This window comes from Python bivittatus, unplaced genomic scaffold, assembly GCF_059951505.1.
Source record: "Python bivittatus isolate LINGU-HERP-01145 unplaced genomic scaffold, Pbiv_v1 ctg000020_np1212, whole genome shotgun sequence".
In the NCBI taxonomy this organism is placed as follows: domain Eukaryota; kingdom Metazoa; phylum Chordata; class Lepidosauria; order Squamata; family Pythonidae; genus Python; species Python bivittatus.
Window position 1 is genome coordinate 19,606,004 of NW_028277030.1, and position 72,089 is coordinate 19,678,092.

Sequence of the window (72,089 nt, forward strand, 5' to 3'; positions counted from 1 at the left end):
TTATTTTTTAGCTAAATGAAACCATCTTAAAAAAATATAAAAATAAGACAAAGCAAAACTAACGAAACAAAGAAAGAGGAAAAAATAAAAACAGGAAGAAAATGATAGACCCTTTCCCTGACATGAATAAAAATTTAAAACTTATACTACCCATTTCTGCCATTTCTAATTCAGTTTTGAAACAGTGAATTGATCCTAGACCATACAGAATCATATTGTCTTTTTAGCAGCTATACAGATTTTTAACATATATTCAAATATCTGATATCTTTGTAGATGGCTTACCTAACAACCTCTGAAACACAGGTTGTTTCAACACAGACATTCTAAGGCTGTATCTTTACCAGTCAATAGGCACAAATATTACTGCAGAAGGCAGCCATTGCAGAACTATCACACACTGTAAATCATTGTCAGTTGGAAGTCTAACTAGAGCAGCCTCAATGGGAACATGGCCAGCCCTGCATTTCACAGAAGGAGGGCCGTAGAACCACCAAGAATAGCAGAAGAAAACCTCGAGAGGAAATACAACATTTAAAATGGTGCATTTGTCACGATACTTAGATAGCCTTGTTAGAATTGGAAAGGTGACAGACAGAGTATTGTGTGGGGCTGGACTTACACTGCGATGTTTCATTTACCATCTTGCTGATTTTGACACTTGCCACTCCCCCTCCCCCCACTCCCTCCCTGGAACACCACTGCTGGCAAAGGTTTTAAGAGGTCTAATGATAACCAGTCTTTTTTTTTTTTTTTTTCAGGTATGACAAGAGACTCAGGAAGGACAAATCAGCAGCCTTGCCTCTGAAGTGTAAGGTTTAGAAAAGCCTAATATCCTTGAGAATACTGGAGGTGCAAAGTTTATTAAATATTTAGATTTGTGTTTCATATTTAATAGCCCTAAATAATGTACAAAAGGGTTTGCAGTTCAAGTGCTGCTAAAATAAATAATGAAGCATTAAAGATGGATACATAAATATATATTGCAAAAGGATATAAATGCATTTATTGGTATTTATTTGAGTAACATGCTAAAGAGAGAGCAATCCATACTATTGACCCAAGTTTAATTTTTTGTTTTGAATTAGTAGGTAAAACCACAAACCTCAAAAACTGTTCACAGTGAGCTGCCTAACTTTTGACTAAGCAACTTGATCAATATACTCTTATATTCTAAGCAAACAGAGACACCACATGCAGGATTTTGTACTTGTAAGTTAACAAGCATTTTTTCCAGTGTCTAATAAATGAAAAAGACATTATTGATTAGCCTGATCATTAAAAAGTGCAGAAAAACAAAGCAGCTACCTAGCTTGAAGCTATATCTTATTCTAGTGTCAAAACTCTGAATCTCTCAGACATAGGAAATCAGCAAAGGGGATGTTAGTTAGTGTGGGGCTGCCCCTAAGTCTAAGATAAAATCCCCCCATGATATTGAGGGACAGTGAAACATAGGGGAGGCCACTCCACTTACTATTCCAAGGAATGGTGTGTGAGTGACATTTTCCAACAGTCTGGAGGGAGATAAAAATGATTTTTTAAACAGTGCCCCTTAAATTATCTTCTGATAAGTACCAGATCAGTTATTTTTAATGATTGTTTGATTATGTGCCATCAAATCGGAGTTGACTCTTAGTGGCAGGTAGATTTTCTTCATGATAATCTGTCCTTAACCCGGTCTTTTAGGTCTTCCTATGGTGCACTTATCACCACTGTAACTAAGTCCATTCACTTTGGTGCTGGTTGTCCTCTTCTTCTCTTTCCTTCTACCTTTCCCAGCATCAGATCCTTCTCCAGAGAGCTAGGTCTTTGCATAATGTGTTCAAAGTAGGATAATATGAGCCTAGTCATTTGTGCCTCAAGTGAGAACTCTGGGTTTGTTTGATGATCCATTTGTTGGCTGCACATGGTATTCTCGGGAGTTTTCTCCAAGCCAAAGTTCAAAAGCATCAATACTCTTCCTATCCTGCTTCTTCAAAGCCTAACTTTCACTTCCATAGAGTGTCTCCTTCCTTCCTTCCTTCCTTCCTGTTTCAATACTCCTGGCTCAATAACCATATCTGGAGTAGCTATGACTCTTTGTATGCATGGTTTCTCACCTTAGAAAAAACAAATGGAATCTACTTCCATGACTTACCAGATCAAGGTGAATATCCATAAAAAAAACTGAGCTAGCACAATCCATTCTACTATAGCGTACTACACACTTAGTCCCAGTTTTGGTAAGTCCAGTGTTTGTCTGGGGAGCCAAATCATAAGGCTGCTGCTGGTATTGCCAGGTCTGCATGAATTAAGACAGTATCTGTCCATATTGTAGGAGGTCAGTGAGTATGAAGAACTGGTATGTATTACTGAGATCTGGTTGGGCTGTTATGGGAAGGTGGGCCTATTGTAAATATTCGCTCCAAGGTTTCAAGGCCTGTAGCAGCTACACTGTCATGGTCAAGGAGTTGCTGCTATGATTATTCATGAGACCTTGGCAGGGCACAGAAACATTGTTCCAGTGTAGTGGGGTGTAAATGGAGACATACAGATAACCTAGGGCTGCCTTTCTGCCCAGGACCTCCTAGGGCTTGACTCGAGGTCCACTTAAAGCAAGCCATACAGATAGGTTAGTTTGTGTCAGAAGAGTTCAGCCTCCCTACAATGTGGAGAATAATGACTCTGAAGAAAGCATAACAAGATACCTTTCTGCCAACAAAATGCAGCTCCTGTGTGAAGTGGATAAGATAATAGCACTCTGAGGTAGGACTGGTCAAGCCTTGATGGAAGGAATAAAAGTGTATGGGAATTGTAGTACTTTGGGCCAGAATTGTAGGACATGGAACAAGGTACTGTACACGATAGGCATCCCGCCTTTACTCCTCTGGACTTAAACCTAGCTGCTCAGCATGGTTGTTAGTTTAGGAAACATCTGTAAAGCTGTGTTTATCTCTTTGTGTCCCAAATCTCAAAACATGTTAAGAAAGAACATAAAGTAACACTAGAGGTGTCATAAAGATCCTCTTTATGACTATCAGTATGACATGAGCCTGTTGCTTACAAGCTTTCTAGAAAGACTATACAGTGACCAACTTTACAGCAGGAATTTTTTAAAGCAAAATGTTGAAGTCCACATTTAGACATGGTTGTAATGCACAAATATAATGCACTGAAGTACAATATGCTGGTCCATTTCTCTCTCTCTCTCTCTCTGATATATGAGGACCCGAATGTAGCAGCAAACAATCTCCAGGATAAAGAATTTGACCGGATTAATGCAGAAGAGTTGAGTTTTAGACAAAATGTATTTTGAACTCCAACTAAAGTCAGTTTGGATAGGTCTTTAAAAAAAATTAAGACCTAGGCAAAGAAAAAGATTCATGGCCTGAAGCAATACCTGCTAAAGATGTAGGATAGTTTCTCTCCTTGTAATAATGGCATGGTTGGATGACTTGCCCAGAATAAGGTCGCAGGTCTCTGTATTCTAAAATGGGTTTCTTCTTCTTGGGAAACACTAGTAAATATTCTGTGGAGAACACCAATAGAGTTAGTAGGCACTATCTTTAACCGATGTGTATGTGTGTGTGTGGAGAATGGGGTTAGAGTTGCCAGGGCTAGCGTATCGGACTATTCAGTTGACTTTCCAGTTTGTCACCAACAGCATCAAGTAATTTAATACAACTTTAACATGATTTTAACTCCTTATTTGTATGAACATGCAGTTAAATACGAGCAAATACAAATGATACCAAGGCCTAGAGATTACAGCTAAAGCAACCTATAGCTTTACTAGAAGCTCAAAATAGCTAGTCACCTCAACAGGAAATAGTAGAAGCCTTAAAAAAGGGAGTCGAGTCCCAAATCGCAAGTAAATATATTTGTTTGTCTGATTATTATGGATGCCCGCCTTGCTCTAATGACTCTGAGCAGCTAACAGCATAGAAAAGCATTAAAAGGTAAACCTATGTGCAACAATATATGCAGCCCAAATCTATAACACATGTCACACATGATGTTCTATGATGAAGGCTTGTGGCTACAGAAATTTTTGTGCCACTAATTCAGAAACTGAAACATGACAGCAATGCCTGACATACAATAGCACCTGTGGGCTTCTCTTCTTCTCATGCATGCGCTCCTCATTCCCTTCCTCCTCTTTGAATGTCTAATGCTAGGAAGAAATAGGGCAATGCGTGACCAGCAGCCATTCTGAAGATGCTCCCAGAAGACTAGATGGGGACAAGGGTGTTCTCCAGAACCTTTGAGCAAATGCACATGAAAGGTTGAATCTGAGCCCCCAAACATAAAAGCACTCGGTGGATTCCATACCTTTTTGTTCTAAACGGAAACCTTGCAAGCAACATGATTAATTCCCCTAAACTGTCTCTAGATAAATTATTGTTCAGTTTATTTCCCCAAATACATTTTTAAATTAATTTTCTCCAAATTCATTCCCCAAACCAATCCCTACTCAATTAACTCTATAACCACCACAGTTGGCTGTCATTCCCTACTGCTAGTTGAGCCATGGGCCATCACATCTCTTTTTCTCCCCCAGAAAGAATCAAACACATACACATTCTCTCCCAAAGACAAGACTCTCCTTGTTCAGGTCCATTGCGCACACTTTCTCCCATCTCAGAGCTCCCTAACACCTAAGCAAAATGCTGTGAGCAAAGCAACAACTTCACTGCTGGACTCGTCTAATACTGTAAAATCAGCATCTGTAGCCTGTTGGTCATGGTGATGGCAATGGCATAACCTGTATGGAATAGAAGTGCAATTAGGTGTGATTGAGGGAAATAAATACCTGGTTTTCCAAAGAGCAAAGAGCAATAAATGTGTCCCAAATGCCAATGCAATCACATAAGCTTCCATATCAAGAAAGCAGGCAACCTAATGCAAGCTGTCTTAAAAGAGGCAAGATTAACAGAGTGATCATGTATAAACCCTGAGAGGATTCTTATACTTGCATGGAGGTGAAAGTTCTACCAAACATCTATTCTCCATTGACCACCAGGCTGTGAGCTTTCTATCCCAGAGGACAGCTGAAGCCCAATGATAGCAGGAACAAAGGCTCATTTGATAAATTAATTTAAACTTTTTAGCCAGTCAGCAGTTCACTAAATGAATCCTCTGCAGCCTAGTAAAAGAGATACAGAGAAGCTTTTGGGTTTAGCTATTGTTGAAAAGCTAATAAGGATAAGATGTGGTAAGTAGTGGGATTGGAGAACACCAGGATATCCCAGGGTGGCAGACTAGAATGACAACTTAAAAAAAAAAAAATCCTAGAAAGCAATGGGAAACATGTCCCCATATTGCCAAAATATGCTCACAGAGTCACCAAAACACAAGGATGACTTGCAGGAGACTTCATTTTTTTCATCATGGGGAAGGTGTTTCACATAAGTGGAAGAGAATGGAAGTGGTTGGAAAAGCTTGCGGAAGGATCAAAATTGGCTGCTTTTCTGCCAAGGTAGCGAGAAAGGAGATCATAACACGTGTTTGATTTTCAAAGTAGAATTTCATAGCAGACATATATCCATGTGTGAAATCCTCAGTTGGTTTTGATGGGAATCAAAAGCAGGTATCAGGAACAAGATCTGCTGATGAGAAATTGAACAGTTGACTGTTGGTAAGCTCTTGGCTAGGGCTCTCCTCCTCAGTTGGTGGATGGGTTCAAAGGTTTCTAGAAGGGACAAGACCTGGGTGTAAAGAGGTTTAGAGAGGACCTTGAGGAACGTATGAAAGAACTGTTAAGTGTCTTCCAGAAGATTACACAGTCCAGAGATTAAAGCAAATGTGAGGAAGAAACTCAAAATAACCCCACCATGAGTTTGTTTTTGGGACAGAGAGAAACTTGGGCAGTCTTTCAAGATACTGTTATTATACCCTGCAACAATAAAATAGCATTCCTGGAATCTCTGAGGTATTTTTTAAAATTACTTTTGTTAGATTTTTTTATTCTACCTATTATCCCCACAACAACAACCCTGTGAGGTGGGCTGGGCTGATTGAGAGGGTCTGGCCCAAAATCAGCCAGCTTTCATGCCTAAGGGAGGCCTAGAACTCACAGACTCCTGGTTTCTAGGCCAGCATCTTCACCACTACCCTGAACTTTTGCTTCCCAAGAAAACAATGTGGATATATCCATGTAATCACCAGGAGTCCAGTATGATTTGAAGGAGGATTTACCTTTTTCTAGCTGCTTCACCTAGCATGACTTAAGGTTTCTACAATCCTCACAAGTAGTGGCGAGCCTCATATGAGATGTATTATTTGGAATGTACTCTAGGAAGCTGAACAGGAGTGTTTAAATATACATAAACAGGTACAGTGACATTACTGCAGTGTTGTGCAAACTTGGCCACTTTAAGATGAGTGGACTTCAATTCCCCATGGCTGGCTGGGGAATTCTGGGAGTTGAAGTCCACTCATCTTAAAGTGGCCAAGTTTGGACAACACTGCATTACTGTAACTAGAAGCATGCACAGTGGTGAAGCAATGTTGGTCAAGGCTTAAGTTCCCTGTTATCTTACTTACCAGGAAGCCTCATTGCATTTAACATATCCCATTTGAAATACATATGTATCCAGCAGTGTCCACAGGGGTGAGGAGGTCAAATATCTGAAGATGACCATCTCAGCAGTGTGATGAAAGCCATGCCCACGTGGGCATGCATGTGATGTTGATGGACAGGCAAAAAGAGTGGGCTTCAGTCATGCTCCTGTGACCATCATCCTGTGACCATCATTTGTGGAGCTTCTCACGGTGTGCATCAGCTTGGATTGTCTATCAGTGACCAACAGGCAGCATTCTTGATTCTTTAGACGTGGCTCCTCTGCAGGTTCATTATTCAGTTCTGCAATTCAGTTTTGCACCTGAAAATTTAAAAGCCCTTTGGCATGCATATACTGTAATGTTTACTCTTTACATCTCAGGTGAATCAGATCTCCTGACTGTTTCCGTTTTTTAAAAACTATCATGGGAATTGGAGTCCTTCCGCAGTTGCACACTGATGCACGCTCAGCTGCTCCTCCTTTATGCAACAGCCTGCGCATCGCATGTTTAGACGCTGATTTTGTGTTGATTTGCTTCTTTCATTGCCCCACGTGAAATGGCTGAATCTATATCACAAGGTGTGCCCATATTTATGCATATACATATTATACCTCAGGCAAGTTGTCTCACACCATATCTTGCTCAGAGATTTCCATTCTGAAGACCGTTGGGATGGAGCATAGAAAACGGCAACTCTAAGATTTCATGTTAGGCATCTTGTTCAGCTAGGAAGGAGAATTTCCCGGGTAATATGGGCTGTCCCTGGCGAATAAGGAAGGTGAAGGTATCTAATGTTGACACCACACTGAAAACAGCTGTATTTTTTCTTTATTGCAAGATCACCAAACAACACCACAGATTGACTCATTTCTGACCTTCCTTTATGGAAGGTAGTTAAATGCAGGCAATGTATTTTATATACTGCAGCCCTTGAGCAAATATTTTGATGCTTTAATAAATCATGTTTCTTTTAAGAGGAAATAATAGAACTGTACTGGGCACATTTTATATTCAGTGACAATGTACAATTCATCATTGCTGACCTTTCCATGAGGACAACGATCCAAAGAAAAAGGACTAATAGGAAATTATATTTATACATTTACATTAAGCATACCTGCTCATTTATTTATGGACATAAACTTCTGAAATGGTCTCCTTATTCTTCAAACTGTCATAACTGAAAGGTTAGTGGTAATGTAAAGTTATAGTTAAATATTACATCATCACTAACCTTTCAAAGATGACAATTTAAAGAATAAATGAAAACTAATTTAAACCTTTAACCCATAAATACCAAAAAACCCCACCCCAAAAAACAAAACAAAAACAAAAAAAACCCACCCTTTGTGTAAATCTATTCCCAGCACACATTTTAGGTACTTGTCCTTACAAGAAGAGCATTTTTTAAAAGTTCTTTGGAAGCTTTGCTTGTTTTTTCTTTATTCAGGAAAGGAAGCTCAAATTTGCTCAATATTGCATTTTAATTGGTTTTGCTGAAGTTGCCATCTTTCCCCATGTATTTTAAAACTGATGCTATCAGTTCTATTAATTTAAGGGGTTAAAAAGCCTGCATCATGTTGACTACTTCAAGCTCAAATTGACCTTCATGTTTGAGTAATCAGTAAATGTTGTCCAATTGATAGTTTCACAGGGCAAACTTAGGTAGAGTTAGAGAGAAATAAAGTAGCAGCATATTTACCGTCCTTAGGCAAGTTCAGTTGGCTGATGATGCTCTGGTTAGAAGGTATATGTTTTGCCCATTCTTTTAAAAATAACTTCCAGCTAATATAAACACTTTCGTATGGTCGTACATGGAAGCACTATGTATAGTATGAGTGAGGGAAATGAAAGTTGCTGAGGAGTGCCCTTTAACTGAGTTGCAAATAAGTAATTACGAAGTAATCATTATCGCTCTCAAACTTCTGTAACTCATAAAAATGAACCTCATTTAGTTGAATAACTTGAAATTTGGGGTTCCGTGATGTATTTGCTGACATGAACAGTTTTGCCAAATTTCAGCCTGATCTGATTAAAGTGTCCATAGATACATTGTGTTTTTAAAAAGTGCTAAAAACCAATGCACTCATTATTATTACCATATTTGGACAGCTGCAGCATTTAATTTGGTCAATCTTTTTAGTCAGGCTTGCTGCAGAAAGCAATTTTCATTGGCTTTGTGAAGATCTGAGAAGTGATTCAAAAGTAATTAAGGTTTCTTGTTCTGTGAAAGCCTGTGGCAGCAAATTTAAGTTGTGCCTTTTGAAACAAAAATATTGCCAGGGCTCCATTATTCCCCCCAGAGGAATTAGGGATGGGATTATTATTTCCTGTGTTCCAGAATGTCACCTGACACGTTACCAACAGACTAGGTCCTTTGTATGGGAAGATTTAACCCTCTGACCAATGCAGGCTGCCTGGAGCATATACCCTTTGGGCTCTTTGGAGCTGCCAAAGAATTCAGAGAAGTATTATTGTCTAGATAATTTGAGAAAGGAAAGAGGCCAAGCAGACGAGAGGGAGGAGAATTAAAAGTATTGCACTGAGAAACATGTGTAGGAGCAAATGGCAGCCAATCCCCTCAAGAGAGGATATTGGTGGCTGAACCTTGCTGCAGCTTTCCAACTCAAGATTGCATAAGAACACTCAGACCTTTAATTAGAAACCCTAAATGCCTGCTGGATATTGTATTTATTATTACTGGATAATGTAGGTTGTATTTCATTTAATGGGACACTAGAAAGTATTCCATTAAATGAAATACAACACGCTGAATAAATCAGAACAGAACTGCAGCCTCTGTTTGCGGTCTGTTCCCTTCATTATGTACAGCTTCATTGTTCGTTAGCGATTCCCATTCATATACTTCAAAGAAAGCAGATTTGAATGCATGGGGAGGGGGGAGCGGGATTGCCAAACCCTGTGCTAATACATTTCTTTAAAAAGGAACCTTGAGTAATTCAGTGATCAAAATCATCCTTTCCAATTTAGCCCAGCCAATTCAATAGGACTCTGCAAATCCTTTGAAAGAGATGCTTCAGAAGCCATAGCAAAGCGGCTGTACACAAACACCACTCAGAAAACAAACTCGCTGGGCATACACTCACGTGGGGAAACCGCGGACAGAAACTTCCAAAGCAGCTGTACTAGCTCCTTCAACAGTCTGAGCAGCTGCTTTAACCATTCAAAAAGAGGTGTTTCCTATACCCGCTCATCCATCCTGAAGCACCTCTTTCGAAGGATCTGCACAGATCCAGTTGTGAGGACTATCTCATACGTTTAGGAAATTCAGAGCTGTGATTGATGCCTTCATCAATGTGCCTCATGATAATATTTAAGACAACCATAGACCAAGATTTCCCTTCCTTGGTTCTCCAGGCCAAAATCTAGAAGTGTGGAGTCTAGCCAAGACTCCCCGTGTTTTGCCTTACCAAGCAACTGAGTGTTATTTTACCAATAATGCACTTTTTTTGAATTGACCCTGTTCTACAGTGTTTTTCTAAATATAAAATGCAACATGCAACCTGATGCTCAGCATAAAGTGCCAGGATGTTTAATGGGACTTAATCCCAGGCAAATAAGTGGAGGTTTCCAATCTAACTATAGAAAAAATTACATTTTTAAGCTTTAGAATATTCTTATTGCGCAAAAGTTCATAATATATTTCCACATCAAGTTCCTAACATATTGGGTGTTCTGAAAATGTTGGCAATATTTCATGGTTTACATAATGATCAAGGGAAAAATAGTTGAAATTTGAGTGCAGTGGTGTATAATGTTGAATAATTTTAACAGCAGCCCACCACATCATGTTGTGCATAAACCTGTCTAAAGTGACGGATATGTCTTAAAATCCTTTCTTCAAAAAAAAATGTAAGAAAAGGATTTAGCTTTAGTTTGAGCTATGGTTGGGCAAGCACATTGTGCCTGATTTCAAAGCTACTCAACCATCATTAGATTTAAAGTTTGACATAAACTTGTATGTGTGTGGTGTGTGTGTGTGTGTGTGGGGGGCTTTTAAATTCTCCCCACTAAAGGCTATAGAATGGAAAGCAAAGCAAAGATGTCTGAAAAAGAAATAACAGTAGTTAGGTTGCCTACATAAAAAAGAAAGAAAAAAAACCAGAAAAAAAACATTGTTTTCTGAACCAGACAACCGAGAAGAGAGAAAAGTTAAAACATTACTGAAGTCAGCTAAAATAAATGTCATCAAATAAATTCATTGAGTCTGTCTTATGGGATCAAGTATTTAGCTGAGTTGAGCCCTTGCCCTTTATAATAATTAATTTAGCTGATTTTCCTTAGGTATTTTACTTTCTCTTGAAGTGGGATATCATGTGCATTCTTTCAGATGTGTTGGGTGGGGGATAACTAGACAGGGAAAAAAAAGACAACCCACAATTGTAAGCTTGAAGATATTACTTCCCCCCCCCCCCCGCACCCAATATCCTTTCTTACAGCTTCTCGCTGCCCTTCTGATTATGACTTCCCTGGAGAGTTATCTTTCTTACTCTTGATGGAGTTATTCAGCCTCCTTCTGAAAACATACCAAAAATATTACCTTAAAGATAGCTTTAACATTTTTAATAGTCTCATAGGACTTTTTCACACAACCCACTAACTGTAATGCAGAGACACCCCTCTAACTGTTTTTAGAGGATGCAGGCTTTGGCTTATTCCCACCATGCTGTGGAGACAGGCTCTATTTGTCCTTAGCCATTCTGGTTTAAAAGTTGGAATTTTCCATCTTCTCCTAGTGCAAGACTTGGTGAAGAAACATTCTGTGATGCCCAATTAAAAATCTTGGTGATGACACAGTCAGTGATTGGCATCTACCAAGTTCCTAGTTGAGCCTGTTGTGGGGATTCCACATCCCCTCAGTTCACTGGGCACTGCCCTTCATTTGGATTTGGGGTGCAGGAAAAACCTGATACCTGGTTTATGCAGAGGCATCTGGCCATGTAACACCTGTCTTGTGCTTCCAAGTGCCATTCAGATACTTCTATATCAGTGGCCTGTCATTTGGACAATGTGACCTTCCCTGTCCCAAGTCCCTGCTCCAATTGCCAAAGTCTGTCTCAGCATACTTTAAGGAGTGATTGACGATCGTTCCCATTGCTTGGTGATGCTGGGTGGGAGACGAAACAAAGCTAGAAGAATCTAGCTGTCACTTCCTTTAAATTGTCCCATAGTTAAGTTGCAAGGTCAGAACCATCTGCAAGTGTTAGGACAATGCAAATTATGCCAGCATGTGGGTTGGGAGAATGCCCAGCATGGTGCCGTGAGGAACAACCCATAGTCTTAAATGGTTATTAGTTTGATTTTGAAGCAGTTTTTTTTTTAAGATAATGTTAATTTTAGCTTCCAGGTTATATGGATGATGATATTTGTAGACTGGATTGAATAGGGCTTGGTTTTGTCTCTTGACTTAAACATTGGATCGTTGCCTATCTGATTGTGTGTTATGCTTTTTGCATGATTTTTAAAGCTGCACAAAACATTTAAAAGCAACATTACATTTACGTGTTGAAAACATTAGCATGAGTGACACACCTCTTCTTGAAGTGTTGAAGCAACCACATCCCTTGGAAGGCTTGCACAATTGCTTTAAAGGCTATCCCTGGTTGAGGGCCCAAGGATACACAAACACTTCCACTGGGACTACCAAGCAAGTGGAGCAACTGTGCAGCAAAACACATGTCCAGACACCTTCAAAGTAGCTGGGTCAGCCTTCCAAAGGATCTTGCTGCTTTAATGTTCAAGGAGAGGTACTCTGCTGGTCCTGATACACTTTGTGAAACATCTCTTTCGAATGCTTTGCATAGTCCTAATTATTTTATGTTAGGAGAGAGAGAGAGAGAGAGTACAAGAGAGAAAGAGAATTGAACAATGGCATTTTCATTCATCAGCTATCTCTTCCTACTCCTTTCTTTGGAGTCTTTTAGAAGATACCAAGTTGACTACCGAAGTTTTGGATTCCCCCCACTCCCCCCGGAGGCTTCTGAGCAAAGACTGGTTTAGGTCTAGTGAATCCTGTCATGCTACAGATGGCTAGAGTTGATGAGCCTTAAGTGTCTTCACTTTCTGAGATTGAATTATTGTTTGTCAGTACAGTGGAAGGCCTCATCCAGAACAGGAAAATCTAAGATAGCTTCTGGACTGTGAAATGAAATGGCACTTGATATTTGAACTATTTGATTTATAAAGTACTGTACAATATTATTTGTGTTGATTCAGAAGTCATTCCCAATGCATTTAAAAGGGATTATACAACAGTGCAGGCTAAATCACTTAGTCTGTTGCAACTATGATGTTATCTAATGTCTAGTTCTCAACAAATATAGGACCTGAGGTTAGTGGCATGTGGTTTCAGTGAAGTGAAGGGTTGGGACTAGCATATAAAACAATTCTGCCATGAATTCCAGTGAAAGCAAATTGAGACCTTCACTTTTAACTGGACTTTACAAACATTAGCAGTAAACCAAATCTGCTAAAGTTGCCTTTTTCTGATAAAGAGCCCCCAATAAATTGTGTCTGAAAAGGATACTCTGTTGAAAGTTGCTGACAAACGGGTTATTATGAAACAAATATATTTTTAAATATTGATAATATTTTTAATTATTGATAATTAATATTGATAAACAAATATATTTAAAAATAGTGCTTACATCAGATATCTGCATTGTAAAAGCTTGCATCAGGGAAATGTATATGGCAAAGAATGAAGATCAGATAATTTGCATTTTTTTAAAAAAGGGAAATTGAGGAAGTTACATAGAAAGCATCTATAGTTATGAAATGTGAATAGAAATGAATACAACTTTTTTAGACACCTCTGTCTGGTTCTTTTGAATGATTAACTGGCTAAGGCTTTGGTACCGTCCTTTACTTGACTAGGTTTGGTGATTTACAAAACAAGACAAGATACTTTGAGTCATAATTCTTCCACTACAGTCTGGGGTTAGAGCAGCCCATTCTTACCTCAATCTAGGTTAATACATTCACACATTACACTGGGTTCTTAACTGCCCTGGTTAAACATATCATGTGAACCAAGCCTAAGTGTTTTACCATTTAACCATCTGTAGCATTATATCTTCTTCTTTTTTTTCTGGCTGCAATAGAAATGGAACTTCTACTCTTGTATCTATATATTGCTCATGTTTTAATTGCTTCACTATTTTATGCATTTATATAGTTATAAATTATATCACGGACCTTTGTGGTCAAAAAGGCAGGGTAAAATATAATTTAATAAAGAAAGCTTTTATCATGTGCCTAATTAGTGTTTCTTGATACGGGAACAGAATGTAAAAACAATAATATAAATAGATATTCCTCTTTGGTGTTGCTACAAAACCAAGCATGCTTATACAGCCTCCTTGCTTCCGAAAATGATATTTTTGAAGCAAAGCATTTTCTTATTCTTAAAAAGAAAAGAATTGCATTTATTTCAACTGGGGTCATATCTGTATGAATGAAACATCAAACTCATCCAATTGTTTAGATTTCTCTACTGTGGTAATCTCTATTAAAGTTCTTGTTTCTATTTCCAGATCTGATGTGTATTTCTGAAAAGTATAATAAAAAGAAATACATTAATGTTCTTTTAAATAAGCTATTTCTTTCATAGGCACATGGAGTATTTGGTTTTAAGGGGATAAGAATGTTTTGTGAACTCACAAATATAGTTTTACCTAGGCTCTAAAAGAAGACCCAGACTGAATGGATTTTCCCCCCTTGTTTCGGGAAAGAAGTGCCCTGAAATTCATAATATTTTGATGCACATTGATCAATACCCACTTCAAATTTGCTTATGAAGATTAAAGAGAAAAGGTGTTGGAAATAAGGTTATCTGTCAACCAAATCTGTGATGGAATAAATTGGTCTAAAAAAAGTAACTGGAGAAATGCAAATATGTTCATATTAAAAGAAACAAATAAATAAGGAAAGCTGAAAAATATGTGGAAAGATGACAAACTGAATATAGAAAAAAGCTAGTGGAACGTCAATGTGAATGATAAACTGAGCTTAGAACTCACAGGAGTATGTGCATGCAAATATTGTAGGATCAAAAAGATATAGGTCTCTTAGGCACAGTTGTTTTCATCTTGTCCCCCAGCAAGACTGATTAGCATGACCTTCTTGGATATGATCTTCTATGGAGAATCTTCAGAAACGACCTGAAGAGGAAGTAACGGATATGGAACTTAGCAGAGAGAGCAACTGATTGTATATGCCCAGCCAGCCTCCGAGAGAGATGGTGAGGAAGGGATTTATTTTCTTGACCTTTAAGATAGCAAAGGCTGCATTGCCAGGCAGTATTTTTTGCCTCTAATAGAAAGTTCAGAGCACATAGCTTGCTCCCCAGCAAACATCCATGGATATTTTTGTATCCTTTTCTCTACAGAATATATGCTGTGATTTATTTTATGGGCTTTAGCTCTAGCGTGGCTATGACAAAAGAAGGGATTCCCTCCCAGCTAGCATACTGGAACACGTGTGGTCCCACTCTCCAAAGCTGCAGAGATTTTACTAGTCTCCAAAGAGAAACACTAGAAGGAGTAAGAAAATGACTGATATGTCACAGACATATTGCCAAGACAATGAAAGGCACCAAGAAGGAAAACACACGAGGGATGCGATTAAAAAAACCAAACATTCCATTTGTGAAGGTCAAGATTTGTCCAATCTTCACCTTCACAAAAAGAAATGCTTTTGCTGGGAAACCTGAAACTGTATTGCACCTTATCCTGAAGGCAATGAATGAATATATTAATAGCCATTCTCACTAGGTTGATTTTTTAAAGGTAAATCTCAGTTTAATCTTTAAAAATTACAATGAAAAATGATCACCTATATCCAGATATGCTTCTCGTGGTTTAATCACACATTGCTTCTTTTCTACTTCACTCTTTCAAAGTAGTATCATAAAGCAAATGGAAAAAAGGAAATTTTAATCTAAGAAAGAATCTCTCTTTCTTACTGTCTCTCTTAATGGTTAGAGTTATTTAGCTGTGGCTGTTTAATCTTTCCCATCAATGTCAGACTATATTGGCTGTTTTATACCTTTATATATCATTATACATATAGTTACAGATTAGATTTTGTGATGCATTTTCTTGTTCTTCATTAAATATGCAACCTTTGTATCTATACTTAAGGCATTCCTATGAGGAACATTTTACCCTCGTTCTGTTCTTTGGATTTCTAAATGCCTGATAAATTTCTTTTCCTAAAGTTTATCTTGGATGCCCATCATGGTAGGGTTAGATTAATATTATTTGTGTGCTACTGGATCTCCAGAATTTTGGATGAGGAAGGAATACTACTTATTTAGGGCCAAAATAAAATCAAAAGGATCATAAGGATTTTATCTCATTACACTAATTATACTGGCTTCTGTTAGGATCTATGTATGCTTGTTAAAGGTTGAAAAGGCTGAAAACATAATCCAGCATTGTCTTGAAACTAGTACTCTAACAAGTATTAAGAGTGCATCTAAGACTATGTTAGTATTGATTCAAAGTCAGATCATATTAGCATTTCTTCCATTACCTGGTGGGTATCTGCCAGTGAGTTAGCAATGCATATAAATACAGAATCAGGCAGTCAGATCAATGAATTAATGACATCTGTCTCTTTCCACAGCTTAACTTCCCACACATCTTCCTTGATGCCACCTGCTCCCTTTCTTCACCCAGACATGAACTCAAAATATTGCAAAGTCTCTTTGAAGCAGCATATCTCAATCAGATAAAATGAAGACATTTAGACAAGCCATTGTAACAAGCATGGAAAGGTTCTTTGTTCATTGTACAGAGATAAGGAAATTGTATGCATGCAATCATGGAGTTGTCCCTTGGGATAACTTAACCATAAGGAATTTTGAGTTTCACTATTAAAGAAAATATTTAATATTATATGTGCATGTGGGTGGGTTTTGGCTGTAGAGGTTAAACGTTCACTTCCACCTTTTGTTTACTTTACCAGATTTGAAATGAATTAAGGTGTGTCAACATGCTGTGTTTTCATGTCATAATGAGGTTGCTCTTATCGTAAAGCAGTTGTTTCAAATATCAGATTAATTAGAGCTTTCATTTCTCTCACCAAGCTCTACTTCTGAATTTTTTTTTAAAAGTTTCAAATGCAAATCAAGAATGCCTCATTTTGATTTTTAACTTCAGTTATAGGTTTTTATCTTATAAATGGATTATCAATTCAGGAACTCTAAAATGATCCTAATTAGGTAAGAGCTTTAGTCTAGGCTAAAGTATTAAGCCAAAGAAATATGTAATGATAAGCATATATTGTGAAGTGAGTGTATCATTATGAGCTGAGCTGTTTTCACCTTCCATCTCCAGCAGAAAAGCTAACATCTTTCTGTGATCTGTCTCACATAGTACAGTATAGTCCTGCTCAGAATTCCAACAGTATCATACATTTGATGAAAGGGAAGCAGCTGCAAGGTCCCACTACAATAGAGATATATATCTGTTTTGTGAGGTGGCAAGCCTTGAAATAAAAGTAGGAGATCACACCATTTAGGACAACAAGTGGTGGCTCAGAGTATCCCAGCAGGAATGATATAAAAAAAATAGGGATGCATGCAATGCAGTAAATGTGAAAACAGACAGATTTTGTGAGATTCAGATATTACTGGAAAGAAACAAAGAGGTAACAGTGAAGGCCTATGTAGCAGGTGGCATGGTAAAAGCAGTTAGGACAGAAATTGGGTATGAAGTGGATAACTAAAATTGTCACCTACAAAGGAAGAATGGTCTCTGAAGCTTTAATGACTATGTAAAGAAAGATGATCTAAGATTCTGTAGCTTTCAAGATTGTCCAAAGACAGAAGTATTATTTCCAACCATTCTTGTTAATCTGCCCCAATGACATTATCTGCTTTAATTGAAATTTAATGGCTTCCTTTTGAGATCTGAGCCTTGCCTTGATCAGGAAGACCTTAAGTTCAGGATTCAGCTTCAATTTATTGGCCCATGTTCAGCTTATTAGTGCTTCCAGGCACCTGTCCAACTCCTGGATAATTTCTTCTCAGATGAAACAGAAAACTATAGCTGAGTGTCATCAGCATACTGCCGACAATGAGTTCCAGTTTCCTGGATGATAACTCCTACTGTTAATCAGTAAGGGGAAAAGAAGGGGTTTTTTGGGATATAGATGCCAAACAGTGCAAGTGTGGTGGCACTGACTAGGAAGGGAACTAATGCAGTATAGTTCCCAGCCAAATGCATCATTCCAGTAAGACACCAAAGCCATGATGCTAAATGAACAAAGGGATCCAGAAAAGTGAACAAGAAATACTATCTTGTTCACTTTTCTGGATCCCTTCGTTCATTTAGCATCATTTCTTATCTCATAAAGGTAATCATCAAAGCAACCAAGGCAAATTCAGCACATAATCCAAGCATGAAAATCTAGTTTAATCGGTCCAAGATAACCTACTTCCTCCAACCAGATGTCAGGCCACTTCTGTCATTGTCATCATCCTACTGTCCCTCTTCCAAATGTCTGTAGCATACAGTTGTGTGGAAAAGAAAGTACACCCTCTTTGAGTTCTATGGTTTTACATATTAGGACGTAATAAAAATCATCTGGTCCTTAGCAGTTCTCAAAACTAGCTAAAAGCAACCTCAGATGAACAACAACACATGACATATTACACCATGTCATCATTTATTTTACAAAAAGAAAGCCAAAATGGAGAAGCCATGTGTGAAAAACTAAGTACACCCTTACTGCTTCCATAGGTATGAAGAGGCTAAGTAGCAGCCAGGTGCTGCTAATCAAATGCCCTTGATCAATTGATCATCAGCAAGTGTGACTCCCTCTATAAAAGCCGAAGTTTTAGGAGTTTGCTGGTTTGGAGCATTGAGGTGTGTGTTAACACAATGCCAAAGAGTAAAGACATCAGCAATGATCTTAGAGAAGCAACTGTTGCTGCCCATCAATCTGGGAAGGGTTATAAGGCCATTTCCAAACAATTTAAAGTCCATCATTCTACAGTGAGGAAGATTATTCACAAGTGGAAAACATTCAAGACAGTTGCCAATCTTCCCAGGAATGACCGTCCCAGCAAATTCACCCCAAGGTCAGACCATGCAATACTCAGAGAAATTGCAAAAAAATCCAAGAGTTACAGCTCAGATTCTACAGGCCTCGGTTAGCATGTTAAATGTTAAAGTTCATGACAGTACAATTAGAAAAAGACTGAACAAGTATGGTTTGTTTGGAAGGGTTGTCAGGAAAAAGCCTCTTCTCTCTAAAAAGAACATGGCAGCATGGCTTAGGTTTGCACAGTTGCATCTGAACAAATCACAAGACTTCTGGAACACTGTCCTTTGGACAGACGAGACCAAAGTGGAGATGTTTGGCCATAATGCACAGCTCCATGTTTGGCAAAAACCAAACACAGCATATCAGCACAAACATCTCATACCAACCATCAAGCACAGTGGTGGAGGGGTGATGATTTGGGCTTGTTTTGCAGCCACAGGACCTGGGCACCTTGCAAGTCATTGAGTCGACCATGAACTCCTCTGTATACCAAAGTATTCTAGAGTCAAATGGGAGGCCATTTGTCCAACAGCTAAAGCTTGACTGACATTGGGTCATGCAACAGGACAACGATCCCAAGCACACCAGCAAATCTATAACAGAATGGCTGAAAAAGAAAAGAATCAGGTGCTGCAATGGCCCAGTCAAAGTCCAGACCTCAACCCGATTGAAATGTTGTGGCGGGACCTCAAGAGAGCTGTGCATAAACAAATGCCCACAAACCTCAATGAACTGAAGCAATGTTGTAAAGAAGAGTGGGCCAAAATTCCTCCACAACAATGTGAGAGACTGATAAGGTCATACAGAAAACGATTACTTCAAGTTATTGCTGCTAAAGGTGGTTCTACAAGGTATTGAATCATAAGGTGTACTTAATTTTTCACACATGACTTCTCCATTTTGGCTTTCTTTTTGTAAAATAAATGATGACATGGTGTAATATGTCATGTGTTGTTGTTCATCTGAGGTTGTATTTAGCTACTTTTGAGAACTGCTAAGGACCAGATGATTTTTATTATGTCCTGATACGTAAAACCATAGAATTCAAAGAGGGTGTACTTTCTTTTTCATACAACTGTATACTTTTAATAGAAAATATAGGGCTACAGCATAATTTCATCTATTTCCTTCATTCATTGCTCTTTCTTTTGTTAGGTTTGTAGTCTGGGCTGGTTTTGTCCCCTTATTGTATTAAAAGGAAACACACATTTTGAGAAGTAATTCAAGAGAAAAACAGTTGGGAGGAGGTAGGGATACCTTTTACTTGAACAGATGTTCTTCTAATCTCATTGATAATGGACACTCAGAAGACAAGAAAAGAAATCCCAGATAAATGTAGGCTATTGCATGTGAATCTCATGTTGTAATTTACCAGATAAATTATTGACATACACCATATGGATTGGTCTTTTGATCTTTTATTCTCAACTGAAGGGGTAATTCTCCAGACCAAAGTTGCAAGGAATATTGTATTTTTCAAACTTACCCTTTCTTACATTATTAACATCTTTCCTCCACTCAGACCATCACTAATATTTTTCTATTTTCATCCCCAGTTCCGCTATTCATATTTTTCTGTATTCAGTTATCCTATTTTGTCAGATAATTAAAGTATCAAGTCAAAAATTGTGTTTGTCTAAACTAATGGCCTTTGAAGCCATGAATTTCTGAAAAAAGAAACTATGCCATTGTTAAATTTATAAGTAATCATGTTTCTTATGGGTCTTCTAACTATCGGTCCAAATTCATTGATTTCTTCACTAGTCCAAAGACTTTTTGATCAATCCAAATATTATAGTCTCCTAATCATTGTCATGCCTGATAATATGCCAGGTTTAGACATATAAGCTTGTTTGAGTTCCAGATGAGAAAAGAGGAGAGGGAAGGAGCTGGGAAGATTGGCTGGGTGGTATCTGGGATGCAGGAAAGAGGAAAGCTGTGGTAAAACTGATTGAGTGGGTGGACAAGTGGGCCAGTGAATATATCCAGGGGCAGGAGTAGCAGCAGTAATTCCTTTCTTATAACCTGGCCCCTACCCTGACCAGTGTTTCCTTTCCAGCTGGAAAAAAAAAAAGTGTTCTTTAACAGACGCTAAATCTAGCTCTCAGAATGACATTCCTTAGAGGGCTTTTGTAGAGATAAGGAATATTACCTGGATGGAAATATGCAAGAGCTGCTATCTAGGCAAAAGAGGCTGAAATATTTTTAAAATCCAGAGCCATGAGATAACATTCAGAATCAGATGAGGCAGCTGTCTCCCTGCTTCACTGGAGTATAAGAAGGGGGAGGAGGTACAGCACAATCAGACTTGCAAGATTCTGGTATTAACAGCCAACGTTTTAGCTTTCTTGTGGAGCTGATGTCCTGGTCTGATCTACTTAGTGGGGCTGGAAGTTTTGTATGTGCTTGTGGTTAAACACTGGAAAGAGAAATAAAAAAGAAGGGAGACCTTGAGATGTAATGGACATCTCTTTTCCCCAAAAAGTTCCCCAAGGTTTTAACTGATTTTTATAATCAATAATGCATGGCCCTTTCCACAAAGAAATTGGTGGTGATGGCCCTGTAGGGAAATAGTGAAGAATCCAACTGAGCAAGTTCCTCACGCTAAATAAAAATCTGTTTTGGATATATAGAATTGAACTTGCTACTTGCACCAGTGAAGAAACTTATGTCCTAATGTTCATCTCCCCTGACATTAACAGTGGGGAGAGATGTAGTCTGCTACATCTTGGCCTTGACCAGTGAATAATGCCAGACTTATTCTATCATTTCATTTTGTATGATGTGTAGCACACCTGATGGATTTCGTGTATTATCATTTCTCAAGGTAGAAGATCCAGAGCTTGTGTAACACCAAGGTTTGGCTTATTTCATCCAAATAATTTTAAAGCGACATAAGCAAGGCTTAAACAACCTCTGCATCCCCAAAGCATGGAGATTTGGTGGTGCTATTTCTGTTGGGGTAAAAATTAGCAAAAGAGGTATACTAAGATTCTGCTGCATCTGTTTTACTTTAGAAGAAACAAGAAAGCCCCGTCCTTACAATATGAACAAAAAGTTCAGTCTGGCTCCTCTAATGATATCACCATGTTCCTGCCACATTCTTTGCAACCTTGAGAAGGCAATTGGAAAAACAGGGTGATTTCACCAGATTGCCCCCACTCCTACCCCCACCCTGTGTATATAATAGTAGGGAGAATAACTGAAATGATATGGAATCCCTTGTTCCTGTTGAGATAACTTTTTCCAGTTCTGACTGAACAAACAGAGGTTTATGCTTTCCTCCCTGTCTGGAGGAAACTGCTGATGTGCAATTATGTCTGAAGAGTTCTCTTAGCTGCAGCTCTTTCAGCATCATTCCTAGGGCATTATGTTCTTCTCCTATGAGGTTAGGGCATGGTGAATTCCTGCTGGCTCAGGAGAACAGCTTCAGAAGTTGGGAAAGCAGAAAATCTATTAGAGTTGTAGAAGTTTGTCTAACATAGTGGAGGAGAATGGGCAAATATGGTCAGCTCCAGATTTATTTATTTGTTTGTTTGGCCAAGGCGATGGGAGTTTTCAGTGGCTTAGGTGATTTGTGCCTCTTAACTCGATCTTGATTTTCCAGGGTTTGGCGGATTGAGGTCAGGATTATGCTTGTCATGAGCGAGACTGAAGGGTGTTATTGTGTGTGTTCAGCTGAAATTGGAATGTGTATGCCTTAAGCAAGATTGTACACTTCTTGATTGCTTTGTAGTAGTACTACTTCAAGTGAAAAGTAAAAGGGGTGGGAGTGAAGCATTAAAAGGAAACTTTTTCATGGTGGAAGAAATGTTTGACTGTTAGATGCTCAACAGTCTGCTATGTACATATGGGGCTGGTGCTCTTATTAGCTATACATGTGCAGAAATGATGGCTTGAATAGATTTTGTGGCAGAGTGAATTGAATTGCAGACATTTCTTCAGACATCATTCTTCAGTTTCTAAGAGAAAAAAAATAAATAAGCCTATAATTATCTTAAATTAACACTGCAAACTGTATCTTTGGATTAGTCAGATGTGGGGAGGGTAGCCAAGAGAAAAGTACCACAAAAATACTGGAAAAACCCATAAGTGCTCTACAAATAACACTTCTCATTGCAGCTGCTAATTGTGCATTAAAAGGGGAGGGGGTGCCAGATGAGGCTCAGGAAAAAGCAATTTTGGAAGATGGACAGTTGAGGCAGAAATCTGTTCCCTTTTTACTGGCATAGCTTTTGAGCTACAAACAAAATAATGCCTTGATTAAAATTGACTACATGACTCAAAAATTGCTCCTAGCCAGAAAACATCTTTATGTAAACAAAAATTACATTAAAAGAATAACGTCTTACATCGTTAAGTATATGAACCTACTTAAGGTCCCCCTGATAAAATTTGGCACTGCACCCATTGTGGAATGAAGGTATTAAATTAATTCCAAAGCATTCCGTTCGTATAATCCTGTCCAGAACAGTTTCTGTGACCCAGTCTTCAATTATTAGTTACTACAGAGACAATGGATCATCACGTATGAAAATTCAGTGCAACAAGAACCGATATCTACCTCATGTTCATATTAGGGTGCTGATTGCTGAATCTTCAGTGTTAGTATGTTGGGAAGTGGTGATCCAGAATGATGTCTAGATCCCATGACAGTGTTTGAAAATGACAGCTAAGTGGAAGCTTGATGACAAAAGGGCCAAGAAATGCTGAATCCAAGCACAGTTAATGTTTCATCATAAATCCTTCATGAAAGCTTCTGGAATAGGGATGGGAAATAAGTGGATTTCCTTGTTCTGCTGCTTTACAAATCCCATCATCACACTCCATGATCAGGGACTATAAGGCTTGCTTGCACAAGAATCCCCTTCTCAGTTTTGGAGACTTTGGATCTTGACCAGAAATCTACAAGCACAATGGGACATAGCAGGGGAGAGAGTTCCAAATAAGCAACTTGCTACAATGAATTCCAAGTTGTTTTTTAAGTAACCAGAATCAATACTTTCAGACTTATTTGAGAAACAAACAGCTTAAAGAAACAGGGAGCTTAAGGTTCAACTCTGCTTCATTCTGCCAAGTGCCAATGGGCTCATTGGCTGAACTGCTAGGTTGACATGAGCCATAGTTGTAGTATGGAGGAGCTGGTTCTTATGAAGTATTGAACTCAAGATTCTCTGATACACTCAACTTAAGCTACTTATCTACCAACTGGAATGTCCAGGGATTGCCAGGTTTTTTTGGTGAAGTCCCACAGCAAAATGTTTCCCTGGGTTCCCTGCAGCTGAAATGAATAAACTTACTTGGAACATCCTCATACTGCCCATAGGATTTTCTTTTTCCTTAGCTGTCTCGTTTGATGACCATTTATCTATGAAGACATTTTCTTCCTTCTCTTTTTGGAAACATGACCATTTTGGAAAGGCAGCTTGATAGTGATAAAAATGATATCAACATTCATATGCAGATCTTCACCTGCACTTCAGGGCTGACTATTCCCTTGGCACCCAGGACCTCAGTTTATTATTTGCTTGAACAATGGCTAGGAGTTGCCCAGAGGGATTTCTGAATAGATCTACAGGTGATGGCAGGATCTAGCTGATCTTGGTGATCTTGCAAAGCCAATCAGCACTTGACTTGATAGTACTTTGATGAGAGGCCTCCAGAAATCCCAGGGCTCTAGCCTAGACCAGGAAGCAAATAATGGCAAACCTCTTATGTGTTATTGCCAAGAAAACTACATGGACAAGCCCAAGAAGTCCACGGAGAGACTTTGAGCCAAGCTTGTTGAGAAGGAAATTCTTCCTACTAGCCATTGTGACAAAAATTATAATAGATGAAGTATGTGGTGCTAATTATACATCTGTTTTTTTTTCCTGCTTTATTTGTTTATAGATAATTAACCAATGATCTGGGAGGTAAAGGTGAAAGGATTTTTGGAAGCACGACTTCCTGATTCTACTAGTGATAGAAGGCTGCAATTTTTACTACCCACTTCCCTGGCAATAAGCCTCATTTAATTCAATTAATACCTATCTGGGTTTGCACTGCACAAATTGGGGGGAAATGCCTCAGTAGAATAGATTTGCATTGGCCATTGGAACATACTTCTGTATGAGGTGTGTGTGAGTTTGCTGTTTCATTTTCTGTAAGGAGACTGCAATTACATGCACACTTTTTTTTTTAATTGATTATGTGCCATCAAGTTGGCACTGACTCTTAGAGACCACATGGATAGATTTTCTCCATCATAAACTGTCTTTAAGCGGGTCCTTCAGGTCTTCCAAAGGTGCACTCATCACCACTGTAATTGAGACTATCCATCTTGCAGCTGGTTGTCCTCTTCTTCTCTTTCCTTCCACCTTTCCCAGCATTTGAGCCTTCTCCAGAGACCTAGGTCTTCACTTAATGTGTCCGAAGCAGAGGACAGAAAGGAACAAAAAATGATTGCGTCTTATATTATATGAAACATATGGAAATGTCCCTGTTTCAGATTTGGAAATGGGGTAAATGACTCTATGATTCATGCTTGTTCACAATTCTGGATGCTATGTTCTGGAGCTGCCTTCCAAGTTGACATCAGAATCCAGGTTCTTTTATTTAATGTATTAAACACCTCAGAAAATAATATTTGTGTGGGTTTTATAATATAATCTAAAGCACAAATAACAGCACAATAAAGTACAATTACAGTGAAAATAAATATGCAGGATGAAATGAAAGCATGCTGGCAACCCAACTGCAAAATGAAAAATGTCAGCAGGTACAAGAGATTAAAACCACTGTATCTAGTAAAATGGCTCTGAAATGCAAATTTGTTTTAAAAGCACAGGACAAGTAATTTGGAAAAGGGAACTCAACTCAACTCAACTCAACTTCCCCAACTAGAATTAAATCAAGGGCAAAGGCAGTTTTGTTATGAATACACCTTACATTCTTCAATAGAACTGGAAGGGCCAAGACTTTTTTTTTTTTGTAGGAAAATGCGGGACAGGAAATTGATGTTGTATATCTAACCCAGGGTCCCCCAAATATTGACCTCCAAGGGTTGATGGGACTATCCAAGGGGTTGATAAATGGCTGGGGGTCAAAAGGGGTCAGTAAATATATGGGGTCAATAGTAGCAGATTGAACCTGGAAGAGTATAGTGACTTACAACTAAAACTTACCAATCTCCAACCAAACATCAGTGCCCTTCCTGATGCTCATCAGATGTATCCTTCCCATTTATCATATCAACAATTTCAGTAAAACAGGTAAGTTAAATCTTTTCTTTAATTATTTTTTTAAATATTTGATTACCAAAAGAAGAAAAAAGATACATAAAGTGGTTTATCAAAAAAGTGGAAAAAAAGGCAACAAAGAGAAAAAAAGTGTTAATGTATCATTATAACAATAAACAATTTCAATTCTATATATACTTATCTAATACAAATATTGTTCAAGAACATATATATTTCTAATAGATTTATATGACTATCATGGTGTTTTTTTTTAACCTACTGTATTTTGTATAAATGATGCCACCTAGAGTCACTTGTATAGTGAGATGGGCAGCTTATATAAATTTGAAAAGTAAAATAAAATGTTTCATTATACTTGTCCATACAAAGTCTATGTCTATAGGCAATCCACTCATAGGTGGCAAATGTAATCAGGTCTTCAATCCATTGAATAAATGGGGCCATACATTTATCTTTCCGATGCTGCAATATCAGTCTTTTGGCCATAGTAAGGGCATGGAGAATTCATACACATTGTCCAGGTGTCAAATTCCATGTACTAGATATATAGTTCAAAAGAATATTATCCTCTGAAAATGTTAGCTTTTGTCACACAATCATATTTATATAGTCCACTACTTTTGCCCAAAATGTGATAAGTATGAGACATTGTAGAAACATATGCTTTAAAGAGGCATTGTCCTTCATATTTCTCCAATAAAATCCTGGTTTTGACAATCCTTTTCTATATAGATGTAGTAGAGTCCAACAAATTCTAAATATTATTTTTTGTTGTATAAGTCGTACAACAAAGGACCACTGACACTCTTGCTATAGAAGTTAAGACACTCTCCCATTGTCTAGGCAATATAGAAACCTCTAATTTTTTATTCCACTCATCCCTTAACATCTGCATATCAAATTGATTTGAAAACAAATATTTATACAAACTAATAGTAGGATTTTCAGTTTTAAAGGATTGAACAAGTTGTTCTAATATCTCAGGTGTTTCAGAAGCTGAAAATGCCGCTGGTCCAAACAGTGTTGTTAACAAATGTAGCTGTAAATATTGTCATTGGGTTACATCTAATAGATGATATTTATCTCTTAAGACAGAATATGTTAAAAATTCATCTTCATCATCTATCAGTTGGTCCAAAGTCAATATCCCGGCTTCCATCCAATTTTTCCATATCACCATCTTTTTCCCAATTTTTAAAATTGGTTTTCCCTATAAAGTCAATTTGGCATGGGAAAAAGTCATGTTCTTTTTTTAATTAGACATTACATTCCATAGCTTTCTAACTGATGAAATTGTTTCCGGAGATATTAGAGTCTCAGTATATTTAGATCCTAATACTGTCCATCTGACCAAAGATGTTATATATGTATATTCCAAAGTTGCCCAAATTGGAAAATTAATGCCCCTTGTTGGCTTCCAGTATTTAATAATTGACAATAGGTAAACATGATGATATAACTCCAGATTCGGAAAACCAAATCCTCCCTCATTAATTTTTAATTGGATTTTCTGTAAAGATATTCTCAGAATTGAAGAACCCCATAGAAATTTTCTAAACAAAAAATGTATTTTCTGAAAATATTTTCCAGACATAAAAACTGGAATTCCTCTCAGAATATAAATTAATTTGGGAATATAAATTAATCTGGGAATAATGTTACTTTTGAGAGCATTCGCCTTTCCCCAAAGGCTTAATGATTCCCATCTATCAATATCTGAAGAGACTTCTCTCTATATTTCATTTATATTACATGTGGCTAACTGAGTTATATCCTTTGGTATACACATACCTAAATATTTAATAGATTTGGTACAAATACGGAATTGATATTCCTTAAATGAATGGGTAGCCAAATTTTCACCTTTTGCTATCAATTCTGATTTGGACCAGTTAATAGGATATCCTGCTATTTTACTAAAGGCATCTGTCCTTTGCATCAACACTGGAATAGAAGTGTGAGGTTTAGAAATAAACAAAAGAGTGTTGTCTGCAAATAAAACCAATCTGTGTTCAGCTGAGTTGTGTACTACTCTGTAGATCTCCCTGTGTCGTCTAATAGCACAAGCCAAGGGTTCCATGCAAATGTTAAAGAGCAAGGGTGAAATTGGACATCTTTGTCTAGTTCCTCTAAATAGTGGAAAAGTAGAAGAAAGCATACCATTAACCTTTACTTTAGATGTGAGTAACTCATATAGTATCTTAATTCATTTTATAAATTCCAAAGGAGATCCAAATCTATTTAGTACATCAAACATATACTGTTTATGTATTTTGTCAAAGGCTTTTTCAGCGTCTAATGATAAAATTACAAATTGATCTTTGTTTTTATTTAAGTCTATTAAATCTACAATTAATCTAATGTTGTCTGCAGCTTGCCTAGTTTTTATAAACCCTGCTTGATCATTCTTAATAACGAACGATATCACTTGCTGTAATCTATTTGCTAACACTGCTGTTAAAATCTTTATGTCGACATTAATCAATGAGATTGGACGATAATTAGCACACTGAGTATGATCTTTACCTGCTTTTGGTATAACTGAAATGTAAGCCTAATTAAATGCCAGTGATAAAATTCCCTTATCAAATACCTCTTTGTATACTTGACAAAGTTTTGGCACTAAAAGATCTATAAAAGTTTGTACCACTCGATATGGAATTCATCTAAACCTGGTGTTTTATCACTTGCCATTTTTAAAATTATTTGTTTAATCTCTAGCTCAGAGAGTGGAGCGAATAAGAGTTGTTTTCGTGTACCATTTAAATGTGATAAGTTAATTTTATTTTTAAAAGCCTCTATATCTTCATTCAATACATCTTCTGGTTTACTATATAATTCTGAATAAAATTTTAAAAATTGACAATTGATATCCATTGAAGTTTTATACATTTCATCTCTTTCACCTCTAATGATTGGAATCATTGCTCTATTTTTTTTTTTTTTTGCTTGAAATGATTAGCCATGATCTTACTGCGTCTTTCACCATTCTCCCAGTATCTCTGTCGTAAACATGTTAGCATAAATTCTGTCTGCTGGGATATTATAGTAGTTAATTCATATTTCTTTTTCTGTATTTCTCTGTACAAAACCAGAGATGGGAATCTAACCATCTGTGTCCATAAATGTTTCAATTCATCTTTTAAATTATTTTTGCTTTTATTTTTAATCTTATTGTTGTGTGATGCATCAGCAATAATTCTACCTCAAACATGTGCTTTATATGCTTCCCATTCAAAAATTCGGACACTTGATGTTTCTGAATTCATATCAAAACATTGTAAGGCCTCTACCTGCATTTGTTGTACAAATTCTTTATCATTCAATAGGGAAACATCAAGATACCAATATCTTGATCCCTTGACTGATTTCTGAAACACACAATTCAAGGTTGTTGCACTATGATCAGATACATAACAAACAACAGTGTTACAGTCTTGAATCAGATGATATAAAATCAATGATATTAAGAAATAATCAAGCCTAACCACATTCTGATACACATTTGAATAAAATGTATATTCTCTTTTAGTTGGATACATCAAACACCAAGGGTCTACTAAATTCAATTCTTCCATATAACTCTTAATTGTTTCCCTCACTAATGTTTGTTTTTTCTGTGCTGATGTATTTCTATCAAGCTCGGGTTCCACTATTTCATTAAAATCTCCTCCTATTATCAATTTATAAATACACTCATTCAGGTGTTGAAAGCATTCATAAAACATAGTAGGAGAATCTAAATTTGGTTCATAAACATTAACCATAGCTATTGCAGTCTCTGCGATTTTGGCACGCAAAATTAAATAATGCCCACTCACACCAGTGCTAACTTGTTGTACATCAACTGGGAATCTTTTTCGAACCAGAATGGCCACACCTTTAGCTTTCATCAAAGTATCTGGGAGGCAAACCTTATCAGATGTATCCTTCCCATTTATGATATCAACAGTTTCAGTAAAACAGGTAAGTTAAATCTTATATTCTTCTCCATATTTTAAATATTGCCTATTTTTATGAAATTATTATTATTGTTATTGTTATTCATAGTACTATTAGTTAAAGTAGTATTAAATTATTTTCATATAGTAAATGTCTGAGGGTTGATGAACAATCTGAAACTCCATGAAGAGGCTGATGAGCTGAAGAGTTTGGGGACCTCTGATCTAACCAATGACTTCAACTTTCTTGTCTAACCACTCACCCTACCTCTTCTGCTTGTAATAACCCCAAAGGTCGTCCTTGTCTTTCCCAAATTGTCATCTTTTTCCTCCAGGCCCACAGTTACCGGAGGAAGCAGGCAGTATAAACTCTCTCCCTGCTACCTTTGCTTCTGAGCTGGCATCTTTTGAAGGGTGGGCAACAGCTTCCAGCCAGCCTAATGTTGTAGGCAGCTGTACAGGCTGAACTAGAGCTGCTTGCTATTGGCAAAAAGCCACTCCTGGCAGAAGATTTGCTCTCGCTTTTTGACTCCTGCCAGAAGTGATGCCTCCAGGGAGCTGCTGATTGAAGCTTTTGGGAAAAGGGTAGAACGGATAAACATTCTGAACTGAACCAGGTGATTTTCCCAGTCTGCCAGCCCTTCCCTTCCCATTTCTGTCTCCAGTGAGCTGTCAGCCAAAGTGTTTCCATTTGAGAGATACCAAACCGATTGCACAAAGCAGCGCTTGTAAGGATAAGCACTTCTGTGCAATCTCAGTAGAAGACAGCAACTAGAGGACTTTGTTCAGGCTTGGAAGCTAAGTAGGGTTAGCCATGGTTAGTGCTTGGATGGGACACAACAAGGAATTTCAGAGCTAAAAGCTCTGAAGTTGAAAAAAAAAAAACATTCCATAAGAAAGCAAAAATTTCTGTACTGCTGCCAAGGAAGTTGCACAGATGTATCCATGCAGTAGGAATTTAATTCAACTCAGCAGTGTTTTGACCCTTTTATAGGATTATACTCTTAAATATTCTCCAAATTTGCTTTCTGTGTATACTACAGTCTTAACTTAGACTGACTCTTCCACTGTATAACGGAGATATGATTACACAAATGGTTGTAACAATGAAAGTTATAACCTGGAGCAGTTTATCTGTATTGTCTATATTGATTTTATTTATTTATTTATTTATGATTAAATTTATATGCCGCCCATCTTTTGCAGAGGGTGACTCAGTATTTGCTTATCTTGACTCAGCATCATTCTGCATAAAGGGATATATAAAACAAAACAAAACAAAACAAAACAATCTCTTAGTATTTAAGTCAGTCCAAAGTCACCAGAAGGTTGTCTGCCATTTTTTCCCAGAAGTCTGATTCGTGCAGAGGTAGAGCAAAAAATTAACAGGAGTTTTGTTTTGTTTTGAAAGTATGGAAGTAAAGTCCTTGTTACCTTCACGACTGAGGTTACGAAGAGTTTCTCAGTTTGATGGTGTATTGTTATCCTCAGCAACAAACACTGCAGCCTGGACCACAGTTGCCATTGCCTGGAGCAAAACCTAAGGACATTTGAAAGAGCATTGTTCTGAGTAAGCGGTGAAAGTGTGTTTAGTTGGCAGTTGTTACACTGAAACCAAATAAGAGGGTTTGATGTATTGCCAGAGGGTTTATCTTAAAACACTCAGACACAGATGCACACACATCCATTATAATCAAGCACGAAGGACAGACAGATGCATATTTTCTGGCTCAGTACTATATGAAAAGTTATTTTCCTTTCATTAAAGGATCACTCTGTACATATGGCCTTATCAGAGGGCATACAGTAGGCAATGTGGCCCAATGTGAGACTACAATTCACAGTTTCACACCTGATGCCTTAACTACTAGACCAAACTGGCTTTCTATTTGGAATGTAAGAGCTATACATAGAGATAAATCTCTTTGATTTCAATGGCTTTGTTCGTGTATGTTATTTAATTATATTCACTGGTTACAATCCAGAGGAAGTTAGCCTTACCCAAATTCAGTTGCAACCAGTGTACATTGGGGGAATCTTTTGTAGTGTCATGAAACTAAAAACCTACAAATAAATAAAATTTTAAAAGCCCTGTTCCTGGAAGGATGGACTTCAGATCCCACTTCCAAGGAGGAAGAACTCACGAGAGATTCTAAACCCTTGACTTTGGCAGTGCCATCACCACCTCTCCAATACACTGTTCTATTTAGGACTGTTATTTTGCTTGGGATGGGTCTGGGAAGGAATTTAAATTAGGTCCTCAACTGCTCAGCAGGGCAGTGACTTTTCTTTCCTGATTGCAAAGCTGTTGAAATGGTCTGTTAATTGACATCTCCAAGGTGCTTAGTGGAATAAATTGTATCCATTGGTTGTAAAATTTTGCTTTTCTTTGTTGCAACTTTGCCGCTATACAAACATTCCTCTTTGTTGCTGTTCTGATGAAGGGCTGTCACCCACAGTTTCCCAAATTAACCTTTAAAAAATTATTTTAAAAAAGAAAGCTTGCAAAATGATAAAATCCTAGGAGACTTTTGGCAGTATTGCATACGATCCCACAGGAGAACATAAGCATCTTCTTGGATGGTTGGCCTGTGATCTTGTGATCACCAAAATGGTATGAGATTTGGGGTGGTTGATTGTTGGGCACCCAGATCATCTTGCAAGTTGGAACATGGGACCTATAATGATTGCTTACCCTTGTCCGAATCATTCCAATCAAATTTTAATAGGCAGGAAACTAAGCCCAAGCCACACCTCTGGTATACACAACAGCTGTTTATCCACATACTTCACCATCCAGGTCTATACTGGAGGGAAGCCTGGCACTGTGTGTCTAAGCAGAATACCGAATTGGCCATATTCCAGATCAGACCAGTTGTCCATTTAGCCCAGCACCGATTAGTGGTTTTCTAAGACTGCAAACAGAACACCAGCATTGGGAATTGGCCTTGGACCTTCTGCATGCTAGGTGGGTTTTCTGATTTGGAGCTATGGCCCTTCCCTGTGTGGATGAGGGTGGCTGCATGCTAAGCACGCATACTGTATTACTTGTTCTCTTCACCAGCAGCTCCCATTACTATCATTGCATCCTTCCCCATTATTCTTTCCCATTTATGATCTTTACCTTGTTTTTCCTTTTTCTTCCTTTCTTTCCTTTTCTTCCAGGAAGAAAAGAATTCTAAGTACAAGTAAAAGCCTTTCCATGCCATTTTTAAGTTGGCCATTATCCTTCCAAACACAGATACCTACAACATTATTCAAAAATAAGATCCAAAATATTTACATTTCTGGGGTAATACATTTTGTTAGCATCTACTGGCTTATAAAATAAAAAGAAGAAACAGGACACAGTAATTGGAACTCTATTAATGGCATTTGCTACATTAAATGCCATTGGAAACTATCACTCTTCTTTTAGGAATGTGCTGTAGATTTGGTTAAAGGTTTTAAAAGAGATCTTCAGCTAGCCTCGGTATCTCTGAGCTGCCTATCAAATCAAAATAGTTTGTGGGGATGTAAACTGCTTCACTGGACACATATTTTGATCTAAAACAGTTTATTCCAAGAATTGCTTAGACTTGCAATCTCCCCAAAGGACTTATCATGTCCATAGTAGACACTGTAATTTTTTGTATTTATTGCAGTATAGTTATAGACCATCTCTAACCTAAGAATGATTATTCAGGGTTAGGCTTATTTTTGTTATGAGATCACACATCTCTGTCATTGACCACACTTCTGCTTGCAGTCATAACTAAGAGTATGGTTATGGTTTTTCCATACAAATTCTGGAGGATAAAAATGGAAATTATACTAATTACGTAGCACAGTGGGTTTCCAAATTCCATATTCATTTTGCAGAATGATGACAGGTATAAAAGAAAAAGATTCCTGGGCCCAAAATGCTAAATGGAAGCACATGTTATTTGGAAAATACACCTTTTTCTGCTTAATGGATGAGTGTTTTGATCTGGAGCTTAAGTAATATGTCGGTGTGGTTACATGTTCTGCCATAATAGAACCATGCAATTTGACTGACATCATTAAATGTTCTAAGCCCGAGTCTGATTTCCTTTTTTGCTTATTATAAACTTCAACTGGCCTTCGAAGCATTTTCAGATACTGCATATTGGTGGATTTCCCTCCCAGTATTCATGTTTATGGTACCATCTGTTAAACACTGTAACAGAATGCAAGTAAAAGAGAAGAGGAAATTAAAAAGCCCAAACCAAATTCAGACATTTAGATTTCCCATTAATAGTCTGTTAACTATTCAGTTCAGACTTTACTGAGATCATTCTTCAGATATTTCCCTCCCAAACTAAGGATAGGAAGCCACCCATTTGTAAGCCACCCTTGCTTTATTTTTTCAGACTTGCAAGATTGATGTCAGCCTTGCAAGGTAGACCAGGTGTACCAGCTCTATATTGTAAGGCTACATTAACAGAATCTTGCAAATCTGAAAGTACCCCTCCCACCCCTCACTTTTACTCTCCTGAAAACTAGAGAGAGTCCCGTCTGAGATGCTTTCACTACCGCTCCTCCTTCGGACTCAAATTTCATTTATCAGACCATTGCCTGGGCTGCTGCTTTTCCTCCTGTCTCCCAAGGTCATTCCCACATACCATTACATATGACCATAAATATTTATATTCTGGGTTGAGCACATAGATGGAGCTTTGTATAACACCACCAAAGAAGGCACCTGTCTATGAACTATTAGTAATGAATTTGAAACATTGAAAATTAGGATTGCTAATGTTGGGTACATTCAGAAGCTGTATGTTAGGGACATTTGTTCTCCACCAATCATTTGGCACTTCACCCATTCTTTAGAATTTTTCAGATAATACATAAAGACTGAGAAAGTTCCTTCAATTCCTTAGGATGCAATTCTTACAGTTTTCATTCTGCTTTCCATATTTGCCTAATGGAACACATACTGGGAAAACTGGAAAGTCTTACATATATTTTTATTTTTTGTTTTTTGTTGCTACTTTAGGGTTAAGGGAAAATACTAATATGTTTATTGTAATTTTGTAGTGTCAGAAGGTGCCTACCTTTCAGTGTGAGCACATCCCCATTATTTCAGCATTGTTTCTTCTTTTGCCCTTAAGCTCGTATGTCCACACTGCTAGATCCTCACTGTCTTACTACTATTGGTACCTTGGTGTAGGAGGTAAGGGGTAGTGGAAATATCTTTAAAAAAACATTTTGTCGATGTGCATAACCATGTTCACATACTTATTTATTCTATTCCTTAGCCTAAACATAGTTGCAAGGAGCCCTCAGGGTAGCTCACAATGCATAAAATATAAAATGATAAAATTTCCCCAATAAAATAGCTGAAGCAACTAAGCCAAGTAGAAAAGACACAAGCTAAAAGCATCAATCATATATTCTAGTCCATTTTGAGCATCTGGTGAATTCTAAATTTGGAGTTTAGAATTATGGAAGAGAGATGGATTAAATGAACACTTTGAAATGTTGAGAGATTTGGGTTTCAGAGATGATTGAACCATATTTTCTTTTACCAACTCTTGTTAAGATAACCAACCCCCGTGGGGAAAAATAGAGTAATGGAAGTACTTCAGCAAAGTTGAAATGACTTTGCAAACATTACATTTTTCTCCAAAGCAGTAGGTAGGCTTGCTCAGGCCATCCACCCCTCCAGATTTCATCTGAGCATCATGTATAGCCTGTTGCGTTTGGTCATGTTCTGCAAAACAGGTAGATACTGTGCCATCAGTAGGTGTGAGCTGGCCCAGAAGTGCAGAAAGAAGTAAGCCTAAGCAATGGAGACAGAATATGAATTCTGAGGCTGAGAGCTGAATAATAATAATAGTAGCTCATCTGTGTGAAAAGAACTGATGGGAGAGTTCAGGATTGAAGTGAGTATGTAATAAGTGAAACCAACACAGCAAAGTTACCAAGAGGTTCTATTTTCACCAGGATGCCCCAGTGCTACAGAGCTTTCTTCCAAAAGGAACAATATAATTGTCCAACTGGGAGATGATAGAGGGATTTAGTGACTCCATCAAATATGAATGTCACCAATTATCTGAAAAGCAGGGTGAGAGTACAAAAGCAGCTGTGCGGTCTAGAACTTGGATAGGAATAAGTCTTAGAGTAGCCTTATCATTACTATCCTAGTTTCCCCAAAATGGAGGAGGGTTGTCCAACTATAGCTCAAAAAGATTGTGTGAATATGTCTGTGTACTTGTCCATTGCTTAATCCTCAAGGCTGTTACTTTTTGACTAGAGGACATGAATGTTGTAATAAATGCACCAAACATTTTCCCATTTTAGTGTTTGAGTAGAAAGAACTCAGAGGACAGAGCATCTCTCTCTATCTCTCTCTCTCTTTCTCTCTCTCAGCACCCTCAGTTATAGAAATATTTAACCTTTAACCTGTTTGTTACCAACATCTGCAATTTCAGCATTTTCGGTATCATATATTCTTCTAACTATTGCATCTCATCTTCAGTCATAGAAATAATTCCAACCAATCACAGAAAATGTGGCACAGAAGATGCTGTTATTATGCTATATAGGCAACCAGATTTATTAATGTCATCATGGGCAAATAAAGCCGACTGAGACAATAAAGACAATGCTTTGGTGATAAGTTCCATAGGTAATTTGGAATAATATGGGACCTGACTGATACCTTGATGCTTCATTGCATCTCTGATTTGGATATGCACTGACATCAGTGAAGGCAAACATACCATTTTATAAGGAGGGTAATGCTTTTTGCACACTTGAATGTTAAACTTCCCTTCTGAAAGTATCACCAAAATGGAAAATGCTTTGTGGTATTGCTCAAAATGTTCATTAAAAGTCTCTTGAAGTTCAACTCCTGAAAATAATGTTCATTTTTTAACAATTTTGGCTTAACTTTGGGCCACTGTTTGTCAGGTTTGATTTCTGACATCAGTCCTGCGCATCAGTTACAAGGACAGTTATCCTCACCAACCTTGTATGAAATTGTATCAGATTAACTTCCTATCATGATATATTTATCAGTGGTGGTTACATGAATTTGGGAAAAAACTTTTGGGTGATTTCAGAATGGGATGACTGGAAGCAAAGGATAAGGGCATGTTACAGTCACATTCTCTAAAACCAAGGATGGCCAAGAGTTTCCATCGTCATCTGAGATCATGGCATTGGCACAGACAATTCTATAAGAATAGCACTCTTCCTATCTACCCCTTTTCCAACTTTTTAGGAAAAGTAGAGTTAAACTGAAATCTTTGGCTTCTGAAAAAGAATGAGATAATCCCAAAATAGGTTGTCAAAAATACTGACAAGTGTAGATAGAATATGATTTATGGACCTTTAACTTTTTAAATTAAAATCTTATATCCTTAGGTAATACAGCGTCACTGGTATGCATTGAATTTTTGCACCACATTCCAAATTATCTATACCACATTAATTTATCATAGATATGTTTCAGTTGTATGAGTAAAATGGACAAGATAAATTGAATTAGCTCAATGTTTTAGATTGGAAAGAAAAAAAAATATCATGAAAAACTGTCAAAGGCTAAGGGAATCAACTTCACAATTGCTGTGTGAAAAAAAACCCAAAGCAGTATTGAAAGAACGCCTTCATTTAAGTGTTCTGCTAGCAAACAGCTTGAACTGTCATGTGGGCAAGAAACACTTGCAACTGAGTGGATTTTATTTTTTATTGAAGTCAAAGGAACAGAACTCTCAACTATCCAAATATTTTCATTTCCACAGTTACTCTTCACGATAATGCAGGCAAAATTGCATCCTCACCTGGTGAATATTGATAAAGGAATAGGAAGCCTTCTGAAACATCATGCTTCTAGTGATGATCAACACACAACCAATGGGCATGTTATCCATTTTAAAACAATGGAGGTCAATCTTGAATATGGAAAACCAAGTCCAGCTAGTAGTAAAGTCCACATACAGGGTATGCACACATAGGTTTTGCTGTTCTTGTTTGGACCAATTAGGCTAATGCACAATCCTTGCTGGAAGCTGATATTATTTGAGCAACATCAGTGGGGAGCCGGGATTTAATACTGCTATGGTTATTGCCTGCAGGAATTTGTGGCTTTTGTCATGCTGGCAAAGGCAGCATTTCAGCATTGTGCTGTAAACTCCACCCCTTTTACGTATGCCTGCAATGTCACGATGCACATATAAAAGTGGAGGCGATTGCATCGCCACCCTGAGATGCTGCTTTCATCATTCTTCCTCCATCTTTCCCTTGCACAGATGCTGCTACGTAATTGTTTCTTGCTGCCTTTCTGCCCATGTGTCTGTGCATTGAGTTTACTCACTTGAAGAGCCAAATTCCATAGCACTGCTTAGGAATATTCCCAAATTGTATCTGACTCTTTAGCCATCAATCTCAAATGGTGGAAACCTAAAAGTGGCATAATGTAGAAAATTGCTAAAACTGTGAATGTTATCTTTTCAAGGAAGTGCTTTTTTTTTTTTTTTAATTTTCAGGAAAAAATGGAATGCCATCTCTTTCAACAAGGGGGTCACATAACCATGGCATGACCAGCCTGTCAAATCTGAGCAACTCTTAATTGGTCCTCATCTAATTCCTTACTGATTCTTGATTCTGGAACATCTGAGTCAGTAGAAATTCCACAGCACCATCTTCTGGAAATGGGCTTGGAAATGAGAGTACAACAACTATAGTGTGCTGCCCCAGCATCTCAGTGGTGAAAGCCTAACCCAAGGAATGTATGATGGAAGCCCCATCCCAAAAGATGGGGAAGGGTGCTAAATTTGGAACTTTTGATAACAGCTTTTGATAGCATGAGCTGTTGGCAGATTTTCACTGCTCCTTCTGATTTATGATTAGTGTCTAGGAACTGGACTAAAATCAGAAGAAAAACTTTCAGGTGTGCCAATTGCTTTGATGTTTTGCAAACAAAAATGTGTACATTTCAATAAAAGAATATAATTTCATAAACATTCAGCTCACAACTGATCAAAGCAAATACTCAATTATATTACTACCTTAGATGAGGCTGTATCTACTTTGTAGCTTTCACTGTGGATATAATGTTGCCAATCTATTATGACAGATCTATTTATTAAATGTCTTTGTGTTGATACTGTGAATGCAAAAAGATACTATAGTAATGCTGAATTTTGAGTGGGGAAATTATGAATGCCTCAAAGATGTTTTGATTAAGATTGTCTACCTAAAGTGCGGGAGGGAGAAATCTCCACCTTCTACTTTGTAAAACTAGACTATTTCTGGTACACCCCACTTTTGCATGTGTATATTCATAAATCCATTTCAACCTATTGCCCTATTAATTTGCCATTTTTTTTAAAAAAAGCACAGAAATAACCTTTGTGTGCTTAGATAGTATTTTTATTGCATTTTACTCATTACTTAATGTTTACTCTCAAAATATGAAATGTCAATGTTTTCTTCTCAGAATATATATTTGAAAATACATTTCACCATTTTTTAAAGTTGAGAACAGAACTGGAACATTTAGGAAGTATGAAAGCTTTTGGATAAATTATAATCAGCCCATTACTCCTTGAGGTTTCAGTCACATGAAATGATACTGACATGTACACATTTTGAATTTCATAAACATTTAACTTCCTTCTTTCTGGAGCCCTGATGAAAGAGACATTAATGTATATATGTGGAAATTATATTCTCCCATTCCTCACTCAGTCTCACGCACGTGCACACACACAATTAGAAGTGTGGAGAATAGATACTGCTGGGTTGTTTCCATCATCCACCAATTGGAGGCCAAAGGACTACCTATCAAGGAGGCTGACTCTAGGGTTCTAATTCATAGAGGCCAGTATTTCCCAACCTTGGCGGCTTTCAGATTGTGGATTTCAGCTCCCAGAATGCTCATCAATGGCCATGCTGGCCGTGGAATTGTGGGATTTGAAGTCCATCTGGAAATCACCCAGATTGGGAAACACTGATCTAGACAGTCAACCTGAGAACAGGTAAACTTGGCATGCAATAGCTTCCAAATCACTGGTGGCAGTACAAATAAAGATGGCATTTATGAACACTGTCTTTCCTTTCCTTTGCATGGAGGGAACATGTTATGACTAATGGGAATTAGATGTTTGTTATCTGCTTAGCTATGGTCCTGCCTACCAAAGGACTGCATCTGTATGAGGGAATAAAGAGAGGTCTCCACCTAGTTCCTTTGCATGTGGCAGGAGAAAGGATCTAGAACAGAGATGTCAAATAAATCTGCCATGGATTTCTATGGGAGTGGTTCTGCAAGTCTGCCAAAAAATGAATGTGCTGTGTCATGCCTGGTAGCATAAAATGAGGCTCACTACACTGTTTTACAGTTTAAAATCTGCTAAAAAAAAAAAGTGTCAAAAACCTGTATCTGTTTTCTTTGGTGACTTTTCTAAACAGATAAAGCTTTTGTATGCAACCTGGAGGTAGCTTTAATATAAATTCATAGAGAAGCCCTTTTGAATGCAAATTTCCCTGGCATCATGTCTTGTAAAGGAAAATTTCCTAGTGCAGGCTACACACACACACTGTACATACACATAATATAAGCACGATTTATATATTAACTAGTCCTCCTTGAGTATAACATTCAGAAACATATGTTCATTTGTTTCAATCTGAGAAATACATGGGTTTATGTTTGTGTATGTATGTACATGTATAGATTTATGACTACAAGAAGACAGGTGCTAATGGAATCCCTTCAATGCTGCTGTCCATACTATGGTGAGATCAGTTTTGGCAGATCTCACAAGCCCACTTACAAAGAAATCAGCAATGAATTTCTTTTACATCCTATCTAGTTGAGTGCAGGACTCAACAGGAAATTGCTTGGAAAGAAGGATTCTGTTGTACCTGCTTAGAATTCTAACAATACAACCCCTTCCCTCTACCCTTGATCTAAATCTCAGATTTGCTGAAAACATCTTGAGAACTGTTTCTACAGTTTTATTCTGGGTTCACATATTGCTTCTATTTGTGTACTGACAGATAATGAGGGAAGATCACACAATCTATCATCAGAACATCACTGAAGGTAATGAAAGAAAAGTAATTTGTCTTTCTGTTTCATTCCCTGTTAGAGAATCTAAAAATCACAACCAGCCAGATTTAAATAAACATTTTGGTGCAAAATACTCATTTGAATATAAAGGATCAGCGTGTTGTGTTCCCACACTGCAAGATTAAAATGGGAGAGGAAGCAAAGAGACTAAGAACTGACCTTTGTCAACAAAATAAATGGTTTCTTTTTAAGCATTACTGTAAATATTGGAAGATCCATGGAGTTACTGGTAATCTTCTGTGCCAGAAATACTGTATCTGGTGAGACTATTTCCCGAAATGTATCCATTATTCCTTACTTCTGAATTCTCTGTGGCATGGAGGACACTGTTAGAAATTTCATTAAGTGTCAGTATTTGTCTCTGCAGGTACAGCTAATTGCATTTAAAAGAACGATTAGCAAAATGTATTTTCTTTTGGTAATTCATAATGTTGATATTGGAATTAACAGTAATTGATTCAGATCCGTGGCTGCAATATATCAGAATTTCTAGGATCTGCTTTGTACGCTTAGGATCATCTTGGCCTTCCATGGAAGATCAAGAGATGAAGAGAGAGGGCAAGAGCTATGGCAACCACCGTATGTGCTCAAAATGTTTTTCTGCGACTGGCTAGAGGAGAGCACTGTATGCTCATCAATCTTGGATGCAGAAAAACAGCCAGGTGAACTGTGGAAGAACCTGCTTAGTTACTTTTGTGTTTTAATTAATTTTAACACAGCTACTATGAAATCAACCTCATATGTGTTTTTCAAACATTTGCTCCTGCCTAAAAATAGCAGTGCATGGTTATTTGTTCTTCACAAATAACAAAAATCTATTCTTTTCTAGATTTATTATCTTATCACCAATTTTCTTCTCATAAGGCCTCTCTACCCCCTTTTATCATTACAATAACCCAGTCAGGTAGTTCGGACTGAGAGGCAGCAATTGACGTAAATCCAAGTATTTGGCACAATGCTGCGTATAAGGCTCTGTATGCAGGTCTCTCATTCTTGTCCTACTTCTACATCTCACTGATTCTTGCATGCCCTTCCCCTTAACCCCAACTATGCATTCTCTTAGTGTATGCAAGGAATTGCAGTTGGTCCAAGCCAAATAATTAATGTATTTTCTCATAGCTGCAATATTTAGGAGGCAGTCCTGCAATTATTTTCCTGGAAGTATATGTGCTCAGGATTACATTTATAGAACAAAGATAGATGTATATGGGTATATGTCTGTACGACGTGATTGACAATCATTTAATGTTTTCATTGATTAAAAGATGTCCCTGAATAATCAAGAAGTAGATTAATCTGCTAAGTGATTAATCTGCTATCTGATTAAATCTTAATTACTCTAAATGGAAGTACTTGCAAATCTTAACACTGTATAGCATTTTTAGAAGAGATATTCTTCCTCTCTCTGAGCTGGGAAATTTTTCTCCAATGTCCTGTCAGCTCTGACAGGGAGCTTATTCAACTAAGGTATTCTTAGAGGAGAATATTATTTCCTAACCTTTATTAAAGTGCACATATACACAGACTCAGGCTGCATCCTGTACCCATTTTCTTTAACTCTGTGAGGGTGTGTGATTTTCACCAGAATTGATTAATAAGCACTGCAGTGACAGTAAGGCACTATTAAGTGACCAACAACTTGAATTTCCTCAGCCATGTTCCATATCATGCTCTCTGACTCTCAACACCATTGGAGCTGTTTTTAGGATTCTGCTGAAAGGTCCAAATAGGTGATGGGATCCCTCTTAGTCCTGCCAGACTCTTTTCCACTCTGCTTTCTCAAGCACAAACAGCCTCAACCTTTGTGCTGATGAGTGGTTGACTGAGAGCAAAGATTAGAAAAAGATAATTTTCTAATTTCAGGGAACCAAACAGCAGCAACAAGAGTGGAATCCTTGGGGTTCTCCGAACTTGGTTGTTTTCTTGCAAACGTTTCGTTACCCAGCTAGGTAACATCTTCTGTGCTACAATGGAGTGGGGTTTGGAGCAAACCCCACTCCATTCTAGCACTGAAGATGTTACCTAGCCAGTTAATGAAATGTTTGCAAGAAAACAACCAAGCTCAGAGAACCCCAAGGACTCCACAGTTCAACCCTGAGCTACATATATTCTCTTCTATTGGAACAGCAACAAGAACTAGTAGACTACAAAAATTCAAAAGAGCTTCAGATCATTTTGGAGTGGGGAACTGATTACAGCTAAAGCATTTGCTTTATATAAAAGTATACCCTCTAGAGATATGTAACAAAATCTATTCTCCTCCTTTTTAAAGTGGTTTACTGCTTGAAGAAATTGGAGGCAGTAATATTCCTCCCCTCAATCTTCCTACGGAAATATGAATCATCACAAGATAACATCCTTCCAAGCCCCACAACGCATTCATGGAGAGCAAGACAGAAGGAGGAAGATAGCTGCTGTCATTTTCCTGAAATGACAGGGCTTGTTTTTAAAATACTGAAAAATGGGAAAGTTCAGAAAAAGAGAAACCTCTAAGTCTCACTACCAAAAATGTAGCTTTCCAGACCATCATCAGCATCAGGCCAGTCTGATAGAAACTGTATATAAACTTCCTCAATCAAGTGCAAAAATGGGAAAGCCCTTCCCAATCTGGAACGCTGATTAAAAAAGCAGTCCTGTTCAGGCATTACGAAATGTTTTATATATTTTTTAAAATTTATATATTAAATTGGTCACCACCCATCTCGTTAAAAAGTGACTCAGGGTGGTGTATGCAATTGCAAATCGTATGCAATTCATCATGCAAGTAATGGTGAACAGCCCCTTCCTTTGGAAGCCTTCTAGAATTCATCTGCTGAGCAGTAGTGACTTACCTTCATATTTCTCAGAGGCTTTCTTATGCTACTTCAACTTGAATCTACTTTGAAAGGGGCAAGACCTCATATGTGCAGGAGAGGAGTTTGAATTTCTACACTTCAGGTTTTTGCCTGGCTCTTAGTTTCCTTCAAGCCTAATCTCAAAATCATCCCCCCTCAGTGGTAAAAACCAAATAATGCTCTTATGCAGCAGGAAAAGTAGAAGACATTACCTAGCCGTGCTTCTACATGCTGGACCATTCTACAGTCGTCCAGCCATGTATACAGAGACTTAACCCACTCCCCCTACCTCCCCTCTCTCTCGCCATAAATGTATACAGTACGTAGGTGGGGGAAACAGTCTTTAATGAGTCTTATTCCATCTGGCAGGATACAAATGCCAGCTCTCAATTCTGACAGTAATATATTTGGAAGATGTCAAGTTAGGGAAAGGATGTCTCCTTCTGCATCCCACTCACATCCTGATATCTAATGGGGAAGCTTTTCCTTTTATTAACAGTGATGGCAGCAGATTGAGAGATCAACTTAGCTCCCTTCCCTTTTTAGCTTCCTTTGCCTGAGAAAGGCCATGATGTGTTCCCCTAGGCTGGTATACTTTACAGTGATTGGCTTTGGCTGTTTGTTTTGTACTGCATAGTACATTCTTTTATAATTATCTAGTATCAATATATCAATAGAATTATTTATTGATGGAAACACAAAATCTTGCGTTTATAGATAGGTAAAAGAATTCCACCCTGGATCCTATGGGAGCAAATTGGGATCTTCTGCTCTCACTGGATCTACAGAAGTAACAAATTCCATCTAGCATTTATGCAGGGTGATTGTGATGACATCTTTAAAAAAAAAATCTGTAAAACTGACCATGCAATCACCAGCAATGTGGATTTCTTGGTATGGAGGATGCTGCTGCAGTTGCACTTCCTGGATAGACCATGTGACCATAGCAAAGCATTTCTTGAACTTCACCAGTGGAGCATAAATGCTTCTTTTTGAAAAAAACTCCCCACCCCACCCCTTTGCTGCTGCACTGAGAACCCTCCACTGAAATTCCATCTAATTTCCATGCTGCTTGAGAACTAGTTTGCAGATACAATGTTCTGGGTTCTGTGATAGATCAGCAAATCATTGTCAATCAGATAAACTGTAAACTAGAACAACATACTGTATGTAGGCTACAGTCATGTTGTTCTGTATATTCTAGAAGGGAGGGAGCAGCAATGTGGAACACCTGAATAATTGGTTTGAATATCCTATGAGCCAGATGAACAAGCCAGCATAAAATCAATTGTACGTATCCAGGGAAAATATCATTGTCCCTTGAAAGCAGTTCACTGTGTCTCTCCACTTTTTTTTTTTTTTTTTAATGACAGCTACAATTCACCGCCTTCTACCTGAGATTTAGCTTCCGATAGCTATAATTAATATAGTATAACTAATGGACATCCTACTGATTCAAAAGAGAACAAAGCACCAATGTCATGTCATCGTATTATACAGCATGAACATTAATGATTTGGGTACAATCTGTTGCATATTGAAACATCTGAACAATTACTTTATTTCTCACAGTAATGAGCATGATGTAATACAGTTGACAGGGAGGCACTGCCAACATGTTTCAAGAAGCAGTTTTTCCGGTTTTTTTGGAATGGGGAGGGGAGAATTGTGCAAAACTCTGTTTTCTGGTTATCAAAATCCCAATGAAGGCAAGGTGGACACTCTTCCCTCTCAGGTTCATTAAGAAAAAACATCTTCCATGCTTCTAGTGCAAACTAGGACTTATTTACACAGAAATAAGTTCCACTGGGTTTTGCAATTGATGCAAAAGTTTTGTTCACTGTATTCCTTAGGCACAGTTCCTTTTAGATTTCATTTAAAAAGCAATGAAAAGAAACTGTATATCCCACAAAATGCTAATTTGCTATATTGTGCTGTACATAGTATATTGAGATGTGTATAGTGAGTCCACAGAATATGAAATAATATATGGAGAACTCGATCAACCTGGGCCTGTTCACTTGTATGAAAGGGGATTAAGAGTTTAAAAGTGAGGAGCATTACAACCCATGCACAGTCCATATAACTTAATGGGATTCAATAAATGGGTCTCTATAGGGCTATATAATTGTTACTGTGGTGCACAATGTCGTGAAAAAGTCAGTTATAACAATACAATACAATTTTCACCTTGCAGTTTTGTTTTTTTTCCCCTTCAGTTTTGTTGTACCTCTCCATTAATACTTGAAGTAGTTCTGGTCTGATTATCCCTGGCCTTAAATATCAATATCAATTCTCTCTTTTTTGTTTTGCAGGCTATTTCCTCCCCCATCATTCTCAGTTTTAAATGAAACTGCTACACTTCCAGGACACAGCTTGGTGCTTCTCATTTTCATGATTAGCATGATTGATTTGTCTGCATGACCCTTGCAAATAGGCTTCAAGTCTTCTTCTTTCAAGTTTAACTTGAAACTGGCTTAACCTTCCCCCCACCCCCACTTTTTCCAAAGAAATAAACTCAGTCTATTGGATCATATCTGTGGCTATTCCCTGACTTTTCAGGTGCTTTTGTTTTCAAGACTCCATGAAATGCTTTAAATGTTGTTTGTTTATTTATGTATTTAGGTGTTCTTTGGGCAGGAATGTGGAAACCTCCATACATTACTACACTCCAGCAGGGTCACATTAAAACCCTTGTAGACCCTTGGCATATATATCTTTGTAGGTCCTCACTGTGGCAATAAACCAATTTTTTCCCTTTCTAGCATTTTTCCTGCATGTACAAGGTCTACTTTTCGGATCACCAAATGTTGATCCATTGGTTATGACAGGAACTGACCAACCGGCTTGTTACTCAAGCCTAACGTCATGGGCTGAAAGAGAGTGACTGGCCCAGAGTCACTCAGCTGGCTTTCATGCCTAAGGCGGGACTAGAACTCACAGTCTCCTGGTTTCTAGCCTGGAGCCTTCACCACTACACCAAACTGGCTCTTGTGGCAATAAACCAAATGTTTAAGGTAATAAAGATATTCCCTGGCCCTACATTCTTCACAAAATCAAAAAAAAAAAAAAGTCACAGTAAGCATACAAATAATACATTAGTAATAATATCTTAAATATATTTAATGTTAGGATATGTTTTATTTTTACTGTTACTTTTCAACATCTTTTTTTAAAAGTTAAAACCTTTGTGTAGCCCAAAATGTTTTGTAGGACCAAGGCACTGTGCCTTTTTGCCTAACGGCCAATACAGGTACCCATTCCTGTCCTTTCTATATTCCATGCTCTACGGCAGTAGCATCTACTAAATTTTAACCAAATGCAAGTGGGTTTTCTGCTGCTAATTCCATGAATCTCGTTCTGTTGTTCTTAGGAAAAGAATGCCGGAAAATACACATACCAGAATAATAGCACGGCTGAATGATCAACTCTATTTAATGTATCAAAATGCGTATTTAGGTTATATGTTTTGAGTACTGTGCAGTATCATGTGCATAATCTCCAGATTTATAGGCATGCTTAATACTACATAGCAGTTCAGTTATAACACAATACCTGTGTTATCAGTTACCTGTTGTTGAAAGTACATCTGCTTGAGGAATTTCAAGGAGAGTTGATAGAAACCGTATTGGAGTTTAGATAAATCCAGGCTTAGTCCACTTAGATGAAACAGTGATGCTGTTAAGAATGGCTGGGAGGGAGAGGGAAGGCACCTCTGTCCTCCAGCCTTAAGCAAGAGTTCTGCTTCCCTGCGGTTCTTAGCAGGGGGGGAAGAGATCTCCTCCCACTATCCAGCGGATGGCAAGAAAATGGGCAAAGCCCTTGGGCTCTAATAGGATAAGTCTAGTCTTGGTTCAGACATTTATCAGAAGCAATAGGTGGATGGATGAAATTATATATTGCCTTAGGTCTGGGATGATGATCTCTGAATACTAATGGATCTGTGGAGCACTGTCTAGCAAGGATTCCTGAAAATCAAGTGTCATTTTAAGGTGGGACATAGGAAAAAACAACAACTGTAGGGTAAATCTTTAAAAAGCTCCAAAACAATTAACATACGTGATGATAGCCTCAAATTCCCTTTCCTCATTCAGAAAATGAAAGAAGAGAAAGCCTCACCAACGTCACATGAAGTGCCCTTATTACTTTTTCCACCACTGCCCTGAATCCTCCAAGAAACAGTTACAGGTAATCGTCACTTACTGACCACGATTGGGACTGTCAACTCTGTCACTAAGGGTCGCAGCCGCTAAGCAAAAAATCATGTGACTGCACGCACTTACATCATTTCTGCTTCTGTTGTTAAGCAAATCACTGCAGTTGTGAAGTGAGACATCACATGACCGCAACTTGTAATTTGACTTCCACATTCTCTATTAATTCTGCTTGTTGGAAGCCATTGTGAAGCTTGCAAATGGCAATCACATGACCATGGGATGCTGTGACAATTGTAAATGCACACTGGTTGTGAAGCACCCAAATGGTGATCATGTGACCGTGGGATGCTGCAATGGCTGTAAATGTGAGGATTGGTTGCAAAGCTGTTTTTCCCCCCAACCGCCATAACTTCCAATGGTTGCTAAACAAGGCAGCCTCAGGTCATCAAAAGGTTGCCCACTCTATTTTAAATGGTGGAGAGCATAGCTAGAGCATTCCTCCTTTGCTATATGAAGATTTTACTACTTTCTCCAATGCATATCTATATTTTTAATTCTTTAAACTTTTATCTATAAATGTGGGATGATAGGCACAACTGATTTACTCCACACCAGCCTCCCGCCCCATGACCAGAGGCCATCCACAATGGAGAGAGATCATGGAGAAAAAACAAAACAAAGAACCCTTGGTTTGCATTTAATATAAACCTACCTGGTGTGCATTTCCCTGGCCAAGGCAGCAACAAAATGTAGTTATCCTTCAGTTATCCTTCAGTATTTATATTTTTCTGAATTTTGCAGTTTTGCATATACAATATTGAGGAAAAGGAGGGAGTACACATACTTGCACAGCTTTTGTGTGTGCGCTCCTAATATATTGGTGGTATTATGAGATACTGTATGAAAAAACACTGTAGAGGCATACAGAATAAGGATCTTGGGAGAAATGTATATGAAAACGTCTATGATTTTTTTTTCTTTTAAAAGTTTTTAAAAGATGTGATACAAACATGAGAGACGAAAATTGAAAATTCAGAGAAATTGAAACCTATAGCGTAAATAATAAAATTTGAAATTTGAAAGCAATTTGTTGCTTTCATCATTGCCTGTAGCTTAATGTTTAAATCGCCATAAGGAAGTATGGGAAGAATTTCCAAGAGCTCTTGTCCTGCTTGAAATTTGGAATTGAGTCCTTGGAATAAAAGCCATTGTGCTAACTCCTACTACCTGACTCCATAGTCTTTCCAAGATCAATGCCCCCTGATCAGCCAGCAAGATATATCATTTTTCAGTCAACAGATTGTATCATCATCATCATCTTCATCATTATTATTATTATTATTATTTACAGTAGTTAATGGTGCAGAACTTTAATTACATAAGGAACACACCCTTGGCTTTCATTAACATATATTCTTCCTTCTTTCCTGTTGGTTGGCAAAGTAATTACCTGCCATTGTACTACCGCAGTCTTTACCTTACTTAACCGTTTTAGATAAAATTGGTGGGCCTGACCTTTTTTTTTACTCCCTACTCTGTCTACATCTCTGATTTGCTTTTTAATTGAATGAACTCTCACTAAAGAAAAGTAATCACAAGACACAATCCAGTTTAATTTAACTGGCTCTGTGAATTACTCATGGTGGTAAACTCTGCTATATATGCTGGGTGATCCATTCAATCAAGATATTGTAAGAAAATGTATTTTTCTCTAGCTATTTGATGCATCTAATTGAGACGTAAGAACACAACTTCAGTTCAAATGCAGAACCTGAGGCGTCCGAAAATCTCATAGTGTGTTTCCCCAAAGATATCCAAACATGGTTATTACACCCTTATGGTGACAGAAAGTAGAAATTATGAAACATATGGCTATTCACTATCATTAATATTGATATGTAAATCAAACTTACATTTAATTTTTGTTGTAGTTCTAACTATTATGCTGGGGAATGTGGCCCCTAGCTCGCAGCACAAAAATTGAGTGTGGCCTTTAGTTAAGAACAGCGTCACATTACAGGGGATGTATGTCAATGGGAAGCAGAACCCATCACTCAGCCTCTGTATATTCTGTGGGAAGTCTGAACTGAATCTAGTCATGACTACTAGAAATGCATACTTTCAATGCGGTTTCATCGGACTGCTGGTAACACTACTAACAAAAATATTTCCTGAAAAATCATTAATAAGTGTGCTCATTTACTCAACTACCACCCAATCAAGGCCTCGAAACCCACCCTTTCCATTTATTTGGACAAGCCTCCTGGGGACTTTTTTTCAAATTAGAGTGGGCATCTTTCTTTGAGCAAAGGGCCACAATTGGTCCTTGAATAGTGTAAGAGGAATGTGGGTGGGTCCACAACAGGAAAATAAAACAAATCCTTAAAACATCTAGACTCTCAAAACCCAGAGAGAAGAGCAAAAGCGATTTTGCGTAGTTAAAGTGATGAGTAACTTTTGCTGGCAAACTATAATGCCAAAATTTAGCAGCAGAATGTGGAGATGTTCAATCATTAGGACTGGCAACACGAGCAGTGATGGGCTTGCCTTGGTATGCCCATGTAACAACTCTATTTCATGAGCTGCACTAGCTGCCAGTTTGCTTCTGGGTGCAACTCAAGTTCTGGTTGTTACCTATAAAGCCCTACATGGCAAAGGGCCTGGTTACTTGAGGGACTGCCTGTCTCCCATAACATCTGCCTGGCCAATTTGATCCTGCAGAGTTGGCAGGCTCCAGGTTCCTTCAATTAAACAATATCATCTAACGGGACCCCAAAAGTGTGTCTTCTCTACAGCAGCGCCTGCCCTCTGGAACAAGATTCACCTGAGATCTGGATGGTCCCCACTCTTAGAAGACCGTTAACACTTGGGTCTTCACCCAGGCCTTTGGCGAGGGAGAGTGAGACCCCTCACCTCATTGTGCTTGCCATCTTTTATCCTTATCTTCCATGTTTTATTGAGTTTATTATAAATTCTTTGTTTGATTGTTGTGAGATGCCTAGAGTCATCGAGAATCAGGCTGCATACAAGTTTAATATCTGTGTTTATGTGTCTGTGTGTATGAGGCCTGGGAGTTTGAGGGTTCTGCGCAGTATCTTAGCTGTTCCTAGCCCTTCCCTCTTCTGGACAGAGAGCTCTGATGTTGTTCCTGGGATCTGTTGGAGCCCCTCTCCCAGCTTAGGCATCACAGCCCCAAGTGCTCCTACCACCACTGGCATCACTTCGGCCTTTACTTTCCACATCCTCTCTAGTTCTTCCTTCAGGCCCTCCAGCTTCTCATACTCCTTCTTCCTGATGTTGCTGTCACTTGGCACTGCTACATCTATCACCACCACTGTCTTCCGGTCCTTGTCTACTACCACGATGGTTGGTTGATTGGCCAGTACCTGCCTGTCTGTCTGGATCTGGAAGTCCCACAGGATCTTAGCCCTGTTATTCTCCATGACCTTCTGTGTAATCTCCCATTTGGACTTGGGAGGGTCTAGCCCATATACTGTGCAGATGTTCCTGTACACAATGCCAGCTACTTGGTTGTGCCATTCAGTGTATGCTGTTCCTGCCTGCATCTTACACCCTGTCACTAGGTGTTGGACTGTCTCTGAGGCCTCTCTGCACAGTCTGCACCTTGGGTCCTGTCTAGTGTGGTAGACCCCTGCTTTATGGATCTGGTGTTTGGTGCCTGTTCTTGCACTGCTATGATCAGTGCCTCAGTGCTGTCTTTTAGTCCAGCCTTTTCCAGCCACTGGTACGATTTCCCAATATCAGCCACCTCAGTTATCTGTTGATGGTACATCCCATGCAAGATCTTGTCTTACCATGACACTTCCTCTGTTTGAACTTCCTCCCATGTCTGCTGCTGCCTCAGGCATTCTCCCAGCAGCTCATCTTTGGGTGCCATCTTACTGATATACTCCTGGATGCTCTAGGTTACATTCAGGACAGCGGCTTTGATACTCACCAGACCCCAACCATCATCTTTCCAGCTGGTGTACAGTCTCTTGGTGTTAGACCTCCATACATTGTGAGGGGCTTCTGGGTCTTCACATCAGCAGCCTCCATGTCCTCCTTTGGCCAGCTCACTATACCTGCAGGGTATCTGATGACTGACAGGGTATATGTGTTGATGGCATGGATCTTGTTCTTCCCATTGAGCTGGCTCTTCAGGACCTGTCTTATCCTTTGGTGGTACTTGAATGTTGCTGTCTTCCTTGCCTCCTCATTGTGGTTCCCATGTGACTGTGGGATACCAAGGTATTTGTAGCTGTATGTCTGCCGTGTGGCCCACTGGTACTTCCACCCCATCAGTCTTAACTACCTTCCTTTTCTTTACTACCATCCGGCCACACTTCTACAGTCTGAATGATATCCCAATGTTCTCACTGTAGATCCGTGTCAGGTAGATCAGCAAGTCGATGTCTCATTCGTAGAGGAGGTGGCTGATGGTAGTTCCACTCTTGAACTTGTATCTGTATTCAGTCCTTGTGATTATCTGGCTGAGGGGATTCAAGCCTATGCAGAACAGCAGTGGAGACAGTGCATCGCCTTGGTAGATGCCACACTTGATGGCCACTTGTGTGAGCTGTCTTGGGTTGACTTCCAATGTTGTCTTCCACAGTTCCACTGAGTTCTTGAGGAAGGTCCTTAGTGTCCTGTTGACTTTGTATAGCACCAGGCATTCACAGATCCATGTGTGTGGCATTGAGTCATAGGCTTTCCTGTAGTCAATCCAGGCTGTGCTCAGATTGGTCTGTCTAGGCCTTGAGTCTTGGGCGACTGCTCTATCTATGAGCACCTGGTGTTTTGAGCCTCTGGTGTTGTTCCCAATGCCCTTCTGAGCTGTGCTCATGGACTGGCCCATGTGGTTCTGTAGCTTGGTGGCTATGATGCCTGACAGGACTTTCCATGTTGTGGGGAGGCATGTAAACCATACATGGGTGAGACAAGAGAACCTGAACATACATATATACATATTACCATATGATGGTGGCAAAGAGTTTTCTGTATTTCTTTGCTGTCGTCTAGTGGTTATCTGGATTTTTGCAAGGCAGAGATGGTAGACCTATAGGACATTGCATAAGGGTAAAGCAGGAACCAGAAGTGGTTTGCATGTTGTGGGTTGCCTGCTCTCATTTTAACACCTGCATACTACATCTGAGTGAAATATGATTTTTGCAAAACATTCTTCTTTTACATTTTAAAAATGTTAGCGTGAACTCATTTTCCTGGTGCAGAAAACCATATACTTTATACTTTTTACTTATTTAATTTGATTTTGATGCTGCCGAACTCCAGGACAACTCTTTAACCAACCTGTGCAAATTACTTTCCTTTTGTATGAGTATCATAACACTTCACCATAGTGTTATAAAAGATATGTTACTTACTTTGAAGAAGTGGGTTTTTTCCCTTATGTCTTCAGTCACCATCATCCTTTGGTTTAAGATGATGGTATGTTATTTACAATTTGTACTCATGCTTCAAACATCTGTGAAATTGCAGTCTATGAATGACATTTTCCATTCTATGACATGTAAGCTGTAAAACCTTGTTCAGTGTTATAAGCTATGAGAGCTTTGAAATTTAGGTAACTTTCCTGATCATTTGTTAGAGAGGGACATGTAAGCTGTAAAACCTTGTTCAGCGTTATAAGCTTATGAGAGCTTTGAAATTTAGGTAACTTTCCTGATCATTTGTTAGAGAGGCACCTGATGAATTCATCCCTGAAGGATCATGTAAAGCGTCATGCTTTTCCCAAATTTTACTTAAATACTACATATAAAATATGCCAGTATTTACAAGCTCTTCCTACAGATAGACTCATGGATTGTTGGATACTGAGAGTATTCTATGTATCTCAAACAACAACTTCTAACATGAAGGTAGGATCAGTAGATTAAACTAATTTGAGACATATCAACATGTAGATAAAGAATACTAGTAAAAACCTAGACTAGTACTTACTGGCATTAAATTATTTCAGTAAAACATATGTAGAGTTCAGTTTATCATATTAACTGGAATTGTAGTCAGCTGTAGTACTATCTGTTGGTGGGCTTCTACATATTTGATAAAACTCTGCAATTTCCATCAAGGAATTCACAAGATATTTTTGCAGCATGAGAGACTGTTATTTATTAACAAATGTCTCAATTTAAAATATGCTAGCTCAATTACTACTTGTTTTGCAAAAAAATTAATGAAATGCAACCCCATTGAAAATAATAATGACCTCCGCTTCTACCTTAGTGAAGTAATAAATAGGTGGCTCTAAGTATAAATAGAGAAGAGTATTTTGAAGTACAGTTGCTAAACAAATAGCATTGCCATGCTTTTGTTCTGCACTGGCCATGAAAGAGCTATAACAATTCAGAGGATGGAAAATTGTAACTGTGATGTGGAATTTCCTGGGTTTTTCAAATAGGAGTAGAAATCAGAAAGACCTTATATGAATGAAAAACAACTCTTCCAAGCCAGGAAAAGGTTTGGTGATGGCAGCAAAACCAACAGATTCTTTAGAGATGTTCCTAAACTGATGGGATTGCATTTTAATTCTGAAGAAACCAACAAACAAAAAAATGAGACACACCACCACAGAGAGGGTGCATATCTGGCACAATGACACATTCAGTTAGTTGCCTAGTCCATTCTGTTCTGCCCAGATTGTTCCTCAGTCTCTCCTTCCATGTTTCCTCCCATCACACATGCATGCACACACACACACACCCCAAACATTTGTGTGTGTGTGTGTATGTGTGTGTGTGTGTGAGTATGTGTGTGTGTGTCACAAAAATGGATAGGATTTATGGAATCCTTGGGGTTCTCTGAGCTTGGTTGTTTGCTTGCAGACGTTTCGTTACTCGGCTAGGTAACTTCTTCAGTGCATCTTCAGCACTGAAGATGTTACCTACCCAAGTAACGAAACGTCTGCAAGCAAAGAGCACTGAAGATGTTACCTAGCTGAGTAACGAAACGTCTGCAAGCAAACAACCAAGCTCAGAGAACCCCAAGGACTCCACAGTGCAACCCTGAGCTACACATATTCTCTTCTATCGGATAGGATTTAATTCAGAAGGGCAGATGTTTTACTGAAAGACCTCTCACATATTTCCACTTCAACTTCAGCCTGTTCACCTCTTCTCCTCTTGACCGTTTTGTATACTTTGAACCCGAACATTCTCAGGGAGTGCCATATCTGCAACCACTTTGCAACATAAATTTCCAGATTTGAAAACTGCAGGCTGTTTCTTTGCCTAGCTGTATATAACAGAAAGCAAGAAATAGGAAGAGATTCCAAAAGAGGCAGCTGGGGGTTAAAAAGCCCTTTGCAGAGATTAGCTGCTGCTTCCAATAGCAGTTTGAAAATTCCCTGCAGGCATGTTCTTTTGCAACATGAGGAATGTAGGTGGGAAAATGAGGTATAATTTTGTCTCTTTTAAGTTATAACAGAGCTCTAATTGATTTTTTTTTCTTTTTGAAAGGGATGAAACAAAACTCCTCCCCTCTTTCAAGGCAGGGAGAAATGGGAGGAGAAATGATAAAGATCGTTTTGACACAAGGGTAGCTAGAAACATGCTTTCCTTCAGTGGAAAAAAAATAGGATTCTGAGATTTATCCTGCATTTTTAAATTGTTTTTATGGGACAGGCCACTTGGGATGATTTTTTTTTTTAAATGTAACATCTTATTTGAACACAGCAGTAGGGGGTAAGAAATAAGGAAGAAACTAGCTTTTTGAAACTACAATTTGATGCAAACATACATGACAACAAGCCCCACTGCCTTTGAACTCAGTAAGGCTTATTTTGGAATAATTGGTTTTTTTCTCCATATCCCAACCAGCTTGCTTGCTCTTTCTTTCAGGGTACTTCCATGTCCTCAATCCCTCTGAAGCAGTTCAAAACCAACCTGCCATCTTCAAGATACTGAGACATGTAGAGAAGACCAAAAGAGGGTAATAGGTCCTTCCAGTTGGACAATAGGATAGTGCAAAGAATGTCATTCAATTTGTGCTCCTCTGCAGGTCCCAGAGTTATGAAAGTCATTTCACTCCCACTCCGCGAGAATGGAATATAAAATAAATTACTATCCGCTCCTCTAGGTTGTTCTGACAAGAAACTAGGAGAAGGAAAGTCCTCTGTAAACATCCAAGTCCTTCCCCCTCCATTCCTCCATTGCATTTAAACATTCTCAAAGGTGAAACAATAGCAGCATCTTGAAACAGAGGGCAAGCCTAGGAACCAAGAAGCAGGATTCCTGCCAATAGGACAATGGGCTGTCCAGAAACTCTACAGCAGGGTTCCTCAACCTCAGCAACTTTAAGATGGGTGGACTTCAACTCCCAGAATTCCCCAGCCGGCTGGCTGGGGAATTCTGGGAGTTGAAGTCCACCCATCTTAAAGTTGCTGAGGTTGAGGAACCCTGCTCTACAGAGCCACCGTATTGCAGCGAAATCACCAGTGTTGCTCTGGCTTCAAATAAATGGCAGTAGAACCACTGAAACCTGAGTGCCCTCTCAGAAACAGCCAATGCAGTGCTACCCAGAGTTAGTTTACAACTGGCATAAAGCTTTCATCTGAGGTGCCCTCACATATTCACAGTAACTTTTTTAGCGCGGTTGGAAAAGCATTTTTTTGGGTGCACTATTACGAGCCATTTTTCTTCTTCTGTATTAATCCCACTTTGTTCTCTTTCCATCAGATAGGAGCCTTTACAGGTTTGAATGGTGAGTCAATGGGATGTAAAAGCAGCAAAAAATGTGGCAATTCAAAGTGCCTTTAGCAGAACTACATTATTCAAAATATTCTAGACTTCAAAGCAGCGCTGGCATTTTTGCTAATGGAAACTCTGAGTTGGTATTAGTATTAGTTTCTAACTTGTGTTTTTTTCTTTTACCCATATGTCACACACATTAAAAAGAGCCTTTCTTCTCTTTATCACCTTTACAGTTACACAAGCTTAGTTTTGAAATTTGCAAAAGTGCAGGCCTGGAGGCTATCTAGAATTTAAAAAACCCTTCCAATAATCAAAATCAACATCAAAAGTGTGTTTTTCTTGCCAACCTGTGATGTGTCTCACCAGTTTTCAGACTGTTTACCTTTGTCAAATTTATCTTATATGTACTAGATTTGGGCTTCTAGTGCAGATATTGCCTACTTCACATGTACCATATTTCATGGCACTACAACAGATTGTTTAAATTTTATAAGCAATAGCATCTTGAAAAAAATACTCAATGTTAAAAATTCTCCTTGTATATCATGAGGGTTTCTGAATGCTATCCTGATGGAATCTAGGAATAGTAAAGTAAGCTACATTTTTTATGGCAGACATTTTGAACTCTCTAGAATTCAAAATACTTTTCAGAACAAGGGTTTCAAGGAAAAAAATAAAAGGGTAGGTAGACTATATTAATTAGGGATAACAGTTGAAAGCTGGGGATCTGCAGAGGGGGCAATGAGGAGACAGATATGTCACATGCATTATGATAGCAAATTTCATACTGTACATCATTTGTGTCATGATGTGTCTAACATTAATTGTATAATCTTCACCATTTGCATGATGACGGGCATGACATCATCATGGCTTCCATTAGCTGCTTGTGATCACAATCATATACTGAAACAGTAATGAGATACAGTATATGATTGTCAGAGGCTTTTTCTTACACAAAATGAATCAATAAAATCCAGTCAGTTTTTTTTTTTTAATGGAAATAATGATTCCTAAGTTCCACTTCTACAAGAGGAAACACACTGTGGATTTTTAATGGTGATTTTTAAAAAATGAACAAAGTAGCATTATGTTGACACCATATGGCAGTGGAAAAATGCATTCTACAGTGTTCTATCCATCAGAATATCTCCAGTTTCTGCTTTTGTCATTTATTTTAGTGTTTTCTTTGACTTCCTTCTGATTTAAATAGATGCTTTTAGTGAGACAGTTTTTATATGCATGAGATGATATTGGGGGAAATGTATGTGTCTGTGTGTGTGTGGGGGGGGTACTCTGGCAGACAGAAGGATGTGATCCATCTCCTGCTGCTTAATGAAGAGAGCCCTCCTTAACGTCTGTCCTTCCTGGTTGCTTCCACAGTCATATTCATCCTCATCCTGTCTAAAGAGTTATGTTTACATACATTTTTTTTTAAAAACCCAGCACCTTATGTTCCTCTGTTCTAATGCAAGACTCTTTGAATCACAAACTATCCATTCCCAAATCTGTCTCACTTACAGGATTGCCTGTGCTTAAAACAAACAAACCACCCGCCCCAAATGAGTGGTCTGCGCAGCATCTGGAGTATGAGCTGTCTAATTGAGAGGCTGGGAGAGAACCCAGAACAGGTCTGGAGCTGAAAGGAGGTGGAGGAGGGAGAGAGGGTGGGAACCATTTTGGTGAGTCCAATGCAGAGTCTAGAGATGTGGGATTTTTTTCTACAGCTGCCAGAGGAAGTGATTATTTAAGAAATCCAGGCTAATGTTCATTAAATATACACAATGCTCAGAAATCAAATCAATTTGCACTTATGATAAGGTACAGGTGGGAGCAGCCAAATTGGTATTCCGGTTGCTGGGGCTGCATTACTATTACAAATCCAAACATTGTTTTCCCAATGCGCGTGTTTCTTTTCAAAAATAGAGCTGACACCTGTTTAGGGAAATCTGAGCTGATTGATATGAATAAGAATGCTGTATCATGATTGCAAATGAATGAAATGTTTTCTGAATCTAAAAGGCGCTTTGTTTTAAGATCAAGTGTGCTGTGCTGCATGAAAGGATCAATGTATGCATATATGTTTGGTCTAAACTGTTTGAAGCAGCAAGGGTTGAGGCTCAAGTTTTAAATGGAATATTATATTTTCTACCTAACCACTGGAAGAAATTCATTTGGGCCACATTTAAGCCAATCTAGGTCATAGTTTTGAATTGTATCTTTTTCTCTCTCTTTTGGTAATGTAATTCTCATCTTAAAAATGGTGCAGAAAGATGTACATTAAAATGAATTTATAGTTTCATTTTTTAAAGTTATTAACTGATGTGGAAATTGAAAAGATGGACTTAGGGTTGGATGAATGGCAAAACTGACATGGACATTAAATAAAATGATGTATTTATAGATACTTCCAACTGGATTCCTCATGCTTCGCTCCCAAATTGGGATTAAAAAAAGGGATATTTAAACAAGATTTAGAGCCAGTTTGGTGTACTAGTTAAGGCAGCAGGCTAGAAACTGGGAGACTGTGAGTTATAGTCCCACCTAATCCATGAAGCCAGCTAGGTGACTTTGACCAGTCACTCTGTCTCAGCCTGTAGTGGCAATGTGGAATATCATTGTTATTTTGAGGAGTTTAGCTGACATACGTACATTTCTCCTGCACATATTAAGAAAGCTCACTTTGAATCATTATAATGTTTAGCTGGCTTGTTTTTCACTTTTATATAGAAGTTTGTGGAGGGGGACAAAACCCTCAGGATTGTTTAGGTTAAGCACCAGCTTATCTATACAGTTCCCAGGCTCTGGGATCTTTTGATGAGCAGGTACAACATCTGGTCAAGGTCACTTTCAGAGCCCTGACTCCAAAACAGAGTCATGGGATTGCAGTGCCAGGTTTGGATAAAAAGCCTGGCATTGCCCCTGGAATTTGGACCATGGACACAGGCCTTGGGACTAGGTGCTGTGTTATCTAAACCATCTTGAGTCTCTTCACTGTCGCCTTTATGGCAGCTCCTTACAGTAGGGGAGGAGTTTTATCATCTTGCTTGGTATGTTATGTTTTTATACTCTGCTTTTGTATTTCTGTTTAATGCTATCTTCTAATTCTTCTATACCTGTTTAAATCTGTTTACTAGAGTTAACAATAATGCTTAAAATCTTTGTACCTAGTGGTGTGTTCATTGCCTCTGGATCTAAAAGAACGAAATGAACCAATTGCCTGGGCACCTGATCATTGCCTTGACAATTGGCAAAACACAGCCCTAGGAAGGAGACAGTGGCAAACCACTTCCAAAAATGTTGCCAAGAAAACTGCAGGGACTTGTCCAGGCAGTCACCAGGAGTCAAAAACTGACTCAAAGGTACACACGTATGTCTCCCTGAAAAGAAGTGGGGTAGCACTTACTGTATAGGAATACTTGAGGAATCTGATTTCTTGATGTGAATTGACTCAATCCATATCTCCACAACTAACTTTCAGAACATCATGATTAGGGATGTGCTTTGATTCAGCCCAAACCCCGAATCTAGAGCAGAGGGACAAAAGCAGAGGGTGCTTTTGTGACTCATTTGTTTAAATGGGTACTCTTTATCTAGTTTTAGGACTTGTGTGGAGAACAGATCACATTTTAGGCTAGATTTATGCAGAAATATTGAAAATTCAAGAGGGTTCACAAACTTTTAAGCACCACTGTAGTTCAGGAGTTCTGCTGGGTGCTAAAAAGGGAAATAAGAAATAAAGATATGTTGGTGCTTATTTTAATAAAACTCTGTGGTAGAGTGGGGAGAGACTAAGAGGACGATTATTCTGTTCGGTGACTACAAGTCTGCTCTCAGATTAAAGTGGCCCTTATGATCAGATTATGACTGGCTGTCTCCATCACTTCCACTTGGGAAGAGTGGAGAGAATTTCAGAGATAATCCTTCCTTTTTCCATTCTCCTACCTGTAAAAGGTGGTTTTAACTTATCTGACTTGTGTAAGGGCTGTCTTTTAAGGAGGAGTTCATCTTTTATATTTCTCCCCAACATTTTAGTCTTGATTTTCAGCTCCACTGCATTCAGGAAGCGGCTTCATGATTCCTTGCCACCACCCCTTTCCTTCACACAAAACCTCATCAAGGCATTTTCATTAACTTCACCACCTTTTTTTTCACTTTAGAATTCATTTTGCTGCAAATGTTATTACAATGAGACTGAAACATGAATACTTTTTATAACCTCTGAATTTAAAGAAGCAGAATCTGAAAAACCTTGTATTAATGTCCAAGATAACTGGCAACTGTCATTCCTTAATAATGATCAAGGTGAAAAGCAAAAAGATTATGAACAGAAACCAAACCAAACCAAAAACTAAACTACCACCCCCTTTATAGATTACTAGTAAATTTGGCATGCATCTGTTTGTTTTGAAGTTCTAACTTTTTTCAGCCTTCACCATATTCTGCTGTTTGAAAAGTTATACTGTAGCTGTTATTTATGTGATCCCATGCTAAGCAGACATAGAAGGAGTAACGCTGGGATTTGTTGTTTTTTGTTGACTTTTTTAACATTCATATTCCAGATGGGATCAAGATAGGAAGGCTCTCCAACAACTGACACAAAAATAGTTTTCTGAAGCTCAGGGTTTGGCCAAGAAGCAACTTGGACAGTTCTTCCAGAATGCTAATGATTATATTACTCATCTGGCAATCTCCATATTTTCTGAAAAATTCTCAGCTTTTTTTTAAAAAGGTAGTAACATACATGTAAATGACATACTTTAAAAATAATACACTTATAAATATATACTTTGCAAACAAATACATTAAATACAGAACCAAACTTTAAATATTCAATTTCAGCAGAATTTTTAAAAATAATTTCTATCTTAATGCAGAAACAGAAGAAAACGGCCTTAAGAATGAACTCATTGAAATTGACTGGAAACAGTATGTCCCTAAACAATTGCAAATTCTTCCAGAAACAAATGAGGAGGGACTTCAAGCATGAAACCATCATAATACCAGATTAATATTAATGTTCTGTTATCTCAATAACAAGAACTATTAGATCAAATTTAATACTGAGGTGTGAGGTTGGAGAAAAAAAATCATCCAATATAATGATGATAATTGTTCCTTTAGATAGAAAGTCTGGTTTGCTAAACAACCAAAACTGTTAATGAACAACAGAACAAAGAGAAAATGGAGAAACACGTAGTGAGATTGCTCAGGAGACCCACCTAAAATTTAATTTCCTCTTTGGATAGCATCTATTGTTCCAGATCATATGTGTTTGACCAGTTGGCAGGTCACATCTTGCTTACTGGGTATAATTTATTCACATCACTGCTTACAGGAATTATTAAAATTTGTAGAGGTGTTGTGGAATTATCTCAGAGTGATAGCAATCATTAACAAAAGTCTGGGTTGTAAAATCATATCAGCAAGAGACTTTTGGCCTCCCATTATTAAACTAGACAAAATAGGTACAGAATAAACACATGCCTACTCACCCATAGATAAACCCACAGAACAGCTGCTATTTTTAAAAGTGGGGTTCTGGGCTAAATAAATTGCTCTACATGCAGGTCTTTTCTATGCATGCTTATTTGGAAGCAAGGTCAACTGAGGGCTCCAGAGTCAGGCCCCCCGTTTATTTTACATTTATTGCAAAGAAGACATCAAATAGATTTCCACCCATTGTTGGAAAACTAATACTGCACACTGAACCAAAATCTGACTTCTAAGCTTCCTTTTCCTGAAAAAGATACTCTTTTCTGTTTCAGTCTCAGAATGCTGTCAGTTTACGTGTGCACACACATGCAGACATAGCAAAATGAGGGAAGACAATTTTCATGTTATCTGTTACCTGTTTCTCCATCTACCTGCAGCCTCCCTGACTGCTGTCACTTTCCAATTCCAGAAAATCCCTTGGGAGGAGATCCCTCATAAGCCTTGTCTAGGGATTTAATGAAAGGATAGGAAACCAGGAAGGCTGCAGACTGCTGGAGAGATCATTGTACAGAGCAAAGTGGGGCACTGAAATTCCCCCTTGGCCACCTCCTAACTAAATTAAGGACCAGAACCTTGCAGTGCAGCTTTCAGAATGCCATTAAACATTTCTTTTCTTTTTAAAACAGTAGGAAAAGAATCTTGTTTTCATCAAATTGAATAATGACGGTTCAATGACAGATGAATGTTTCTGGCACTGCATTAGGTAATACATCCAAAGCTCTCCAACTCTTCGGTCAGATAGTTTCTGGAAAGGACAATTTTATTTGAGGAGCCCTTGCGCAATATACTGTAATGGCGCATATGCGGCTGAAAAATTTATCAGCTGATAGTGGTCTGTCTGATTATATCTCATTACAGTATATTTTACTATCTGCATTGGCTTCCAGCCCATTCCAGGCCAAATCCAAGGTTTTTCAGGGCTGGATTTGAAGGGCAAAATATGATTTGGGCAGGTACCTGGTGCCTGTGGGGAAACACCTTGAAGCCGATGTCCCTTTTCCACAGTTCATGAGCCATTCTGGAAAGGCTGTGTTTGGTTTACAGTGTTCTGGACAGGTACTCTATCTTCATTCATGTGCCCTCCAAATCATCTTTTGCCTTCCTCATCCAGATCGCTGCACAGCTGTAATGGGTTTCCCTTAGCAGTGTGGAAGAAGGATATCTGAGAAATTGCCTTCAGCCACATGCACTTACTTTAATCTTGCAGTCTTATGCAGAGGCCTTCATCCAGGTGTCCTTGCCATATGACCTGAAACAAATATTACTCCTCAGCAGTAGCATCTCAGTTGTTGAATGCCTTCCCAAAGAGATTCTCCTTCATTGAAAAAATTAATACCATTTTATTTCCTAAGGCCAGTTAAAACTCTGTGTTTTTAATATTCTATCCCTATAATATATGCTGCACTTCATTGTCTCGTTTTATTCTCTTGGCAGATTTGCATGTTCTAAGTGACTAAATCTATGACATGTATTCCTTTGTTTTAAAAATCTCCCAGGGAATAAATATGTATATAGATATGGGTGTAAGTAAGCATGAATGTATGGCTAGAACAGACTTTTTGACTTGTCTAGTTCTAAAGGACAGGATTCTGATTTCCATTTCAGCAAGAGAAATAATCCATGAATTATTTGTGTCTTCAGTCTGCAAAATAAAGTTAAAAGAAAAGAATAAAGTAGTGCATGACCTTTATCTTCTTTTCTCTCTTTCTCTGTCTCTCTCTTTCTTTCTCAGAACAAAAGCATGGCACAGAATTACATTAACAGAGAATGTAGCTTATGTTGATACAGAAAAACATTTCCTAAGTGGAGGGCTGAAAAAAGGCCTCATTCAAGGACGTCCATTTTAAATCCATTTATATTTGATAAGGAAGGGATGGATTGCTTATTTTCAAGCAGAAGCTACTGTAAAAATTATTTTGATTTCCTTTTGGCCACAGGGCTTTGGTGCCAAACAATAATAAATGTCTTGCTGTGTGCTGAGAAATCAAGTTGTGTTTCTGCTTGGAGCAAGCAAAAATATACTGAATATATTGAATTTAAGGATAAATTGTCTGCTTGACCAAATATATGCAGAGTATCAGGGATATGTCTCTCCAGCACTTGACTGCCCGAGTTTCTGCCCCAGAGCTGTAGATACGTTGCATATAACACTACCAAAACGTTAGGTAGTGAAGAGAAATCCACAGGCTTTGTAATTTGAGTGAAAAAAAAGTGAAATAATAACTGGATATATTTGAGAATCCTTTGGAAGTAAGAAACAATGGCTGCATTCTTGGTGCAAACAGTATTTGGAAATACAGTATCGCTTCAATTTCATGGACCTCCATTTATTAGATTTTGGATATAACAAAAAAAAAATCAGTTCACCAATACAGTAACGGACATTTATTGCACCTGAAATAGTCCAGATAAGGCACTTACACAAATCTGCATTATACTTTAGTCATTTGTATCAATGGCGGAATGTCATCATTACAGACATGGTGTAACAGCAGCAAAGAACATCCTCTTTTTGGATTAAACAGACATTAGCTACCAGGAGTCCAGGAGAAGGCAGCATATGAATTGTAATCACAATCAATCAGTTAATGAAGTTTACTGTACTATAAAAGAGAGCGTATTATGTATCTTTCACAACTATTCCAACCCAAATACAACCTGCCTCAGTCTCAGTCTCTGAGATGTTCAGCGATCCTCATATTTTCTAAAGTTTATGCTGCTGTGCGATGGGAAGAGGTGGCCGCAATCCAAATGAAATCAGACATTTTTCATGCATGTAACACTAAGTGTCATGCAGAACCTTCAGTAAGAGAAAGGAGAATAAACAAAGGGCCAAACTAGCCAAAGAGCTGCTCTGAACCTCACTGATCATGGCACAGATTTAAGCATCTGCTTTATTACTGAAATCAGTCAGGCTTGAATTTGGCCGGATTGCTCTGTCCTAAAATCCAGATACGATCCTTTCTCATCTAAGCGTCTCCCCACACTGGGAACAGAGTAGACTGTTAGACAAAGCATGGCATCAGAAGAATAAATGCATGGCATTTTGAAAGCAGGAAGGTATAATCAGGCTTGGTATGCTTATTCCTTTCTAAGCCTTGGCTGCTAAGATCTATCAAGAACCTTGATTGTTTTAAAAAAATAAATAGAGTTTAAAGCAAATGCCATCCTCTTCCCAACTTTGCTAAGACAGATATGTGTTGAGCTGTTTGAACACAATGGGTAGGCATGAAAAGGAATGTGATCTAACATAATTTGATTCCCATTCTTCCCACTCTGGAATTTGTGAAGTAATCTGGGGGGCAGAATAAAATGGTAAATTGTCTTCTCCTTCTAACCTCCTGCTTCTTTTTCTGTTCTCCATGTTTTAGAAATCTCCCCAGTTCACGTCACCAGGAAAGAAATCTGCTATAATTCTAGGCAAGCTATAGATGACATCCTGAGGATTTGGGGGGTTACAGTACGGTGGGATTCCAATGCCTGTTTTTTAAAAGTTTTGCATTAATGAGGAAGTGCATTTATTTACATTGATTTATTTACATTGATTTTTATCTCTGGGCAGCTAACAACAATTTTTAAAAAGGACAATATAAATACAATATTAGAAATACATATCAAAGCCAACAAAACAGAAAGGGGCTGCCAAAGACACTGTACCTTGGCAAGGAGGGCTCAGTTGCCCTCCCAGCCCTCACCCCTGGAAAACAGGCAGGTCTTCAAGGCTTTCCAACAGGTGAGCAGGGTTGGAGATGGAAAATGGGCAGAAATCATGAGCCTGATCAGAAAAGGATGGACTTGGCCATTCTGCGTGTTGTGCCATTTGCCTCCCCTGCAGTGTTTTTCCTTCTTTGCTGCTTCCCCGTTATATGCTCTTGTTCGCGTGTTGCTCTGAGACTTGCTAATGGCTGTGCTTGTACCTCCTTGACAAGGATTCCCTCAGCTGTTAAAGAGATTCAATTGATGCTCTCCTCTCTGCATCTGATCTGCTGTCTTTTCCATCCTTTGGTGCTTATTACTTCTGATGTGAAGGGAGTAAGTACTTTAATACCATCACCAGAGCCATTTGTTGCGAATATTTTTTTCCGTTCTCTCTCATCTTCCGAATCGTACAATTTAACATATTAATGTGTTGAGGAAAAAATCCAGAGAGTTTCCTTTAGGGATTATAAAAAAGGAAATGCTGAGATACATGCCGCCTTAATGATCCATCTTGATCTGAGCTTATTGATAAAAAAAAAAACGCCTTTTAGGAATGAATTTACAAGCAGCACGGGAGAATTGCAGGCTCTGTAATTATAAAGTAGCCTAAAGGCTTCAGAGTAATTAAGGGAGGAGTCAGATTTCCCTAATTAGACTCTTATTGCTTTACAATAAGCTGCGTCCAACTCACCTTGACTGGGAGAAAATAAACAGTTTTAAAATCAACTTGGTTGCTTTTCAGAATCCCAGCTGGGCAGCCCTTGTCAGATCAGAACATCTTTTGCCTCATTCGACAGGATGCTTCCTGGGTTCTTATGCTTTTTCAATCATAGAGGAGTCAGAGTTACCTCCCGGTCATCTACAGGGGTTCACCTTTGCCCTTGCCCCAATTTCATCCTGTATATCTTAAAATTGACCCTAGGCAATGTAATATAGTGGAAGAGTTTACTCTATTACTCTGCAAAGAGCTAGGTTGATGAAACTGGTGAGGTGCCAAAAGCCCCCATTATCCCTGACTGACAACAGCTTTGCTCAGACTTTACAAAACATTTGTCAGCCAGTGAAGCCAGGTCATTCTTCTGCTGCCAGATTTTAGTCTGAATGGGAAGAGGATTTGGGTCTTTCAAAGCCTTTCTTTTCCACTGAGGTGGGCTTTTTCTAGTGTCTAAAATTCTCTCTGAAACTGACGGGGGAGAATTTTACAGAACAAAAGGTATCCAAGATACCCAAGAGACTAGGACCATCTCCCACTGAGTAGTGCATATTACCATTTTGCCCCAGATCTGCATACACGGGGTGAGTAAATTATGAATACTTTGCAGGATGATGCATTGTGTCACCACTGTAACTGTGTTGCAGGGACTATGCCCCCAATAAGGATGTCATGTGTTATGGCTCAGAGTACCAGGCAGATTAGCTCTACAGTCATTGTCTTTGATAAGTCAACCCCATTTCCTCAGTCCCTGAGCTCCTTGCTAAGTAAATATCCACATATATAGGAATTCTGAAAAAACACAGTATCTAATCACACAGGAAATCTATCAGCATTTAAGTACACATGACTAAACCCTCCTTTAGATGGTGTTACAATTAAATAACAAAAACAGTCATATGCTACCAGTCAGCTTAATCAGAGTTTTTGCCTCAAAAATATGTAGCTGGATTCCCTAGCACAAACCAGTATATGACTAGGTAGATTCAAGGCAGCTCACCTAGATTTCTGATACTGATTTCCAGTCAGATGCATATTAAACTAGCTTATCATTTCAGTAGGGTTGGTGTCATCATGCGCATTTTGTCACTTGGCCCCCCCTCCCCACAACCCATTCTCCCTGCTTTCCTGTGGATGCTTACAGCCAAATTCAAAACATTACTTGAGTAGAAATAGAATTCATTAAAAGCTGCCGTAGAGATGTTTCTATGAAGACATTCACCTCAGGTGTAGCCACTAGAGAGAAGTTACTATTACCACTAATCTTTGTCTTGTTTTTAAAGGCAGAAGCATCTAGGATGGGACCTCTACTGTTGACCTATTATCAGGAGTAGGTTCATATAAAATTAACTCTTCAGGTAGCACAGATTCTCTCATTATTTTGGGGTATTCAGAATGTTCCCTTTCCCCAAGGAATTTCATAAAAAATAGTGAGAGAAATCTGATTATCTAACAGCCCACAGAGAATAGAGAAAAATTATAGACTGAAATTCATCTGTAAGATTCTATCTGACTGTCTCCAGCGATAAAACGGTGAGGTGATCCATAATCTTATGAAAGTTTCCAGAGATACAACCATAGTGATAATGGCAGTTTCTGTTACCACAACAGTATAATTTCAGGCACTACAATTACAAGAATTCACTACAAATTTCAGATATTATCTGTAAAAATCAAAATTCAAAATTTCTTATTTGTGCAGCTCCACAGTCAGTTTGGATGTGTGATTACATTTTTTGCATACATATTCATTAGATTCTGTCTAATGAAAAGTTAAGGAATTGTAGCTTAAAAAAAAAAAAAAAGAGCCCTGCCCTATACCATCACCCAGAAGTATGTACAAATGTAATTATAAGAAAGTGTTTCCAGTGATGAATTATTCTTTGTGAGATAAATGTGTGTTTTAAGCTAGAAAAAGAAACTGTCGGAAAAGGAATAATGGCATCTTGTCACCTGTCTGGCTATGATCTATGTTTTTAATTTTCAGTATTTATCCCTGCTTACTATCTGGAAAGGTTAGAAAACCAAATAATAATAATTATATTCTAGCTGCCAAAAAATAGGCAGTTTCCCAAACGTAGCTACTTATTTATTTTTTAAATAATCAGCTTAGACATTTGCTGTTAAGTACTGTGGTACATAACAATGTTACATGAGCTTTAATGTTTCATTAAATACTAAAATCCTCTTTTTTGTCCAAACCTATGGTTAGGTCATATTATGTATGTCAATCATACTACAAATGATTTCCACCAGTGAATAAATCCTGAACTTGTGACCCATTTTCATTACAACCATTACATGTTAAGCAACATTATTTTTCCTTTTTGGAGATACTGGAACTAGTGTATCTGTCAATGTTTTCAATCAAAATCCATATTTCCTTGCCTTTAGCAAGTAGGTATACTAAATGTTAACTCTCGGTGCAGGAATGTTCTCCTGGAAGATCTTTGCAGAATACATTGTCAAGGCCTGCTCTCAGAGCATCTTTATGACTTGTCAAGTCTACCTACCCAAAGTTAGCTAAGGAACTGTTGAAATGCACTGCGCATATGTGCAAATACCTAAGACATTAGAAATAATGATGCAGGATGTGCTCAGCAGTATGTACTCCAGTAAAGAGATACTATAAGATATGCCCATGGAAAAAAGAACGGAGGCAATACATTCAGTCCATTTAAGGAACATATTAGCTGCTTATGTAATTGGTATAGCAAATATAATTGAGAGGGAGAGCCTCAGGTCACAGAAGATCCATTCTTTCTGCCATTCTCTTAGAGACTGCATTAACAAAAGATTTATACAAACTGAAGAGGAACCAGAGTAGACCGCTTTACAGATGGTATACGACTCCATCAATAATTGCCTAAATAGACAAATCATATAGTAATAAATGCTGGAAATGCCCCAAGACAGAAGGAACATTCTGGTATATGTGGTGAACATGCAATAACTCAATGTATTTTGCTTGGCATAGTTTGTCTTTTATTAACTGAGCATTAATTGTATAACTAGCAATTCTCTATCCATTTAATATTCTCTTTTTTGAAAATATACCTTTGTTTTAAATAAAAATAAATTAAAAAGTTGGGGGTGGAGGGAAAGGAAAAAAAATACTTGCAGACATGAAGAACTAGGAACTGTAGGATTCTGTGGATAGAACCTACTGATAGAATGCTGCTTTTCCCTTGGGGAGGCCCAATGGGCCATCTGTGACTATCATTTTGTTATTACAATTAGGGATAGAAAATTTTAACATCAAGCCCAGCCAGGATCAACATTTAAGTGCTAGAAAAGGTGTGAAGTTAATCTATTGAGTCACAATGCATGAATTTACTGAATCATAAGCAAATCCTGGATGGGATCAACAGAAAAGAAATCCTTTGTCAGCCATGATCTGATACGTTACAGACACCAGTGTGAACTATTTATCAAATAATGGGTTTGCTTGCTACATCATACTTACTAGTCAGACAACATAATAAATATTCCGTGGATAATTATTAACAAACAATCTCATTTAGCAGGACTCATTTGCAAGTTTGCATAGGAATGCAGTATTAGAGAGCAATTGCCTGACTTCTGAGATAGGCAGCTGAGGAGCAACAAGATGTCCAATGAGAAGTTTGTCTCTGTTGACAGAATTGAGTAACCTGTTGGCAAGATGAAAGTTCTGTTCTCCAGGGCAGGGTTCCTCAACCTCAGCAACTTTAAGATGGGTGGACTTCAACTCCCAGAATTCCCCAGCCAGCCATGAGTTGAAGTCCACCCATCTTAAAGTTGCTGAGGTTGAGGAACCCTGCCCCAGGGTGTTCTAGCGTGGTGGCAGAAAACTCCATCACCATTACCATATCACTGGAGATGTTCCTTCAGGGATTGGGCAATGACAAAACAGAATATGCTGTATAAGATGCAGTCACATGGTGATGGAAGGAATAGGTTTCTAAAATCTTCATTTCTCAATATTGTCTGAATTCTAAAACTTCATTTTTTTTTATTTTGGTTGCAAAAAACTTTAGGATTGGTTGCTATATTGACTTATCCAAATATAGTAAAAGTGAGACCAATATTTGTGGTTTAAGGTTCGAAAGCAGCATCAAATATTTTCAGGGCACAAAGAGGCACTTGGTTTTGTTTTTGTTTTCTTGAAGTGCAGACTGTCATTTTTTAAAAAGAACTCTACAAAATTTTGGATGATTATTCACATTCGAAGAGTGTCGCAGTAACATCTTGGATTATTCCAGATCATGAGACCCAAATAACTTTGAGATGAAAATGTGTTATTTATTTTTTTTAATGAGTTATAATTTTCCAAATTCTTTGATCTAAGAACCAGTGAGAATGGAACCACTGTGTTTTTTTAATTAATCTGGTCTAAATCAAGAATAAGGTTTCTACTAGATAACCAGAAACCATTAGATGTTAAACAGATTTTACAATATTAACATCTCACAGTATGGTAGCTGGCATTGTTATTGTAATTATTTTCTAAACTGTCCCTGCACATCAGTCATGAGACGTTACTGCTGAAGACATAGAGGAAATATTAAAACTTATGAAAACAGTAAACAGATGTCAGAAGTAAGAGAAAGACTTTGGCTACTGGAGAAAAAAAAGTGTAATAACCTATGCAGAATAGCTCTTCTTTTACTTAAGAATAACTTGTCTGCTTTTTAAGATTTGTATATTAATTAACTTGCCACTGTCAGCATGATCATTTTTTCCCTTCACAATACGTATGATTTCCATGGCCAGCGTTGTGCTGAAATTTGTCTTCCATTTTCTTAATGTTTTCTTCTTCCTGAAAGAGGTTTCTATTTTTCTATCTCGGACTCAGTGCGTTTACTATATAAGATGCTCCTGTCCTTTGCTCATGTTATCTTGACTCTAAACAGCCTTAAGACAATCCTGTCTAGACTGAGATGTTTAACACCACGTTGCAAAGTTCAGTCCAGATCACAGGAGATCACCAGTCATCCCATTGGACAAATGGTGCCTTCCCACCATTCTCTGCCGGATAAGCAATGGTCAGATCACTTTCCTTCCTGTGGGTGAGTCTTCTGGACATCTCCACTTTTATATTTCTGTGGGTATACACTTGAGTTTTTTTTAAAAAAAAACTCTAGTGGTAGCTTATTTTTCCAGTCACCTGAGCTAGAACAATTTCACTTCTGGCTGCCAAATACACCATAGGTTATTTCAGCTATTTGGAAGCTGAAAGTAAAACCCATCTAGCTCTAGTAACTGGAAAAGTGTTAAAACACTGTGAAGTTTGGTTGTTTTAAAGTACAGGGAGGAGTAGGAAGACAAAGGAAAGAAAAATATGAATAAAAACATTCTACTGGGTTTTGAATGAGCAATCTTTCTTTTGCAAGGCAGGAAACATAGCTATTATGTTATTTACAGTATTCAAGGTAAAAAGGCAGTAAAATTAGGCTAGGATTAGTTTGTAACAAATCGAAACACACTGTCTTAAGCAGACAGGAGCACTCAAGGCAACCTAGCAAGGAAAAGTATACTTCAGAAGTTGACCAGAGAAACATGCCCTGAGCTGACTCTGAAGGTGAGTGGGGATTAATAGAGGCTGATTT